The sequence below is a fragment of the Oenanthe melanoleuca genome, chromosome 3 (genome assembly GCF_029582105.1).
Source record: "Oenanthe melanoleuca isolate GR-GAL-2019-014 chromosome 3, OMel1.0, whole genome shotgun sequence".
NCBI lineage: Eukaryota > Metazoa > Chordata > Aves > Passeriformes > Muscicapidae > Oenanthe > Oenanthe melanoleuca.
The window spans coordinates 41,200,941-41,268,170 of NC_079336.1; the positions used below are offsets into that span (position 1 = coordinate 41,200,941).

The window sequence follows — 67,230 nt, forward strand, 5'->3', positions numbered from 1 at the left end:
AGGGTGCTCTTGCACACAACAAATTTCACAGTCAATCAGAGCTCATCTGTGCTCATGCCATGAAGAAACACTTGTGCTGGCTGAGTGCACTCTAGAAGCAGTTCAGGGACAGGCTTGGTCACTATGCAGCCTCCCAGCTTCACCTTCCCTGACCCTGACAAGGTAACTGCAGCAGAGAAAAGGTACCAATCCAGCTCTCTTTGCTGCTTCTGATTTTAAGGCAACATTCAGAAAGCAATTAGTTTCCTGAGAGGTTTGTGATGAGTGGAGATACAATTTAAAAGCAGGCTCCGTCCATTAAGATAGTCAATGTAGAAAGAAGCTGGTATGAGCTGAATGCAATGAAAGCAACTTGTGGACAGCCTGTAATTAGCTCCAACTGTCTGATTTAAATGAATGTCACAGAAAAATTCTATAGCAATAACCCATGGATAGATACCACCTGAGTGTTCATGTGCCATTTAGGATACAAACTAAAATGTTTGTATCTAAGTAAAATGAACAAAAAATATTGTTTGTTCTGCAAAGAAAAATCACAGTTCCCAGCCCACTAAAACAAAACACAAAACCAAATCCGATTCATTTTGTTACAGATTTTCTATCACAGGTAATTTTAGGGGTTTTTATTTGGCTCTTGTTTTTTCACCTGCAAAATTTCAGACCCCCTTTTCCAGGGAAGGGCAGCAGAGGGAGCAAACATCTGCTGCAGTGTTAAGAATCCCAGTTTCTCCAGGAATCACACATTAAAAGTGTATTTTCTTGGCCTTTTACTTGTCCCACTCTCTTCAAACAGTACTACATCTCATAGTACTAGGTTTAAGCAATTAAAGGATGTCCAAGACACACCAGGAGAGGAGTCTTCTTTCCCCCAAAGCAAACCTACAACTTTTTAATAAACTCTACTTGTGTTTTCTTTTTCTATATAATTACTATGATTTTCCCTTTGACATTTAAGTAAGGATTTGTATTTAAACTTCCACATTCTGTAGGATGCTTCACAACATAATTCACATAAAAAACCATTTTCTATTCAATACACTCTAAATCAAAGAAGCAGTAATCTGTTAGGCACTTATATATATTAGGCACTCGAAATATAATTTATGCCAGTACAAGTCTTTCTTTTCCTTGTGGCTAAGTGTATAGTTTAGTGGTGAGTACATAAAAGCTACAGATGAACATAATGAAGTTTCCTTTGATAACTGTCTCTACTGCCAGATGTGTTCAAAGAAGGAAATAAGGAAGGCAGCAGGAAGGACACAGGGAGTCAAATAATCCCCACAATGCTTGTATGAACCTCATTTCTCTATGGGATTTCCAGAAAAGCAATTCCAATTTTGCATCCTCACCACAAGCACCTTTGTAATCTGGACAAAACTGTGTCACTCCTCCATATTTTTACAGGGATGAAACACCAGCTGGAACACAACCTGCCTTAATTTTCAGAAGAACAAGCCCCTGTGGAGGTGTAAGGTGCAGGGAGCATGCAGACTCCTAGCCCTGGACTCAAGACCCCTTACCTCTCCTCAGCTGGCAGGTGACACCCCCATGCACCACTACAGCAGCTTAAGCACATCCCAGAAATGCATTTCAGTGGATTTTCCCAACCACAGAGAACAATCTCACTCAACTCCAAGAAAGCAGAGATTGTCTCTTACACACCTGTATGCTGGTTTTATCCTGCTGACTCTCACTTCTCTTTTCTCACACCCAGCCAAATGAACCAGCTGTCTCCACCTGGGTTTCCCTGCTGCCACTGCTCCTAGCAAAACCCCAATGCTGAGATAGAAGCCTGTTTCCCCAGTCCTCAGAGCTCAGTCCTGACTGTGTTTTGGCACAGCCCAGGGTGTGCTCCAGAAAAGGGAAGTGGTGGAGGTGTGATGGGAACATGTCCACAAAGCAGGAATGCTGTGATCTTAACTTTTACTTATATTTTAAAAGGTGCCTCTGAAGTCCTGCCTCTGAGCCAGGTTCTGTCTTTCTCCCCTGAAAGTGACTGCATGCCTCATGCTCCACACTCATCCCAAAGCCCTTAGAGGTCAGGACAAGTCCAGTTTAGCCAGGAGCAGGTGTGTTCCCTGCCCTAAGACTAAAGCCAGCAACCCAGCCAAAGAACAGTGTCACTGCCAGCTTTCCTGAGCACACCTGCACAAAGAAGTAGCCTGAGGAACCAGGTTGTGGACCTGACTGGAAGATGAAATGTGCAGCCTTTTGAGAAAGATTCCTTCTTCTTTTGTCTCTTCATAGACCCATGGCAGCTTTTGAAAAAATAAACAAAAGGGAAATGGAGAGAAAAACACAGATGGCTGTTTGCTTTTCTAAGTAAGTTGTAATCCTCATAAAGTGTCTCTGAAAGCCTAACAAAGTACTTGCAGACATGAATGATGAAACCATGGAAATTTTTGACCACAAAAAGTTTTTATAGAAAAATCTTTTCATAAAGATTTGGAGAGAAGCCCAAGTATACCGAAAGATAAAAAAAATTTACAAAGTAAAACTCCAGGAGGTGGTGTGATCAGGGAAATTATTTGGAAAAAAAAAAAAAAACTGCAGGAGAACAGGCATTTAAAAGCTTAGAAGATTCATATTTCCTCACAGTGTTTTGGCAGACAATGTCTATACTATTATTAAATTCCTTACTTTTCTGGAACAGGATGGAGCACTGAGTGACAGCGAACACAGGAGTGTTGATGGAATAGCATACAAGTGGATACATGTCAAGAGGCACTGCCTTTGATCTGTTCTTTGCTATGAAGGATGACAGGGAGTTGTTATCCCAAAAGCACTTTGCACAGGAAATCAGGATGTGGCTGTAACAGATATTAATCCCCCAGGAGAAAGCTAAGGAGTAATTCAAGCACAGTAAATTGCAGTGACTGTACAGTATTCAGCTGCAGTAGGTGTAATACTGGAGGTTATAGTAATACTTGCACTCACCCCTCTGCAAAGTCCTGATATCTACTTTACCTCTGACTTACGGGTCTTAAAGAGTTCTCTAGGAAAAAAAGCTCTCAAGGCTTCTAGAAGTATTTAGCAAACAAACAGGCATGGCATGGCAGCACTGAAACTTAGATTTGTAACTTATTTTATCTGCATTAAATATTAAGTAAATATTCTTCTTAATTAAAATCCAGCTAATATTTAAGCTCACTGAAAATGCTTTGTTCTACCTGCAATCATAATAACTTTATTAACTGAAAACTGAAATTTTGTTCTGTTAAATAGCCCAAAAAGAGCCCATCAACTTTTGCAGTGTTGTTGAGCCACTCCATATTGTTCTCCTTACTAAAAAAACAGTGCAGAGACCATATTGCAATCAATACCAAATGATCCTGCAACTTTTGCTTTGTATTGCATCTCTGCACCCTCTAATGACTTTCATATTATCATCAGCATGCTCTCAGGAAGTTTACATGTCAGGGCTAATTAACTAGGATGGTTTGTCTTCCCTTATTAATCCCCTAAGTACTGAAAACCCATTCCCCTTTGAGCAGGAGCAGCTGTGACCAACACGGCACCAGCGATGCAGAGCCAGCATTTTACTGAGAAGCACTTGCTACAACATTTCTGAGAGAATAATTAAAGTAACTGTTGTTGTAATTCCAGTAATAAGGTTAAAATGTGCCTTTACAATTTGACTTCCCAAAACACCATCCAAACAATCTGTGAATAGCCTGTCATGCACAATGTTGCTTTAAAAATTGCTGCCTTCCATGTGTAAAGCTACTTTCCAAGTCTGTACTTTTGCTATAGGCTCTACCTAGATGCCAAAAATTTACTGAAGAACCAAGCCCTTGCCTTTTAATTGTATTAGTATTGCTATTTTATTTTAACTAAATCACTTCTTTTGTTAGATCTTTGTTTTGCTTACTACTGCATATATCAAGTTAAGTAGCATATTTTACATAAGGAAATTATAATTCTGTTGTCCTCATTTCTTGAAGGGAAATAGTATAAGAAAAAAAGAAGACATTTAGAATTTGCATATCAGTTCAAATTTTTTGAATTTAAATACATTGGGCTTGTTTCTAAAATGACTGTTTCAAAACAAGGGTTATCTTAAGTACATTCATATTATTGAAAGAGTTTTGGTTGTTGAATTCATCTTTTCTGCACTTGCTATTTACTGAAACATCTATCATGGACTAGAAACAGAGAGCTGTTTTTCAGCCTCTAAAAACATCATTTGGATCATGGCTACCCTGTTTCTCTATATTAAATGAGGTCTAGAGGTTCACCAGCTCTGCCACTACCCACCTGGCTTCCCGAGTGCTGGGCTACAGATGATTTTCAGAATCTCTAAATGCTCAAATTAATTTTTTCCAGCCATGGCCAGTTACTCCAAAGCAGATCTACCTCCTGGGGTCGGAGCACACAGGCTCCTGTGCATGAGAGTTACAGCTCAGTCAGCTCCAGGGCCAGTCCATTCCACAAAATTTTGGACAAATGGTGCTTTGCTATGAGAATGGGGCAGAGCCTTAAGTGTAACTCTAAGACAATCCCTGATAGAGCTAACTGATATCTTTTAGTTCAGTCTCCCTGACACACGTGGTACTCAAGATGCATTTTTACATATACAAAGTCATTTAAATCATAGAATTCTCAAAAAAAAAAAAAAAAAAAAAAGGTGAAGTACCTTTCATTTTTTCCCCACAGGCATTCTGGTTAGTAAAAACAACTATTTGCTATAGTTCACACCTGCTACTTAGTTACAGTTATGACCAACAGAACATGCTGTTCTGATTTTAAAATATGTGTTTTATATTTGATTTACTAATTGAAATTAGTATTACCTTGAAGTGAGTGAACCACGTGTTTACAGCACATCTACTACCCCTGTAATACAAGCCCTCCTATAAATCTGAATGATTACATGATGCTTTTCCTCACCTTCTGCAACAGCAATGAAAAGGGTACCTCATTCAATATGGAAAATCAGTTTACTGTCTGTTTTAACTTCTGTTTCCTATTATATTTAGCTAAAACACTGTTTGTTCCATGATTTTCAGGAGTTGTCAAAGCTAAGTAGTACAGCTACCATCTACATGTCTCCACGTATCACAGGCAGGATTGCTACAAGTTCTTCTTATAAAAGCTTCCCAATGTCTCCCTTTATGAGACTGGGCATTACTAAACTTGCAGCTACCCAGTTATTGGGTTTGAACAGCATTTCCTACATCAAGTGTCAGTTGTGTGTCTCTCTGGGGGAAGGTTAACTCAGAACAGCTCAGTCAGTCCATGGCTAAGGCCCAGTATATGAATGAAGCTCAGTACAACACAGTTGCCTAAAGAAGAAAAAATTAAGATTGAAAAGGTAGCATTAAATCTTTGGCCAAGAAAAATTAAACCAGAAGCCATTACTACAATTGTGGAGTCAAGCAGTGAGACTGGGAAACACTAAAGGCAAATACCTTAAAAAAAAAAAAAAAAAAAAATTGAGGAAAAACACTGTGTGCCTTTTTTCACAAGAGACCATCACAACAATGATGGTTGGTAAGAACAATGTGGCTTTGGAAACAGAGTTTCAAAATCTCCCACTGAAAACACTAAGATACAGACTTCAAAGGAACATAGGTAAATGAAATTTTTATTTTAGGGGATATTCTTCACCAAGTGAACCTAGAAATTTCTAGTCAGGAACACAAATCTAAATTTATAATGGCAAAAGGAAAAGTAGAAATAAAACAACCAAAAAGAAGCAACAAAAAACCCACACAAGTTATTATTTATTTAATTTTATTTAGAAGTAAAATAAAACATGACATGTCCATCCAGAAGCCACTGGTATATGCTGCAGTAAATTCAAACATGGAGAGGTGGGCTTAGCTTTCAGATTCCTCATAAATTCAACTCCTGCCTTTTGCAGTGGAGCTTTGTGCAAGCTCTGACACACCTGAGGACACAGCAGTTTAAGGCAGCCGCTGGAGCTCAAGCTTATCAGCAGAGGGTGCTTCAAAGACATCATCTTCAACACTTTCTTCTATTGGCTTCATCTTTGCTGAAGTTCTCAGGTAAGGAGATGTCCGGCCTGGGCCTGATACAAAGAAATCACCAGTTAATTTAACAATTAACAACCTACCTGCTACATAGACTTATTGGTGGACACAATCTGATGATCCTGCCCTTGTTGCTCCATGAGAGGATTTCTAAGTGAAGGTTTCTTTGTAATCTGGCCACAGGCACCAGGAAATTCTAACATGGAACAGCCACATGCTATGAAGCAGCAATGCCTGCTGCTAACCACAGACCCAGCATTCTCCCCAAGCTCTCTGACTGCACGAGGTGCCCACTGCCTGTTCCTCACCATTACACTCACCCACTGACTCATCTCCATTCAATTACAGCAACATGAGTGGCTGCCCCAAGTACAGAAGGTGTGTACACCTGCACACTTGCCTGGCTGTGGGGAAGGTGCAAAGAAAAGTGCACTGGGCAAACTTTGGATGGGCACATCAAAGCCACAACTGCCTTTATAGCATAAAGTAACAGAATGTGCTGAGTTGAAAGGGATTAATCAGGATGGAGCCCAGCTCCTGGCCCTGCACAGGACACCAAGAGCCACACCATGTGCCTGAGAGTACTGTCCAGACACAGCACTTGAACTCTGCCAAGCTTGGTGCTGTGACCCCTTCCCTGGGGAGCCTTATCCTTCCTAATGTCTGACCTAAACCTCCTCTGACACATCTTTGTAAGTTTTACATAGCATGATAATGCAAAACTTCTACAAGATTTATACCTCCATAAACAACCACAGAGAAAACAAGATTTACATAACTTTTGACTGACAGTGATTTTACTGCAACAAACCTTTTAGAAAGACAGCAACCTGTCTGCCAGAGCAGAGCTCACACCACAGCTATCACTGTCAAGACACTAAATGGAGTTTCTGTGCAAGTTACTACTGCAAACAACCTCTATTACAGTTAAATTTTCAGTATGAGGGTCAAACCTGAAGAGTTCTATTTTACACTGCTCATTCTGAAATCGAATCTACACATGGACATGTATTTCTCTTGCACCTTCTCTAAAGTCAGACCACCACAACAGTATGAGGTTCTAAACAGCTAGTATATGATGACTATAAAGATTATGGAAATCCCATTTGAGAAGAAAACAGCAGGAGATAACAGAATGTTTGCATACAAGCTAAAAATTCAAATATTCTTGAAAAAAAAACACTGATAACCATAACACATTCCTATTTTTAAAAAAGTTTATCAGATATACTGATAAGTGCAAAGGGTTGTGTTAAGGAAGCCCACTTATGAGGAAAGACTCGTTTGCATTGTATGTGTTACACACAGACAATAACATACAGTCACAGGCAAGTTACAATACTACTGCATTTTTAAGTCACATTCTCAAAGACTGTGTTTAGAATTGGCTTTTCAGAACTTTTTATGTTAAAAATGTATTAGTATTTTCTTTTGAGATTCAAAAATTACTTAAACTGCCATAACACAGGGTTACTCAAACATCTTTACATACCGTTAATTGATAATTGTTAAACATTTCTTCCCACTCAGATGTGTTTTATGGCCTAAGCAAAGTTTAACTAGATCAATTAATTGGCTAATGTGCTAATGTGCCCCACCCAAAGTCTGTGGATGCATTTGGATATAAAATTGGCTTTTTTGGGAGACACCCTAAAGTAAAAGGGTGCCTGAAAATGCTGAGTTACAGTTCCAGTTTTTTGTAGATCTTTGTTTTAGTGTAGTTTGCTGTCATTTTTAAACAGTTTTCTTCTGTTTTAAACCACTTAATTCTCTCCAGAAAACAGAATTACGCAGCTGTAAGTTTGCACAACAGGATCCAATATAGGGTCTAATTTGCCCAGCCTGCTTGTTTCAAAGACGTGCTCTAAATACAGATTTTGTCTACTGATGCCATTACCCAGGGATGGACAGATGTTCAAGTGACTGAGTCACACCTTTCTTTCACTGCATTTTGTTGCCCTTTCTTGAGGGCCTAAATCAAAATACATATTAAAATACCTGTGAAATCCAATCCTGCTTTTAACCACAAGTGGGGAGCATATAATTTGATTATACCACTAAAAGCTTTACCAAACCAAAACCTTTTTGCATTCTTGCTCAGCTTAGAAGTTAAGAAATACAGATGCATAGACCAGCAAATCTGAGATGTCTAAAATAATTACCACAGAAAAAGAGACTGTGTCTCTAATAAATATGTGAACGGCTGTCAAGCAGTAGAATTACAGAACTAAAACTAATATAAAAATATTATTTAATGGACTGAAATTCAAGTGAAAACAGGCTTGTGATCAGGTTGAACTATTTTTTGCTTAACTCAAATTTTGGATAAAGCTATACCTCTATTTCACTTACTAATGAATTACATATAGATGGACCATGGATGTCAAACACAAGTGTCACATGATAAACAAACCCCCCTTCAATACCTTTCTGAGGATGCCTGCTGAGTTAATGTGATGTTATCAACAGAAAACATCATGCTGCAAACGACTCACTCCGTAAGCATTATAGAACTCTTGTTGGTTATTTCCTTAATATAAAAGCAAACAGTTAGTTTGGTTTCTTAATTAATTAAATCAAAAACATTCTTTTGTTAGTAATTGTAATTTGGGACCTACTAATAAGTAATCTTAATCCTTTTATTACTAAACACTTTGAAAGAAGATTAATATTAATTTCTTGAGAAAATCAGTCAAAGTTTATCCCTTATAGCACTGATAAAAGGATAATTTTTTTTAGATGAGATTGTACAAAAATACAAATGCTCATTTTTTCAAGAATATGGAAATTAGGAGAAGAAAACCTATTTGCATTACAGTAGTCAAAAATTATCTTTGTAGTGGAAGGCTTTTGTCCACACAACAACCTAGCAAAGACAAAACAATATTAGTGTAGAATTCCTGTACAGGTAAGTTCTTTTCATTCATTTTTTATTCTAATCAAAAAACAAAAAAAGTTTGTCATTTCCATATGTTTCTCACAAAATCTTTTGAGGATTTTGGATTGTGTTTGTTTGTTCTAAATAAACAAATGTGTGCTTGTAGAAGGAGGATCCAGGGAAAACCACTGGAACTGTAAGCCTCAGCATGTGCATTACACCAAATCTTAAAAAAACAGACTCAAAAATACCCTAAAGGTTGCACTGAGAGCACCCAGCAGAAGATTTTTGAAAACACAGCAGTGGCAACTTAAATGGCAGATTTTTTTGTTTTTCAGTTTTCCCTGTGATCTGAAAAAAAGTGTATACATGGCCACAATCCACAATGAACACAAATCTTTAAGCAGAGCTCACCTTGGCAGTAGCCCCATCATTGGCAATGAGAGTACCCAGGAATAACTAACAAGCTCTCTTGGCAAAAACAAAGATGGAAGCATTACAGTTCAAGGAGATGAACAAACCTTTTACAGAAGTCAGAAATTTCACAATCCAAATACAAAGAAAAAATAAATAACAATACCTCCTGAGGTGTGTGTTGTAATGATGTAGGGGCAATCCCTCTCCCTCCCCAAAAGTAAGGGCAAGTATTGGACTTGGGAGGCTGCTGGGCTGAAGAATTTCAGAACATAAAAGACACATAAACCCCTCTCTCTTGGGGAAAGCACACCCTATATACCAAAAAAAAGGTACACAAACCAAGGAAAAGTACAACAGAGAAAAGTGTATTTACCAAGTATGTGCTAAGCACAAATGCATCTTGGGGATTTACATAATTACAGCTGAACTTGTCATGCATTTCAATTACTTTCTCCCAAAGCTGAAATACTGGTGTAAGAGTTCTGCTGTTAAGCCTGATAGAGACATTTTAATTCTAACTAATCACACAAACACACTGTGTTTTACAATTTCTTTCCAAGAGTACAAATTCACCCCAAGGAGTGGCTTCAATTTCATGGAAGTTTGCTGTGCGTGGAACAGATGAAAAGCACTTGTGGGTTTCAAGGTAAAGACCAGAGGACAAACCAACACAGGAGAATTGGTGGCAGGAATCTGCTACAGGCTGCTGCCTGATGAAGAAGATCAAAGAAGGAAGCCTTCTTTCAACAACTGGATCACAGGCCTTGGTGCTCGTGGGCAGTTTTAACCACCCCAGTCTCTGGTGGGAAGGCAACAGGGCTGGGTGCAGGCAGTCCAGGAGATTTCTGGAATGCAGCAGACAATTTCTTCGGTGAGTCAGCTAGGGAAGGCACTCTGCTGGACCTGTCACTGGTGGACAAGGAAGAACTCATCAGGGAGCTGAAGGCTGCTGGTAATCTTGGCTGCAGTGCCCAGGGATGGTGGAGTTTAAAATACTGAGTGGTGTGCAAGACAAAAAGTAGAGTTATAACCTTACAGGACAGGGGACTTGGCTTATTCATGGGACATGTCCTGCATATGGACCTAAGGACAAATGGTTGATCTTCCAGGACACCTTCCTCAAAACACAAGGACAGTCCATTCCAGTGCATGAAAAGCTGAGCAAATGTGGTAGCACGCTGGCAGAGATGAACAGGAAAGTTCTGGCAGATCTCAAGCAGACACACACAAAGTGGGAATGAGCTCCTTGGAGGAAATGCAGAATCATGGCCCAAGCATGCAGTGATGAAATGAGGGAAGCCAAACCTCAGCTAGACCTGGATCTAGTGAAGGGCAACAGTAAAGGCATCTACAAATAAATCAGCAACAAAAGAAAGACCAGAGTAACTGTGAGGCCAGAGCTCAGTGATGCACAAGACACAGGAACATGAAAAAATCTGAGGTATTGAGGCTTGCTAGGGTTCTGCATCCAGTGGTAGAGACAGAGAGTGATGCTTGACTGAAGGAAACCTGGACTGAGTCAGGAACAACCTAAGTCAACAGGGTAAACACAAAATTGTGGAACCACATGGGCTGCATCCAAGGGTGCCAAGCACTGGCTGATACATTTGCAAGGCCCCCTCTATCATCTTGGAAAGGTGATTGCAGTCAGAGGAGACAAATGAAAATGCCAACATCACAGCTGTTTAAATGAAGGGGAAGACAGAGCACCCAGGGAGCTACTGGCCCAGCAGTCTAAATTCATTTCCCAGGAAGATTATGGAGCTTGTTTCCTGGAAGCCACATCCAAGCACACAAGGGATGGGAAGGTGACTGGGAAAGCCATCACAGATGCTGATTGCATCTGACCATGGAGTACCTGCCACCTTTGGTGGTGAGATGACGGGATCTCTGTATGAATGGAGTACAGTGGATGTTGTTTACATGGAAGGTAGCACAGCCCTCCACAGTCTGCCACTGAGTCCTTCCAGACAAATGAGTGAGAAGCAGGCTGGATAGATGGACTACAGCTTCAGTGGAAAATTTGCTTTACTGCCAAGTTCACAGGGTGGTGAACAGCAGTACAAAATCCAGCTGTCAGGTAGTTAGTTACCAGCAGTGTTCTCAAGGGCCAGTACCAAAGCCTATAATATTCAAGATATGAATGACCTGGTTGATGGGATGGAATGCACTCCTGCCAAGTTCCCAGACAAGAGCCAGGTAGTGAGGGAAACTGCTGCCAGGGCAAAGGATAGGGCATTGGAAAAAGAGAGAAGAGATGACAAAAACTACAAGTTCATGAAAGGCAAATCCCTGAGCCTGGGACATGACACACCTAGACAGCAATACAGCCTAGGCCCCAGCTGGTTGAAAAGCAGCTTTGCAGAAACAAACCTGGGCATCCTGGTGGACACAAAACAGAACATGAATCAGCAGAGTGCCCCTGCAGTGAAGTGTGCCAAACATTGGGCCACATTAGCAGCATATGTTGAGCCATATAAGCAAGAGCATAGCCAGCAGGTCAATGAAAGAGATCTATCCCCTCTATCTGGCAATTGTGAGACAGGATCTGGAGTGCTGCACCCAGTTTTGTGCCTCCCTGTACAAGAAAGACGTGGGCACACTGGAGTGAGAGCAGTGGAGCACAGCCCAGATGGCCAGAGGCTGGAGCAGGGATGGAGAGGCTGCAGGAGCTGGGTGTGCTCAGCCTCAGGAACAGCTCCCAGGGGATCTGACTCCTGTCTTTGGCTACCTAATGGAAGGCAAATTAGCAGAGAGAGTCAAGACTCTTCTCAGGGGCATGCACTAAAGAAAGAAGGACAACAAGCTTGAGTTGCAATCAGGGAAATTTTTTCACTGTGAGGATGGTAGGTCCCTGGAGCAGGTTGCCCAGGGAGGTTGGAAAATCTTCCAGCTTGGAAATATTCAGAGCTTGACTGAACATGGCCCTGCTCCAGCTGACCTTGCCTTGCACATGAGGCTGGACCTGATAATGTCCAGAGGTCTCTTGCTTCCTCAGAGGTACTGTCATTCTGAATGTCCTTACAGGGAACAGAGGAGAAAAAGAAACAATACTGGAATTTCATCAAACTATATCCCAGGTGTCATCCTTGATGTTCTAGCAGGGTGAAGCACTAGCAGGGCTTTTGCTTCCATCTATCTGGGCATGCAGACTACATCAGTGTTAATGAGTAAAACCAGATAGACCCTCCAAGTCTGAAGGTCTTACTGGATAAGGACTGTGAGGAACACAATGGAAAAGAGATAATTAAACAGAAAGATGCAAATATTAGAAAACATTTCCTCTTCTTGACAGAGACTTTAACCATAACAAATAACTGTCAGTGGCTTTTTCCTCATATATTTGAATTCTAATCACTAAAAAATAATATCTCCAAAATCAAAATAAATAATCCTATATGATCCTTCTAAATGCTGTTAAACTAACAACTTATACCAAATGCAAAAATTGACCACCCACTGGGGCTTTTTTATTCAAACACTGCTTTCAGAATTCAGGTGTTGACATTTAGATTCAGATGAACTAAAAACAAATGACAGCAAAAGCCTAGAAAGAATGATTTAGAATGTTCTCATAAAGGAATAAATTTAAAAAATAGAAGTAAAAAGGTCAGACATGGTTTCTTCTCTCACTTCCTCTGTTCTCTACTACTCCTGTCACACAAAGCACAGCAGAGGAGAGCCTGACAGGATACTTGGAGATCTTCCAGGTGACATCAAAATATAGGTTGCATACCACATTCCCCCAGACCCTGCCAATACAAACTATCTCAGGAGGAAAAATAGAGCACCAAGTTGCTGAGGGAAAATGTTTTGTTTGAGTTTTTAATTTCTACAAGCACCAGTGACAGGCCAAAGGACATACTACTGTGACCTGCACTGTACCTTCAGTTTTGCCCCATTGCCATAAACATTCCATACTATGTCTAAATATAAATATTATGCCAAAGATCTTTACTACACCTCTTGGGTTTTTTTCCCAGCATGTACATGAGGTATCTTCATTTAGGACACAAAGCCTCATGCATCTAATGACTGCCCTATAGTTAGGTCCCTTCATTTACAGCAGCACCCAAAGAGCTGCAGCCTGCTCCCACAGAGGACAACAGGAGTTCTGCCATGGTCTCCAATGGTCAGCCTGAGCCTTGCTCAAGGGTGGCACAAACTATGCTGAGCACTCACGAAGGGAGGAGGCAGAGGAAGTGCCACGAAGGAACATCTGCAAGCCGTCCTCGCTGTCGCTGGTGCTGGCCATGCTGTTCCTCATCTGCATCACCGAGAGCTGAGAGCAGAGGCTGGGCTGCCGATCCACCTTCTTCGAAGCCTGGAAAGAAAATAAAGCGCTGCTTTAAAAAAAGGTATCAGGCAAATTAAAATAAAAATGGAAAATTGCTTCTTCCCTTGCAATAGATACTCCAGTCTCAGCCATGATTATACAAGAAAATTGCTATAGGAGAAGATTCTATGCAGTGTAAATAAATTTAAATGACAATAGAAAATGCCAGTAATATACTGGAATTGGAACACTGACAATTATGAAACTGCACATTAATTATTCAATTTCAAATTGCTTTTGTACTGAAATTTTCATTTATTTTCTTACAGAAAGCTTGGGGTTTATTATCTGGTAATTCATTATTTAAATATGATGCTCTGCAATTAAATGTAGTCTTTATGATGAGGCTGTTCCTCCTTGCTAAACAAAACAGCATGCTATATATAGAGCCAATTTATCCCTTAACAGAAACATGTTCATTTTCCTGGCTTTTCATTTCATCATGTTAGAAAAGTGGTGAATGTCACTCCTTCCCAGCAGATGACCATTTGGCTCTTCATTCTACTGCAGACTAAATGCATCAAGTGAACATTATCCTCTCCCTATCAAATGGTCTGAGGAGCTCCCATTTTGCTTTGAGTAGCCTTCCTGAGAAGCCTTTATACTAGAGCACTTATATGAAGCCATACATTGTACCTTGTTAGGTATTACTGCAAGTCAGAATGCTATTTTAGGTATATGTGAAAGGCAGCAATCAATGACAAGACTATAATGGATAACTCCATTTCACTGAATTTTAAAAGTCAGGAACTAGTGTCCTGTTTCATGCAGAAAGTTTCCCAACACTAGTGAAAGTCTCCTTAGGTAGGAAAAAATCACAAGTTTTATTACAAAATAAACTATTCTGTTTCCCAACAAAAAAATTATTTGATAGTTTTACCTTCTTACTACCATCTTGAATATTAATAATCAATACTCAATTTATTTCCATAGTCCCCTACATACAGAAGTCAGCCACAACATTTTCTGATGAGATTGACACCAACTAAAAGACATCAAAGACACCCATCATATTTATATTTGAAAGTGAATCTTGTGAGAGGTGATATGTTCAGAGAGTGCTGGCAATGGCAAAATCAAGAATTTATTTGATAGTTCTCATACCAAGTTAGGTAGGAAGAGCTCATGAAACAGGATTTTTATTTTAGGAAGAATAAAAAGATACTACAAATTCCCCAAATGCTCACTCAATGTTTACAACATACATTTTCAAGACTTACTATAATAAACCAGCTACAATAATCTTTAATTTATGTGACTATTGCAACTAAAAACAAAGACTCAGTACAAACTGAAGTTACAGTGTGAAGATGTTAAGTCAAAGGAGGGGCAAAATCTGTGAAATTATGATAAGGAATAAGTAAGGAGACAAAATGAAACTAAACCAAGATAGTTCATGTATCTATGAGTACACCCAGACCACTTACCAGAACACCTGAAAACCACTCCCTCTACAGGCAAAGAATGAGTTATATTCAGACTACATAGTGTTTTATATGTAATTATATTTATTTATGTTTTATATGTATTTAATCATTCCTTCCACTAACTGCATCATATCAACATAATGTTTGGGTTTGTTTTTGGGGAGGGGGGGTTGGTTCATTTTTAACCCTCAAAGACACTTTGAAATTATTCTTACATAATTGTTTGGCCTCAGCAAGAGATCTATTTTAAGAAAAAACTCTGAAGCTTCTTTTTACAAAGGCATTTATTAGTGAGAAGCATCTTTTTAGCTACTGGCCATCATGTCTTATAGTTAGCTAGAAATATTTCCACAAGTTGATCAGTCCTGAAACTCAGTTACTCCTCTCTCTTGTACATTACTGTGCTAACTTTAACAAATACTGCTTCTGACAGAAATGTTGCACTGACTCACACCTTGGCACTAAAAGGCCACGAGTGTGCATTCAGCAGCTGATGGCAGCAGGTTAAAATAAGTTACATTACAAGCATTTAAAATTGAAGCAAAAACACATTTGTGTGTGGGAGGGAAATTCCCAAAAAAAATTTAGAGCTGCTTACCTTGTCATTTAAGGTTGGGTCATTCAATGAATAAAGTTTATTTGTAATATCTTTGCCAATAAGGTACTTAAAGATCTCATACAGAAATGGCTCAGACTCCAGGAAGTAAGTCAGCCGTTCCCTGGACCAGCACAGGAACTTGCAGTTATCATCTGCAATAATAGTGACCTGAAAAAAAAAAACAGAATTAGCACATTTAGAAATGTTTTAAGGTGAGCACACTTACACATGCTTTAAAAGTAGTGACAGCATTTTATTTTTGAGTCCAGTTAAAATAGCTCTTAAAGCTGTAAAGCTTTTTGGTATCCCTTTGTTATGAATGTGATAGTTACAAATGTAAAAATTCTCAGCTATTTAATATCATTATATTTTTAACTGATATGTGTAGTCAGTTTGTTTTACAGAAAACCTGGGAGACTCTAACAGGGGAAAAATCTCTCATGAGTTCCCAAACCATAAAAGCATTTATGTAAGAGGAAATTTATATATTGTCAGTCCTATAGTGATGACAAGCACTTGCAGTAGGCTATATGTAGCTTGGTCTTATTTTACATCACTGTCACCAAACAGGAACAACAGGTATCACTCAAAGAGATTTTGGTGATTTAAAAAAAGATATTTCCATCTTCCTCTCATAACTGCCAGCCCTGCTGATCCCCCAAGTACAGTCTTGCAGCAGCTGAGCCAAGGCTCTGTTTGCTCAGTTATTGATGATCCAGCTATGGGTAGTTACAGGGGAGCTTGCCCCCTCTCAGGGGAGGATGGACCTGCCAGGTTCATCCCTCTGTGCCAGCAGAGGGCAATGCCACACCAAAACCCACACTGGTCATACCCAGGGCCAGGTTCTGCAAGGGGGAGGCAGGCACCTACAAATAAATCAAAATCAGGCGCTCTCTGCTTTTACAAGATAACATGACATCCTGAAAAAAAACCCAAAACTCAAAGTCCTAGAAACAACGGAGAACTGTCACGTATCCATGGATTTTTAACTCCACAGGCTGCAAAGCAAGCCCACAGGCTGAGGAAGAGTTTGCCAGCACTGCCAGCAGATGGGGTCCTCAGGACTGAATCCGTGCGCTCCGGAATCCGCCAGGCTGCACCGAGCAGAGCCCACCAACACAGGATGCACACTGCTCCAGATCACTGTGACTTCCACAGCAGCCAGCAGCTGAGGCACGGCCCTTCTCCTACCCAGTGGCTTCCATGAGAAAGGGGCTGTGCCAAGAGGGCAGCCAGGCTGTGAAGGGAGTGCATCTGGAGAAGTCTCTTCTTCCCTTGGCACTATGCCCGATGTTTGACTGGAACATATGACATCAATCCCTGATTTTAGAGTCTGCACCACTCTGCCTCCCTCCCCTTCTGCCAGGGTGTCAGGGTGGATGTACTAGTCAGTCACAGCCCAGTCATCATTACACATACCTAGCTAAAGAACATCAAGTAAGAGACAGCAAAATAGCCATTTCTGGGGAAAAAAAACACCCTTCTCTAAAAGTATTCCACCTCCAAACTATAATATATTTAATATACCAGCATAATTACACCACCAGAGAAATATACCCTTATTGTTCCCCATATGAATACTTTCATTCAAAATACTGAGACAATTTTCAGCTTATGTTGCTTTAACAAATTGCAAACAGGAGTATTAATACATATTTATAAATAACAATTTCAAATTACTAGTGCCTAAACTTCTAGACTTTCATTATTACAGTAATTCTTTTTCCTTTTTCTTTTTATGAATTAGTGATGAGACCTGGTCATATCATCTTTTTCCATCAAAATTGCCTCTTAAATTATTTGCCCTGAACAATCTCTTAACAAAAAATAAACTTGGAAACAGTAAAAGAGAACAGAAAGCAAAAGCCAGACTGCTCAGTATACACCATTATCATACTGTTTTTGCAGATTTAAAAGTTATTCTTGGTATGCTCCATTTTCAAACACCTAAACTAGAAAGACAGCAAAATTATGCAAGTCAAACAGCTCACTGTTGATCAAATTTATATTCTATTTTTAATGGTCTCACCAGCTCATATCCAGTGACATTTAAAACAAAGTGTACCTGGAATTTCTCACCCCGGTTCATCTGTGTTGATCGAAATTCAGGGGAATCTATAAAGGCACAGGGGTAAATATTATGCAGAAAATGCCCTCGATAAGACACCTTCATTCTGGAAATAAAAATGTATGAAACAACATTTTAAAATCATGGAGCTGATTAATTTAATCAAAAATTGAGTAGGATTACTGACAACGGTAAAGCAGTAGGTAACAGGAATAAATATGTTTATCTTCTGGAATATCACTCCCAGAGCTACCCTGTTTTCTGCCTAAGTGATTCCAAGCAGAACAGGCTGCCAGACAAACAGAGAATTGACAAACATGGCATGTATCCACAAAACACTGTTATTCAATATGAGAAAGGTCGTTTTACACAGCCAGATCAGATTCAGGCTTCCCTTAGATAAGTAGCTTTGTGATAATGAATAAGAAAACCACTGAAGCCTGACATCACTATTGCTGTCAACAGAAACTTTATTAAAACATTGGCCAGAATTTAGTATGAGTTTCAATATTACAGCTTGGCCATGGGGATATATTTTATGCTTTCTCACCTGGATTCTGTCTGCCTCTGGGCAGTGCACCTGCCTCCTCTACTTGCCTGTACAAGTGCAATGAAGCAATTCCAAAGGCCTGTTATTTTAAATCCTAGTGGAGAAATACTTCTTCCCTCATGCAACATATTTTTTAACCTTAAAACCTGAACATGGACTGAGGAAACAACTAGGATATCAAACAAATCTCTTGCTTATTTTTAAGCAAGATTTTACTGCCTTTGGTATTACACAAATATAATTCCCACTAAAATGCATGCAGCTGCACACAGAAGTGGATACACAATATGGTCCCAATAAGAGACATCACTATCACCTGAAAATGGTGTCACAAAATAGTCTATAAGTAAAGACTATTTGACTATAGACTGTAACATACTACAGATACTTGCAACCTCAATAATTTTCTAAGTTATTCAACCATGACAAAAAGCATACTGTCCCCAAGCTTTTATAGAACCTACTTCCCCTTCAGCAGGATGCTTAGCCTATCATCAACTGATGTTTTATCTTCTGCTGCATAGGCTTGACCTGTCTTCAAAGTCTGAATGTTGCAGAATTGTCCAGTTAGTCTTTGGAAGAGCTCTGGAGGCACATGGAGAGGTTCAAACATTCTCTTGTAGAGGCTGCTGAGCTCCTTCTCTATCTTGATCTAGATTGGAAAATCAAGAGACATCAATAAACAGAGATGCATTGGTTAAAAATGGGCAAGACTGCACACATGCTTTGGCTTGAGGGACACCTTTGGCTTCACTGTGCTGAAGCAAGGAAAGAAGTGGTAAATGTGTGATTTCTATCCACAAGTACTACCTATGGCAGGGTGACCAAAACCTTATCTAAAATTAGTCAGGAAGGCACACTGGTGCTTTAGAATGCTGTTCCATCATAGTGGCACTTTAAATCACACTCAAGGAGCCTCCTGAGATGTCTGTTGATGCAATAGTGAATGGGACTTGGGCAAGGATTATAGAGAGAAAAAAAATGAGGTTGTCTTTCACACTGCATGCACACATCACTGTGGCTGGCTATCTCTCAGGGTCTCCTGGGAGCCCCTCTCATCCCTGAGCTTCTTGGCTTACTTGCAGTAAAAAAGCAAGTCCTGAAAAACAAACCAATTATATTGAAACCACATGTGATGAGGGAGGAAAAAAAACCAAAAACGTTGCCAGCTGAACATCCCACATCTAAGAGCCCACCCAAACTCAGGCAGCAGCAATGAGGGAAAGGATGTTGGCTGAAATCCTAAGCCTGGAAGTCTTCCCTGAATGAAGGGAGCAGGGGATGAGACAATATTACAGCCTTCCTGAAAGCAGAGGCAGCCTGAATAAAGCCTGCACATTTGCCATGAGGAAGACAAATTAGAATAATAAGCATCAGTTAATGAAAAAGAAAACTACATAGAACAGAGAATAAGGAAAAACAACCAATAAAGAATAGCAGAAAAGAAGAGAAACAGGCAAGTTTCTGACTCATGTTTGACTCTTCCTCCAGGACCTGCAGGTCCTTTCCTACAAAGCTGCTCTCCAGCTTGTCAGCCAGTGGCATGTGCAGATGGATGGGGTTATTCCTCCCCTAGTGCAGTACTCCACGCTTCGTTGAACTCCTTGAGGTTCCTGCTGGTCCATTTCTCCAGCCTGCTGAGGCCTCTCCAGATGGTTTCCCAACCTTCTGGACTATCAGCCACTCCTCAGAGCTTTGTGCCACCAGGGTTCACGTCTGCCCCACCACCCAGATAACAAATGAAGATGTCAAACAGCACTGGGACTAGCACTGGCCCCCAGGTTACACACCACACATTAGTGTGTGTGCAGTACACGGCTCCAACTGGACTTCCAACCTCTGCCCTGCCATTCAGCCAGATTCCAATCCATCCCACTGTGTGAGGATCCAGGCCACACTTAACAGATTCTCTATCAGGATTGTATACAATACAGTCTTGAAAACACTGAAAAGCACTGGAATTAAGGTTGAGGATATTCTCAGCTATCTGGCCAGCCATTTCATTGTGGAAGGTTATCATAGAATGGCTTGGGTTGGAGGGATGTTAAAGATCACCCAGCTCCATGCCCTCTGCCATGGGCAGGGACATCTTCCACAAGACCAGGTAGCATCAGAGCTTCAACCTGAGCTTGAACATTTCTAGGGTTTGTGCATGTACAGCTTCTCTGTCCAACCTGTTCCAGTGCCTCAGCCCCCTCACAGTAAAGAATTTCTTCCTAATATTTGGTTTGAAACTCTTGATTTGAAACCATTCCCCCTTATCCTGTCACTACATGCCCTTCTAAAATGTCCCTCTTCATCCTTCTTGCAGTTTCCCTTCCAGTACTGGAAGGCCACCCCAAAACCTTCTCTTTTCCAGGCTGAACAATCCCAATTCTCCCAGCCTTTCCTCCTACAGCACCTCTTCTGTCTCTGCACTCAGAACCCCAGAGCACTCCAGGTGGGATCTCAACAGAGCAGTCACCTCCCTCTCCCTGCTGGCCATGCTGCTTTTGATGCAGCTCAGGATACAATTGGATTTCTGTGGCTGTGAGTGCACATTGCCAAGTCCAGCCTCTCATCCACACCCAAGTCCTTCTCTGTAAGGCTTCTGTCTTTGTCCATCCCTCAGCCTGTGCTGGTATTGCGGGTTGCCCCAACCCAGGTTCAGCACCTTGCACCTGGTCATGTTGCATTTCCATTGGCCCACTTCTCAAGCTTGTCCAAGTCCCTCTGGATAGTATTCCATTCTCCAGCTGTGTCAAACAACTCAGCTTGGTGCCATCTGTAAACTCATTGAGAGTGCACTCGATCCCTTTGGCTATGTCATTAATGAAGGCAGTAAATAGCACTGGTCACAACACAGACCCAAAAGGGACATCACTTGTCACTGATGTCCATCAGGACTCTGAACCTTTGACCCTCTGGAGCTGACCACTCAATCAGTTTCTTATCCATCTATTACCAGGCTGGTTAAGCATGTTCCCCTTGGTAAATCCTTGCTGACCACTCCTGATTACCTTCTTGGGCATAGAAATATTTTCCAGGGTTATCTATTCCTACTTTTCAGAGATCAGGTGAGGCTGACCAGGCTGCAGCTGCCTGGGTTCTCCTTCTTACCCTTTTTGAGGAAAGGAGTGGCATCTGCTTCCTCTGTTCCTCACTCACTTCTCTCAGTCACACCATTATTCCATGAGTATCAGAAATGGTCTTGCAGTGACATCAACTCTTGTGACAGTGTGACATCAGGGCTCCGGACTTACTATGTCCAGTGCATCACCTGACCTAAAGTTACACTGGTTTCACACTGAATCAATTACTAGTTAAATATTCCACAAGCTACTACACTCATAAGAAATCCAGGTTTTGAATTTCCTGTATATTCCTTATGCCACAATCTTTAATCCCTCAGAGGACATCTACACAGACAAAACAAACAAGCAAGAGAAATTGTATTATGCTAAGGATTGTCCTGAGTTGTTTGATTTCAAAATGTGTTTCATATACCCACCAAGCTAGATGACTGTTTCTTTCCTGCTCTCCAGGAAATCATTAATTTTAACAGCTGTACCAATTTAATTTGCACCTCTTCCTATACATGACTGCTGCAACTTAATGAAATATGTTTTCATCTGAAAAAGAAATTTACATAGCTCTCAAGACTCCTGAACCCAAAACCAGGCACACAGACATGAGGGCAAGTTTTGGCTCTGGAGTGCTAATCCAATCCCTTAACTGGCACATGGCTCATGTTTCATGATCTTCCTCTAGTGTGTAACACTTTGGGGGGAAAGCAGGTGCAGCCACTTTCTCAAAGAGCGATCGGATTGCAGGCTGTAGCTGTGCTCTAGAAGGGCTCACGACCACTCCCCCTTCCCAAGCACAGCTGACTGCTCCTCCAGTCATGCCTGTGGGTCATATTCCAAACAAGCCATATGGGTAGGTGTAATGTTTTGTTCAGCAGGGGTTGAAATATTCTGGGATGCTGCCAGAACTTGGAGTCAGACTGATTAGACTCTGATTCCGCTCTGACTAAAAAAGCCAAATTTGTGAAGCTCCAAGGAATCAAAACCACTGAAATAATCTGGTCAGAAAAGAAACTCACTGTGATTTTGCATGCTCCATTTAATAAAATAAATATTTAACAACTGAAAATATAAATTATTCATTTTGTAATATGACTAAGTTGTAATTATTCTTCCATTCATTTCTTTCCTTGGAAAGATCATTTGTGAGAATTATCAAAACTGATCGAGATGGGCAATACAGTAGCTGCAGAGAGAAAATCTCATTCAAAAATTAGCTCCCAAGAGTTTTAATTTTTATTTTCTTCCTACTCTTTGTCCTCCTGTAGGAAAAACACTTAAAACAGCCTTGGGGTTCATGATAAACACATTAGACAGCTATAAAGACCTGCATGACTATCAGGCACCACTTGAAGTATGCTTGTTGATCATAGTTTGTAACAAAGATTCATATGTTTTAAAATAATTTCTGAAAATATTATGTATTAAAGCAATTAAAATAACATGATATTATACGTAATGTTCATAAAAACTGTAATTTCTCAATGGAAAGAAGATTACTGAAATTGAGCCTTAATAAGCAAAGAAACAGCACTACCTGGCTATTCTATCAGATCTAATTTTTGCCTAAGCTTTTAAGTTGCTCAGGTCACATAGTAGAGTTGATAGCAATCTTTGGGTGAATCTGTGTTCCATATTGGAACACTGCTGTAGGTAGAGCCTCTTCCTTTTTTAACACATGTACTCAATTTATCAGCTTGTTGTAGACAGATGCAATTTAGCGTTTAGCCTCCTTTTACATGCTGTGGTTGGCTGCCAGAGTGTGAGCAGTGCAGATCTTACAGGAGTGCCAAGCACCTCACTTCTGCTCTGGTTACACTGACAGTGGGCAAGGGCCACAGAAAGAGAAAGCAAAGTTACAGGCAGGTGCTCCAGGTCTCCCTCTCTTAGAAGCAATTTTTTACCAGCTTTGGTGACTGAATATATCAGTTGAGTTCCGTGTTCTTACACAATTCCTTCTTTTTGTATCCACCCACAGAGTACTTCAATCACTTCTACCACTTAACCTAACTCCTACAAATAATACTGCTAACAAATTTACTAGAGGATTTAGTGAAAATAGCTGCCTCTTCAACAGGATGAAATCTATACCATAATGCACAAAGCACCCCAATCTATGCCAACATTTAGTAGACAACTGTAATCACAAAATAATGTAATTCTTTCTTCAATCAGTATTGATTTACACATTGCAGGATGATTTTTTGTTTTTGGTTTTTTTACTCAAGCTCAAACCAGCACATCATCCTCCCAGGATGCTTTTTCACTCACCAATAACCTTTTATTTAGAGTTTTGAAAAGGGTTGGATGGGTGCAAACTCAAGGACCATTACCTATGTTTAAGCATGCCACAATTCACTTTTAAAATACAGCTAAGTTTAAAGGCTTGGTGTCTCAGGGAAATGAGTTTCTATCAGCTGAGCACTCCTGCCTTTTGCCATGATTTCCAACTTTGGCCATTCCTGTCCCATCTGACAGAAGTCTCAAGACTTAATAAAAAGGCTTAATTGGTGGGGGAGGTTGAAGAGAAGCAGAACATGCCAATTTGGTTGAGGCAGAAGACTGCAAATGAGTTAATCCCATATTAGAAACCAGAGTCCCTGTATGGGATATTTAACTGTGGACACCTACAGAGTAGGTAGAGTCTGGCCTCTCTGGCTCTCCATTATCACAGCTACTATTCTGTGTGTGTGCTGGACAGCACACACATGGCTACCTAGCAGAAATACAATGCAGTTTCACCATGTCCTGCATCTCAGTGGTGACACAAATGGATTTAATAGGCTGAAAAAATAGCAGTACTAACTAAAGAGGAAGTTACCCTTTAAGCAGTAAACTCCTCAAGAGTAGACTCTTCAAGAGCAATTTGAACTACAAATATTTACTACACATCTACAAATGTGTAGTGACAGATCAGTCTAGTTAGTTTTAAGCTGCTTTCTAGGCAAGACAGAAGTCAAGCTTTATGCTCCCTTGCCAGCTCATGTCTTAGCTGCTTTCTTGCACTGTGCTGAATTGGCAAAGAGCTTATTTCCAGTTAGGGCTTGTGTTCTCTTTTTTTCTTGGGTACAAATTGTTGCACACTTCCAAAGTGTGTCCAGAGTGTGATTTTGGGCCAAACACAAAAATATTCTGCTGAAAATGTGTACTAATCCATTGGTTTGCCCAGCAAACATGGGCAAAACTTCCTTTTTTTTGCTTCTTACTAGACTGCTTGTGAAACTTAGCTGTAATACATACCGGTCTTCTTTTATACACTAGGTATATGAAATGCAAAAGGTTGACAACCAAAAACACAGAATTCCAGATCATTATGTCCAAGGCACAACGATAGAGTGTAGCCCAAATGATGAATAATGCACATCCTGTAAAAATTAAAAAAAAAAAAAAAAAAAAAAAAAAGGAGGAAGTTAAATTTCACCAAATAATACACATTCCTAGAAAACCACCAAGAATACATCCACTGTGTATAATTACCCTGAATAGCAATATATTCTACCAACTTTGATACAGTTAAGCTCTCTGGATGAAAGCATGCAACAACAGCTAATCACTGCAATGCTACAAACAGGAACTGAGGGCAGGCTGACAGACTGCAGCCCTATTACATGGGACTTCAATGCTGAAATGACAGCAATTCAGATCAGGATGGGACAAGCAGAAAGGTGAAGTCCATGATGATTTGTTACTGAAATGAAGTAGAAAAGACATAGGGGAAAATTACACAGCTCACAAAAATTTGTGTCACATTAATTGGGAAAAAAAGGCCTTGAAGTGAACATTCACATCTAATTAGCAAGAAAGAGTTGTATAAAAACTTCCTAAAATCATATGCAGATATTTTTGAAAATTAAAAGAAACAATTATTGTGGATATGACAAGGTCACATCAGGAGCCTGAATTCTCCTGTGTCAAATCAAAGACAAAATTTCCAAATGCTTACTCTTTTTTTAGTTGCCTTACTTTGAATAATGACAATTTCTTTAACAGATAAGGCATTGTGTATGATTAGGGATTCCATTTTCAGCCTACAAAGACAGTATTTATCAAATGATGGATTATGTATTAGTGAGCCTCTTTCACAGATAGCTGTGAGCCTATAATCCAAAAGAGATGGCTGGAGAGGTCACAGGTGTATTTTCCCTTAAGTTTCCTGCAAAGACAAAAAGGAGACAGTGCTAAATGAGTGTTCTTACCCCTTTTACACCTGAAGATGACATTGACTTAATGAGCTTGGTACTATCTAGTCTGTCTGGGCTGTTAACTGATGAGGCAGCACTTACATATGGATTAGAAAAATCAAAATATAGTGACTCTTGAGCTGCTTATTAGTTAGACTGCAAGGCACAGGAGAATACAATGTCTGGATGTATTGAAGAGCAGCACAGAGGTGGGGCAGGGTCAAAGCAAAGGGAACAGGTCCCTAAGAACCAGCTCTCATTGCTCGTTCTGCCCACTGAGTAAATCAGCTTCCTGCTGCCACCTCAGCTTGAAAAACTCTGATTGCCTATCTGCTCAAAATAATACAAGACCTCAAGATCAAAATGGCAGGCTCAGCAAGTGCAGAGCTCCTTTTGCTTCTAAAGCCAAGATAAAAGGTCTTGCAATGCTCAGACCCTTGGTCACCAGTGCAGTTTGTTTTAATACCCTATAGTAACTATAAAATAGAAAAATGCAAGAGCATTGTAAATTCAAACAGTTCTATCATAAAATTGACCCACACTATAATGCCAATAAGAACTCACTCAAAAATACTTCAACATGCTCTTGTTGGATTGGATTTATCCTTCTTACACTGCAATGAGTCACTATTCCTTCTTTGATCACAAGGATCTTGTCCCACACAAGGTACAGAGGCTTTGAAATAGCTGTGGGACTGATATGTTATAAATCAAACCATATTTGCTCAGTCTCAAGCATGCCAAATTTAGGTTTTCCTCTCAAGTCAGACTCTGGTGTCACAAGATTCCTACAGTGGCAGAAGAAACATGACTGATATCAGAACACATAATACACTCACCATGAAAAGGCTGAATCTCTAAATCAGTAACTAAAATCATGCTGGTGACCCACAAGTGCCACATGTTTGAACCCACACTGAAAGAACACATGGGCTCACAGCAAACTTCAAGGAAAACCTCACCAACCTCAGACACACTAAGCCAGTGCATCTGCCAATACACAGCCCCAGTACTTGAAATCTAAAATAAAGGTCTTAATGACCAGACATAACTGATTTGAAATAAGTGGATTTTAAACATCCAGTTACATCTGACATTAATGATGTCCACTTGTTTTCAAGCTGACATCTTCATAGGTTTGAAATTGCAAATTACAGTTCTAGGAAGTTTTAAGAGACAAGGGCTATTTAATCTTTCTAGTACATCAAGGTCAAAACAGATCCTGTATTAGGTCAAAATCACCTTCATCAGAGCAGAATGGCCATTAATAGAGGCAGTAATTTCACCATGAGCCACAGGGGCCAGCTCCATAATGGTCAAACCCAGCCAGTTCTGGCACATTTCTGTCTCCAGAATAATTCTCCTACCTATGGTGAGCAGGCCTCGCAGAAGAATCATATGGAGATTCAAAGTAGTTGGAATAACCAGCCCAGCTGCAAAGCAAATGTTTGCTACGTGGAAAACAAGATGATGAATCTCTTTCCAGTTTTCACATGCAGTCTCATTGAGAGGATCAAGGGTGGAATTTTTTAAGTCTGGAACAAAACCCAGTGGAGTAACAGTGAGTGGGCTCATTGCTGTAGCATTCATCTTGGAGACTCCTGCAAGGAGAGGGGAAAAAAATTCACTATGCATTAAACTGAAACACAGTAGACATGCACATGGATTTTCAGGCAGTTTTCTCTCTTCAAGATATATTTTCCATTATCATTCATGAAAAAAAAAAATTAAAAGGGTAAACTAGGTTTATAGTTCAATAGTGCTTTGCTATCTCTTTCACCTAAATCACAGCTACCAAAATAGGCTGCTAAGTCTGCTGCCAGTCTTCTAGGGAAATCACTTTATCTACACAGTTTGAACAAGCTTGCAAGACCCTTGTCTGTGTGTGGAACTACTGGAGAAAATGAGACAGTTAAAGACTATTTCTAATCTAAACATAAATAGGATGTTTTTATTGTTGTAATAATAAATATAACACATATAGCTTTTGCCTTAATTAAATGGAAAAAAATATCAGTGGGCAAATCCCAATACAAAACAAAAAATGCTGTTTAAAACAAACTACAGGGAAAAACTGGAAGAATTCAAGACACTATATTTAGAATATTAAAAGCTGGTCTCTCTGGGTAACTACAGCCTCTACAGAAGGTCTTCTCAACCCAGAGCAGGTCTCAGCTGAAGGAGCACAACTGCTCCTGGACAAGTCTGCTGTCAAACACAAGAGAACCCTGCTTCCAGCAAGGCAGGTATGGTCTCTCCCTGCCACAGCAGCAGAAATTATATGGAGGTGGGCTTGAGTCTCCTTAATGAACTATATGTACCTCATCACTGAGCAAACAAGCTCCATAACATACAGTGCAGTGGGATTTGCACTCAATTAAATTCTGTAGAGACAGTGCATGTCCCTGATGTGTGTCATCACTAAATGCCATGTAATTCAGCTGCTCAGCAGACAATGTTGGGTCACAGTTAATACACTCTATTTCCTGCAGACTTGAATATGCTCTGAAGCATCTCTGTTAATTGAGAGTGTTTCTTGGCCTGTGAAATAAATTTGAGCTCCTTCATCCCTTCCTTTCGTTATTCCCTCACGATCAACCTGTGTACAGGGCATAAGCAAGCTGGACAGTTTTTTCAAAATTAATCAGTGTTTTAGACCCTTCTGAAAGCAGTGGGAAGAAATAAATCCTCAACCCTCTCTTAGGGTTCACCTCCTATGCCCAGAGCCTATCACAGCTAAGGTAAGCTATGGAATGTGCAGGCATTCTGCAGGATCAAACACTAGTACAGATGTAGTATTTCTATATCTGGATTGAAATTATTTTCAAGGAAAAAAGTCTAATCCTAATCATCTAATCTAATCCAAATTACATAATTCACTTATTTCTTAATATATCACTTTCCTCTTTTCATTCTTAGATTACTCACAAATATTATTTAAAATGTGGGGGTTTGTCAAACTCTACACTTAACTGTTAGCAAACATCAGGCCTATCCAAACAGACTCGTACTTTCTTTCAGCTCTTTCAGAAGAGATCATCAAGAGAGTCATTAGAGCACTTTCACTGTCCTGACAAAGCCACTCACACAGTGAGCCAAAGCCTGAGCCCGTGGAGGCTGCAGGACTGGCATTTTAACACACTCATAAACAGGAGGGAATTGCTAACTGGATAACTATGTCTGTGCTCATCTTACACACAGCTCATCCGCTGCTCCTGTGTTTCCAAACAATATAAACTCCTTACACTGGAACAGTGGGATCTCTAGATCTTTAAAAAAAACAAGCAGCTGAGTTTCTACCTATATTCAGCCTTTCACTGCCCAGTCACATGCCAGTAGAGGCACTTAGAATGCCAACAGAACAAGTAAAGACAGCCAACCTCACACACAGATACACAACCAGCCATAAATCCTTCAATTCAACAGCAAAAGAGGCTGCAAGAAGTAATTTCAGCTGCATCTGATCACAGATCAAAGCAGCCTTCCAGACGCTTGATATTTTTTATTAGCAAAATTTTGTACTGCTCCACTGTGGGAATAGAGGCTACCTTACCTTTTCAGCTCAGCCCTAAAGCATCATACACTAGAAGACTGGAAACCCAATGAACCAAATTAAATACACAGCACCTGACAATCTTATTCTGCTCACAGCCCAGCCAAAACACTGCTCCCCTTGCTCTGCACAGACACTGATGAAACAAATCACCAGCCATAAACGGAAATAATGGGAAGGAATTTCTCCAAGTGTTGATCAAGCAGTTGTCAGAAGATGTTCAACACTTTTGAAGGTCAGGCTTACCTACTAGATTGCCTAAATTAGAACCCAGGAACTTAAATCTGCCCACCACCAGCTTTATAAGCTTTGTCTTTACATGAATATATTTCAACTTCACTTACTACTCACAAACAATAATCACATCTCTCCTAACATACTGGAAACAGTGAAAACTAGAACTTCTCCATCATGTTGGTATTTAAAAGCTGACAGAAATAGATTGGTGCTATCTGCAAAATGACACAAGGACAGACTCAGACATGGGCTCTGAATTTCAACTAAGGAGACTGCTTTGAGGAACAGGAGAAAAAGCAGACAGGCAGAGGTACAAGCTGTAACCTAAAGTGTTTGTTTACAGGTAATACCAGAAAGACAAATATCCAAAATGGCAAAAAGCAACATCATTGTAATTTTCAGGTCAATTCTTTAGTCCTAGCATCTACTGTTGCCAAATAATACTGAAAAATGAGGGAAAAGCCTGCAGTTCCACAAAAGAGCAAGCAATTATAATTTTATACCTGCTGTGACCTCAGAAAGCCAAAAATTAATTTCGAAAGTACAGATTTAGGCCTTTAAAACTTGAATTATGTCTACTAAGGATTACTATATCACAAGACTATATAGTCATATGCTTAAGTCTTGAATGCAAAGACCTGTATTAGTATCAGGAGTTAAAAAAACAACTAATGCAGTCAAACAATTTTAGAAAGTTGGGGTAAAATAGCATCCACTGAAATGAAAACTTTATGGGGCATAAGACAAAGCAATAAAAGAGCATTTTTAAATATTCATTATATATCCACCATATGGATTTAGATTTACCAAACCAAGAACTTGAAAATTCAGATGATTGCGAACTCAAGCCAATTTGTTGTTCAAAGAGGAGGGGAAAAAAGAAGATATATATATATATATATATATATATGAAAAATAAAAACTCACTGACTCTTTATTATTGAGCCAAAAAGAAACTAGTGTAGTCAAAAGAAGAAAGACTATTAAATTTTTTTTTGTGCCTGAACTTAATAGAAAGTTAAGGTAATACATGGTGGTCTTAGGTCAGAAAATACAAATTCTCAGAATATAAACAAGGCGAACTTTCTCTAGGATTTTGCTGTACTTAACAACAGCTTGATACAAGAGACCAAACTTCTGAAAGGCATTCCCAAAAGATTTAGTCCACAAATATTCAGACACCAAGATGACTTTGAAGTAAGTGTGAATTTTATGGATACCTGAACAACACTCACAGAAGACAGACACAGCAGAAAATCGTAAAGCATTTGGTTCTGCTATGAGAAGCAGTCAGCCAAGCTGATTTGGGACAGTGCCGAGTGTCCCAGTTGTGTAATTACCCACTTTATTGAGATTATTCACATCCCACGGCTTGACTGGTCAACATTATTCAAGAGATCTTCTCAAATCTTTACTTGAGTGTATTTCTATAACTTAACAGTCAGTGCAATAAAAATAAAAAATGAATAATTTAATTCTACCTGCAGAACTTTAAACTACTTTTCTACGGTCTTACAGAAACTGCATAGAGATTTTAGGCAACAAGTCTTTTGTGAGCTGAAGACAAACTACTAGACGTAGTATGGCTGAGTTAATTACAGTTTAAGGTACAAATTTCCTCTTTTACAATGCAGTAGGAGCAATAGGAAAGCGGTTTAAGAAAATAAGTATTTCAGTATGATCCATGCAGCAAGTCTCATTCAATTAAATGCGACAGTAACTACAGAAATTTGTTACTCTCCTTAGTCGCTTCAGTCAAGGGAAAGTTTAACAACAGGTTCATTCTCCATAGCCAACACAGTACCCACTCGGTGAGAAAAGCTCCCAGGCAGCCCCAGCGCAGGACCGGACCCGGGTGCGCGCCCGGGGCTCGCTCAGCGCTGCTCGCAGCACTCGGGGATGCGCCGAGCGCCCGCGCCCGGGTCATCGGAGCCCGCAACGGAGCCAAACCCGCCTTCGCACAAAATCAGCCAGAACATAATCGTTAAACACTGGAAGGAACAGAGCAGCTATCACCTTTCCCCCAAAAGGGCCACTCCGAAAGCCGCAACCCGTCTCTCCTCCCCGCGGGCAGGGCACAGCGACCGAAGGGAGCGGGAGAACGGGACGGGACCGCGCGTTGCCCCCGCTGGCCCGGCAGCTCCACGGCGGAGCCCGGCGCCCTCCGCCCCTGCCGCCGCCGGTACCGCGGGGCTGCGGGACCCGGCGGGGGGGGGGGGGGACACCCGGGGACCCGGCGGCGGGGGGGGACACGGGGACCCGGCGGCGGACGCTCCCGCCGCTCCCCCACCCGCGGTGCCGCGGGACGAGCGCTCCTCACCTGCCCCGCGCCCGCCGAAAAGTTTCCCGGCAGGACGGCCAAGGCCCGGGACTGCCGCTCTCCGGCGCTGGCGGTCCCGCGGCGGGCACGGAGCCGCGGCCGTGACTAAAATAGGCAGAGGAGCGGCGGGAGCTGCGGGCGGCGCCAGCGGGGCCGGCACCGAGCGGCCGCAGCGCGCAGGCGCCTCCGCCGGCACCGGGCCCGAGGGGCGGGAGCCGAGCCCCGCTCCGCATCGCCCCGAGCCCCGCTCCGATCGCCCCGAGCCCCGCTCCGCATCTCCCCGCGCCCCGCTCCGCATCGCCCCGCTCCGCATCGCCCCGAGCCCCGCTCCGCATCGCCCCGAGCCCCGCTCCGCATCGCCCCGCTCCGCATCGCCCCGAGCCCCGCTCCGCATCTCCCCGAGCCCCGCTCCGCATCTCCCCGCGCCCCGCTCCGCATCTCCCCGAGCCCCGCTCCGCATCGCCCCGAGCCCCGCTCCGCATCTCCCCGAGCCCCGCTCCGCATCGCCCCGAGCCCCGCTCCGCATCGCCCCGAGCCCCGCTCCGCATCTCCCCGCGCCCCGCTCCGCATCGCCCCGAGCCCCTCCGAGCATCCGAGCTCGGGGCCGCCCCGCAGCGCTCAGCCGAGGCGCCCGAAACACGCGGGGACAGCCCCCGCGCAGAGGCGCAGCCAGAGCCCCGAGCCTGCCCAGCTGCTGGGGGGTTAAAATTAGAGGAGCCGAATTCTCCCCTAAACCTGCGGCCAGCAGTACTGCCCCTACATGGTGTGCCTCGACAGCCTCTGTAAAACTGCTCCTCTCAACTCGGCACCTGCTGTGGTTGCTTGGTCACAGGCGTGGTGTTTTAAGAGATGTCACCAAGTTTGCTCGTGTGGCAGCTCCACAGCTCCCAGGAACGGGGCGCTTCCAAAGCGGGACGCTCCTGTCCCCGCATCGGCACCAGCAGTCCCACAGGACAGGTAAAGCAGTCGCCGAGCTCGCCTCCATCCCCAGGAGGCAGACGAGTAGCGTTCAGTGATGAAAGACATTCCCGCCCATCTCAAAACCTGACTGTCAGTGATAAATGAGGACTGCCAAGGCAGAAAAACCTTTCAATACATTCTGATGAGCTAGCTGCAAAGTGAGGTTTTCAGCAGCAGAGAGCATATGGTCAGAATTACTCTTAAATATTTTTTGTAAGAATACAGAATCCAAACTTGGTTTTGAAGCAATAGTTTATACATGTGCACATCAGCATCTGTCTGAGGAGGCTCTGCCTTTGTCACAGTTATTCCTGGTTTTGCACCTTGGACAAGAGATCTGGATCACTTCAGGAACGTGTGCCATGTGAACAGGGGTTTTATGAATCCTGCCCCCTCGTATAAATCCTGATTTTCAAAAATATATTATGAAATCATTATGAAGGATTTGATTTGGCACAATGTTTCTTCCAACTGGACAGACATTTTTATGGATGTACCATCTCTTTCCCGAGATATGCAGAGTAAGTGAGCTGGAAAAAGGCTAGGAAGGAGTCAGGATAGCATGGCTGCAGGACTGGTCATGAGTGATGGCATCTAGCATGTGTTGGAGATTGATAATATTCAGCTCCGCTTGCTGGAGCAAAGCCAAAAGCTTCCAAAAGCTGCACAAAGCAACCCGTCAGAGAGTTCCTATCCCAATCCAAACTGACGTGCAAGCATTTTCTAGCATGTTACTGAACGTTGTGCTTTGGAGAAGCACAGTTTGTTCTACTGGTTATGTCTTCTATAAAGTCTTTGTACTCTCTCATTACCCTGTAGGTCTTTAATTTTGGGGGAAACCTTGGTGGTAAACAGTGTGTGCTTAGCCCAATGCAAAAAAAAATATTGTTTGTTAGGAAAACTTGGCAACAAACTAAAAATATTTACAGCCATGTGAGAGTGTAGGGCTTTGTCCTGATTGCAGCTCGTCTCTTGGGATCTTCATATTTCAGGATATTCATGATTAAATGCCATTTCCCATCTGCAGCAAGACTACAAGGAGGTGGTGGTATCTACCAGTACAGCTGTCAGCAGGAAGAGGGAAACGAGACAGGATCTGAGAGATGTCCCTATATCCTGTCTCTCCAGGAAAACCATAAGCAGGTGGAGCACATAAACATGGCTCTGATGGACTCTAGTCTTGTGCTGTGAGGTGCACCTGTGCATAGAAGAAAAATTTTCTCTAATAGAATCACTGGCATTAATTTTATATAATTTTATAAAACATATAATTTTTTATAATTATATAATTTATTATAAATTTTATATGATCCATTCTGTTTTAGCCTTTAGTTTTACAGATAATACTAGATAACATTACCTGTACTTATACAGATAACAAACGTTCTCTAAGTTAAAAGTACTAAGTAGAATTTATTCCCTCAAAATAAGGTCTCATGCACTGTAGGAAAATGGGCTGGTTTAATTAAGTTAACGTCCTACTGTTAAATCACTATAAAGACTGCTTTAACCCATCTTTGTCAACAAGCTGCCGGTTCTTTGAAGTCTGCTAATATAAATTAAGGCAGGAAATAAAAACTTTGCATTTCCACAGAATGAGGAATTGGCTTTGGACAGACAGATCAATTTTTGGAGATTTGTGTTGAATTGATGCATTTCATTAGCAGAGACAGGCCTAATGCTGCTACAGCTGTTCATTGATGCAGGCTTCTTCTCTTTCTTATGCTATTAGATTCTTGATAGCTTAAGTCCTTTCTCCAATTATATAGTTATTTTTCACAGTAATAGTCCACAGTAGAAAACATCACATGGATGTTGCAAATTGCTCAGCCTTGTTCCTTATCTCCAGCAACCAGCTTTGTGATCCTCAACAGTGTTCCTTAACCTCTTGGTGCCTGCCTGTTCTTCTGGATTCCAGGGAAAATATCATCCTGCTGATAACACAGGAAGGTGTTGGACCTCAGAAGAGGACAGGCAGGAGTTCAGAGGCACAGATGAGAGCTGACCCTCCCTCTTCTGTTTCTCAGTTTAGCCCAGCCAGGCACTGGAAAACTTCATTAAGCAGATGAGGAAGAAACTTTTGATGACACTGCGAGCACTCTGCTCTTCCAAATGAGAGCCCAATGTCATAGCCTTTTTTAGGCAAAGTTTTCACTAAAGAGAACAAATGCTTTGTATTCAGGATCCCAGATGTGCCAGGCTCACAGGGCTATTTTCAGACAATGGCAAGATCTATGAAATGTTTCCATTTATAGTTTCAGGAAGCGTACTCAGCATCTACTCTAAACTAATCTTTTAAATTCCCTCCATAGGCTCTGTAAGTGGGCTCCTTTAGAAAGTAATTCATCCTGTGTGTATTTGACAACTGTCTGGAGTGGGATGAAATGTACTAGCAAATCCCATTCCACTGGCTGAAATTCTGTGCCATATAACTGAAAAATCACACCCATTTTCCACAGAAAATTTATTTATGTGGGTTTTGCCTGAAAGCATCCTCAAGAATTATGCTTTTTTGGAAGGAAGTTTGTATGGAAGAGATTGTGAATGACATCCTCTCAGTTCTTTAGTATTCTGGAAGTTTATTTAACAGGAGTTGTGAATTCCAGTGCATGGTTACCTTAGGCCCTCTGACAGACACTTTCTGATGTATAGTCAGGCAAATCTCAGAATGCAAGACCTGTAAGAAGGGTGTCTCCTGTTAATGCAAGGAGGGCTATCTTTTTGTTTGAATCCAAGATATAAAATGCCACATCCCAGGGCTTCCAGGTGTCTGGCTAATAGTATAGCAACAGATTGTTGCCAGCTTAGAGCCAGGAGCCAACTTTTTTCTAAAATAATCAAAGTATTCAAAGTTTAACAGATGGTTGCCATAGATGTTTATCAAAAGGGTACATGATTCTGAGGTATAAGAACAGAGTAAAATTGTTTGCCATTAAAGTTATCTAAACTGTATGCAGTAAACAATTTATTCAATCACACTGAACAATTATCCCTGCTCCCAAATTATGCATGAGCAGTTCCCTGCTGACACTTTATTTTGTATGTTCATTATTTGAAATTGCTCAGTGAACAATTTCTATGAACTGCTTGCAAGTGATTTTTCTGGGACTTGATAGAAGGGCCTGCTGTGCTTGCTCTAGCTCTACCTAAATCACATGATCCCCCCCAAAAACAGGAGAGCAGATATAAAACGGGTTGGATTTCCTAAAGCAGAGCCACAGCAGGCTTGTCACTGCCCTGCCAGGGCAGCTCACTAACAGCATTGGGGAATAGTGGGAACCTGTCCCAGGGGGTTTGCTTCTTTCTGCAAGCAGAGGAATACCAGATATGGAATCTGACTGGATTGCCTGCCTGGAACTCACAGAGTTATCGACCATGGCTCTCTGTTAGCGTGAGGCAGCTCTTACTGCACACAAAATTGGAAGACAAGTAATAGAGCCATGCTTTTGCATTGCATCTGCCCCCTCCCTGGGTGACAGCCCATTTTTAGGGGTCCCCACTGCAGCAGATTTGGCAGCACTGGGTGAACCAGCTGTGATTTTTCTGTTCCATTTTTGGACAACCTCCACGCACAAATAAAGTTCAAAATGATCATGGAGAGATGTCTGTGCTAATCCTGAAGTAAATGCATTTCAGCTGCAGCTCTCAACATGCAGAGATCCCCACGAATTTGTGTGAGTCTGTGTGACTGTATAGACCAAAAGAATTGCAGATACTGTCAGAGTACAAATGTATGCATGCTTTTGGGTGTTGGTGACTGTGACAAGTAATGTTTCACTGCAGTATTAATCCCTTTTTAGCTGTGCATGTTAATATCTATTGTGGCTATTTTTGAGAAGCAAAGGCTAGGACTGAACCTTCAGGATGTTGCATATTTGCATCATTATCAACCACTTTCTAGGAACTGTAAAAGTTATTGATAAGGATTTAGAATTTTATGTAAAGATATTAAAATGAACTAAAGAATAAGTGTTAAATATCTCCAGACAGAACTGAAAAAAAAAAAAAAAATCAAAAACCTGACTTAAAAACTTGAGGAACAAGGACAAAAAAGAAGTAGAGGGGGGCTGAACATGAGTCTAAGGAATTTTTTTGACAAATGACAGAGAAAGAATACATGATTTGATAGTGAAAATACTACACAGTGAGGAGAAAGAAAAGGTAAATAGATTAGCTCAGAAGAACTTTGAAATGGAGAGAGTTTTTAAAAATGTAATAAACTGTGCATACTGTAAAGGACTGTCAAAATGTGTGCTGAGTTAGAGCATGCCACAACTGCTCCTTGCTACCCTGATCTTTAAGAGTAAAGGCAAACATAGACTTTAAAAAATCTTTTCATTTCAATGAATAAATAAGACCAGTCTTCTGAATTATGTTTATTGTACTTTTTCGTTCTGTAAAGAAAAAAAGCAACTAACAAACCCCTATTATATAGGGTTAAAAGCAGACTCCAATAAACATACATATATATGTGATTATTGCTTTTGCATGTATCTGAAGTACACAGATCACTGCAAAAAGCACTTTCAGAACTAAAATGGCAACCAATATAGTTAACAAAAAGATACTAGTAGTTTGTAAAATCAAAACCAATGGAAAAATGTTTTATGTATCAGTATTTCTGGTATTTTTTTTTCTACTAATACTTACTGATTAATTCTTTAAATAACGAACATATTTTCTGTAAGAACACTGTATTTTTGAAAAGCTGTAACCAAACAATAAAATGGAGACCCAGTGATAAATAGAGCAGAGTGCTGGATATCAGACTGTTTTTAAAAAGCACTTCATTCCCCTCACTAGTGACACCTGCTTGAAAAGTATCATTTGAGAGGACTCAACTTTTCTGTAAATGAAAAGAGGACAGCTTTGCTTCATATTCAAAGTAAGTATTCAAGACATTTTATCTCTTAGCAAAATAGAATAGCTGCTACAGCTGGATTCCATAAATCTTTAAAGATTTTAATGTGAGGGAGTTAGATGAACAAAGCACAGCAAGGAATTCCAGCACACCAGCTGTTTTATAGGAACTGCTGATACCCATCCTTGGGTATCCTGGCAGATGTGAACTGCTTGCCTCACTTTTGTTATGGATTGAGTTGTTTTTCATTTACCCAGTGTAAGAGAACACATATGGGAAGATACAGGGTCATACCTTTTAAACTCCTCCCAAATCTTACCTCCAGTATCTCACCCTTGTACCCAAGTCCTGCAGTTGGGCACGGGAAGCCCAAGCCCAGCATCAGGTATCTAGATTGTCCTGCACTCTTCCTAAAATCCATGGAAATATCACAGAGATATGTGTGCTTCATCCCCACTGAGCCCAGACTCCTGCAGGCTGCTTGGGGTCACCCCACAGAATCCCTGCCAGGGACAGGAACCTGCTCACCTCCTTTCACACATCTCAGATGCTTTGATGCTTGCATGTGATGTGCAGTTCCTATAGAAGGGGATGGTGCTGCCCACTTCTATACAATTACATGGTTAGAGCATTTCATTAATTGATTAATCAATCAAATTCAATTTTATTTAATTTTGATTTTTTAACTAATTTAATTAATTCAATGGGATTTTTGCCACAGTCTCTTTCTTGGCCTAATATCCCTTTTACTGCCAGATTATTACTATATCCCCCAGATTTAGACACGTTTCACTACTGGATACAATGAAAGGATGGGATTCACTGCTGAAACAATTAGTTATCATCATTATTTTATTGCATTTGTTTATTTATATATTATTTATTATATAAATTTATTTATTATTTATTTATATTTATATATTTATTTGATCTTTTAGTTCTTTGTCGTCTATCTTTTATCACCATTTATCTTCAAAACCCCACTCAGGTAATCAAATAGTCCTGTCTCTACAATACACCACTGATCCCTCAAATTAGGACCTGCAGTGAATCTATAACAGAAGAATAACTGCTATAAAATCCTTGCTCTCACAAAGTTTTGGGAAAATCTCATTTTTTAAATATTCTTTTTTTTTTTTTTCCACTCCAGGGCAAGGTTTAACAATATTGGTAGCATTGCTTGCCATGGTATGGGACACGACCCCAAATCCAGAGCTTGTGCTGCCTTTCTCCTACACACTCCTGCTGATGAGGCTCCACCTACATGGTTTGATTCATCTGCATGAGGTGGCTTGATTTACATGTCAAGTTCAATACATTCTTTTGATTCCCACAGAAGCAGAATTACAAAAAGTAGAAAATGAAGGGATAAAAACCTACAAGAAAGGAAAGTTAATCTGAATTAGACAAACAGAAAGGGTGTTTTTCCTTAGGAACCCTGAGCTTATTATATTTTAATGCATATTAATGTAAATAGGCATTTTCAAGAGGGATTAACAAATCAATTTAATATGGTATTTATTTTGCTTTATAGTATAAAAAATCTTTTATGAAGTAACAGCTAGGGAGGAAAAATATGCATTCAATTATTACAGGAATAAAAAGAAAAATATTAATCTGGTCATGTCTGAATTCAACAAATGGATATTATTTTTTCCTTTCCTATTTAAATAGTTTTCTTCTATATAAAGAGCTGCAGATTTGTTTCACTTTTAACACATGGTTTGCAATATCTGTTCATATGAGCAACTCAATATTTTGTTTTAATTTTTCATATACATTGAGACCAAATATATCTTATATTTATTATTCACGACAAGAAAAATCTGCAGAGCACTTTTTTCCTGAAAATGTAGCATCAACATATTATTTAATTACTACAAGCATATGTCCTTTTTGTGGTATGGCAAATCTGTGCAATATCATCCTAGCATGTAATCAGCTTCCCCAGTTTAATACTAGGAGAGATCACATCTCTATATGTATAATTTACTTTGTTGCAAGGAAAATAGTTCCTGAAAACATAGATCCTGGATGGCTCTCCTCAACCACAAAGCCCAGCCTCTGTTTTCACAGGCAATTGAAAAAAATAAGCTTTTTAAGTGCTTAAAATTTGCCTTGCATAGTGTATTAGCTACAACAGTATACTGGGATGCATCTTCTCTGGTTATTCCATAGTTTCTGTAGTTTTGAGTGGAGCTGCATGATTACTTACACTATTATTAGTTAAAAAACACTGCATAATGAAAAAATTGCAAGGTCAGTCCCATGCTCCCAAGTAGGCAAGACTTGCTTTGAAGCTCTAACTACATATTGCTGCACCCAACAAATTAATTTGCCAAAAGTTCAATTTCAAATAAACCTCTCTTGGATAAAATTTCTATGAAATTTAGCTCTCTCTTCCTCTACCTCCTCCTCCTCCTCTGTCTTGAGCTGTCATAGGCCATACAGTTTCTTACCTTATGTAGGAAATTTGAACCCTTCTGCAGGCTGTAAGGATAATTCCAACATGATGTCCATATAACTATAGAAACTTAGGAAAATCAGCTGATGAATGACCACATCATCATGTGCACAGATTCTGCCACTATCACCTGTAGTGGCACATAAATGTAGACATGACTCCACAGAAGGTTATGGAGCTGGTAAAAATGTAAAATGTGAGTAAAGGGGAATCACTGCAGGATCAAGAAAAGGATAGCATCAAGTATCCATTTGTTTAAATCAATTATGAAGGAATCTGATCACCTCACTAACAGTTATTTCTGAGTAGTAACACAGGCATAAATTGGATGGTACTCAAGTCAGAACTTCATCTAGCTCCAAATGTTTATTAACCTATAAATAATCATGGGCTCATAGGATGGTCTGGGTTGGAAGGGACCTTTAAAAGCCATCTAGCCCAGCCCCCCTCAATAAGTGGGGATCTCCTCAAATAGATCAAGTTGCCCAGAGCTCCATCCAATTTGAATGTTCCCAAGGACCAGGCATCCACCATCTCTCTGGACAGCCTGTTTCAGTGCTTGCTTCAGCATTCTCATACTAATAAAATTCTTCCTTATATCTAAATATACCCTTGAATTTAAAGCCATTATCCCTTCTCCTACCACAAGAAGCCCTGCTATAAAAAGTCTGTCTTCATCTTTCTTGCAGGCCCTTTTAAGAAGGGAAAGGCTGCAATATAATGTCACCAGGAGCCTTCTGTTCACCAGGCTGAGCAACCCCAACTCTCTGTTGACTGGGTATTTATGATCTCACAAACTTGTCTAATTTCACTGACATGATTCTGAGTATGTCTTCATCTGGGCAGATTATACAACCCTATCAAAGCACTGGTTTGAGTTGCATAGCAGAGTGTATTTCAGAGTGTATTTTAGAAGTTCTGCCCAGATTAAAATAAAAACAGAGGTGGAGAGAACTTCGGTCTTGCTTCCAGCCCTTTTATGTGTACTCATATTATTGTAGATATTTCCAGCTGAATTTTACAGCTGAAATATTCTGCTAGTCACGTCTCAAACAGATGCTGGAAAACTAGAAACAATTTTTAAAAAATGACTCAAAGCCCAGAAAGCACAGTAGCAACACCTAAACAAGATTAGCTAAGAGTATGTTCAGATATTGGCTCAGACATGTCTTGGTAGAGATTTCTGACAGTAACCAATTCCAGCAGAGAAAAACATCTCAGAGGATTGTGTTTGGAAAGTGTGTGACAGAAACCAAATACAACAGTCACAAAAAAAAAGAAAAAAAATATCAAAGTATGTCATGAAGCACCCATCATTCCCCAATATCTAAGTGGTATGCTATAGCTTAAATGGAATATATAAGCTTGATATAGAAGTTGGGTGAGTAAGATTCCTTGGTCTTATTTTAAGGTGAAGATGATGCAGCTAATTAACTTTAGTAGGGGCAGAATTTAGTAAAGACAAGTTTTCTTGAATAAATAGGCCGAACCCAAATATTCAAGAAAACCAGGGAGAACATTAATAAATTATTTATATTACACCTACGCCTAGAATAAGATCTCTTTTATGTATTTAAAATATTTTATGTGTTTAAAATATACATCTGGTACACAGATGTACATCCTTACTACAAGCTGCCAGCCTCTGTAACTTTGTGCCTTAGTTATCATCTGAACAGGTCTTTAAAAGCCATCAGTGAACTGTTTGCATTTTTTTCCAATTCTCTTTTGGCCAAGACAAAGTAGCTCTGTGACTCAGGGACTTCATGCACTAAGCAGTACATACAGAACACATTGCCTGGAAGGGTTATGAGAATGATTTGGGGATTATCCCATTGCACGCTGGGGTAATTTATGTTTGGCTGGTTTTCCTCTCTGAGGAACCAACATAAAGCTAAAAGCAAAACTTTTACAATATTATCTGCTCTACACTAAATGTCCTTCAAACAGGCAGTGTTTCACATCACCCCTAATTGCATTTTTATACATACTGCATGATTATCCTTCAAGTGTAAGATTGTATCATCATTTCAACTCCTCCAGAAACAAGTCACAACATCTAAACTTATATGTATACCCACAGAGCGAGAAGCACACAAGGGTCATCCTACCCAACTAGCCAGCAACTTTAAAATATTAAAAATATTATCTACTTCCAGTCATATCAAGCAGCAATCCATTCTCATAAAATAGTAATGCTTCTTACTTTTTGATTACTGGCAGGCACCAGGCAGAGCAGCAGGAAGGTGAGTTAGCACAGACATTCAGACACTTCTCTTCAAAGGCACAGTGACCCCAAGGGTCGAAACCAACTCCCTCCTACTGAAGTACAATCTGAGGCTCCCTTATGTCATTAAAACACCACAGACCCAGGGAGAGAATATCTTTGAAATCAAGAATTTCATAGGCACAGAAAAGTGACTCTGGAAGCTAAACAAGAACGTGCCAGTTAAAAATTGTATTTATTGCTGCAGCTGTTTTAGTCTCTTCCTGACAAACACAGCTAAAAAGAATATCATACAACAAACTCCAATGGTTTGGCAGTAGATTGACTGGTATCATTTATTGTACATGTCACACAGGGCGCTGGCACTGCAGAAGCCCAGGTCCTATAGCAACACATTCTATCAGAAATGCCATACAATCATTTCCCTAAGATGTATTTGCAGCAGTTACAGCTCTTTTATTTTTCTAATGCCAGCAATGACACTTGTGCTTGTTTTCACTCAATACCTCTTAAGGACAGACAGAGAGAAACCAATTACTCATGGGACTGAATTTGTTGTTTTGTTTGGGTTTTTAACAATCTTGCTGTGCATTTCAAAATCTTTAATTTCTTCAAGAAACAAACCCAATGCGATTGTTCCTTAGCCTTTTCTCTGCAACATTATTCATGTAAATTGAGAGAATGTTCACAAGGCATAAAAAAGAACATTATAAGCAAGTTGCTATATTTTGAAGACAACTTACTTGTTTTCATTGACTATACTGACCATACTTCATTGTGGCAAAAATGTTTGGGGAAAATGTAGTTACAAATACCATGGGCTTGCTTTAAAATAAAAACAGCAACAAAACAACAAAATAACACACCACCCAGAGGCCATCACAATAAGACCTCAGACTTATGATTTGTTCTCCTCCAAAACGAAAGAGATGGAGATCAACAGGAGTGAAAGTAAACATACTGAAACACACCGAACATATGTTTACTGAAAGAAAACATATTGCACGGACAGTGAAAATGCAGAAGCCAACCTGCTGGCTCGAGATAGAGACCTCAACCTACTCCAGCCGACACAAACGGCGCTTGTCTGTCAGATTTGGCTTCGTCTGGTCGCGTCCCCATCCCCCGGAGGGAGGAAGGCGCGGCCGGCCGGGCGGGGGCTGCGGGCGGGGCGCGGCCGGGGCGAGCCGCGCTGCAGCCGGGGCGGGGGCGGGCAGGGCAGCGCCGGGCTCTCGGGCAGCGCCCCGTGGTACAGGTTGGGCAGGCGGATGTCGTACCTGAAGCCCTGCCCCACCTGCACCCTGTCGTTCAGCGCGTACAGTTTCTCGGCGATGTCGCTCCCGATCAGGATGGAGAACAGGCGGGAGATGAAGCGGTGCTTAGCGAACAGCAGGTACAGCTTCTTCCTCCTCCAGGCCACGTAGCGGCAATCTGTCTCTGCTGTGAGTGTGACCTGGGGGAGACAGGATCGAACAGCCAGGGGACGAGGTGCTGCTGCTGCCCTCGCTCAGAAGGCACCCCTCTCCCAGCCTACTGCAATTAGAGCCTTTCAACCGAGCCAGAGGGCTCTGGGGGGTTACTGCGGGCAAAAGGCAGTGAGAAAGGTGACTGGATACGGACTAAGCCATCGCATCTAGTCAGCCTCAATGACACCGTGCCCGTGCCCATATGGCACGCCTGGTTCAGTGCCACATGGATGCCCTGCTTCAGCCCTGCGCTCCCTGCTCCGCTCCGGCAGCCCCAGCTGAAAAGGCAGGTCTAAAGAAAGCTCCCAACAAATGCCATTCGTCCTCGTGACAGCAGACATCAGCTCCAGCACAGCCAGCAGCCAGTGTCAGCCAGGTGACAGCAGGGATCCCGGAGCCAGGCAGCCCAGCTGACCCGTGTCCCATGCTGTGACCTGTGCCAGGCTGTGTCACGGGCACGTCCTCCCTGGCTCACCGCCCGCTGGGAAACCTCCTCAGCACCAGCTCCTTCCCAGCCCCAGGAAACCTGGCTTCCCAGGCTGAATACCCACGCAGCCAAAGCATGCAAACAGCCTGCCTCCCAGACTAGCTTCGAGAAAAGCCCTCTTTGTTGTAACAGGACACAAACAGCAAAACCAGCCCAATGGATAAAGAGGACTTAAACTACTGGGATGCATAGTATCCCAAACTAAACCCTGAATAAATTAATTTCCAAATCAAACAGTACTTGAACAGTTTCCTGTAGCACTAAAAAAAAAAAAATTAAAAAAGCACAACCCCTTAACTTTTACCTGGAAAATTCCCTCTTCTGTGGGCCTCAGTGAATCCCATTCAGGAGAGTCCAGAAATTGAAGAGGAAAAATATAATGCAGAAATTCCCCATCAACTGTCACTCTGATCCTACCAAAACAAGAGGTGTTAATTTGTTAGCACTACCTGTACACCAGCAATGCCTACTACAAGAATGTGCTATTTCTACTATCTGAGGAATTTGAATATAGCTTTAAAAGCATGAAAAAGCAATCAATGGCCAGCATTATCCTAATTAAATTTTGAACCCAACTTGCTCAGTCCAGTTGAGAGAGAATACTAGACAATCATGCAGCTGAAAGGGAAATCTTCCCAGGCCTTATTCAAAAGACATTATTCTCTCTGTGGTAGGTCTGTGCAGTGATGCACAAGCTTTGCTATTAAAAGGCCATCATGCACTGGAGAGGTGAAAGGCCAATGCCCAAAATAGCATTGACCTGCTTCCCTTGAAAACCATCAGATTTACTTCTGGTTTTGGCGAGTACACATTTTAGAGAGAACAAAGTGGCAAAAACTGGGAGTGGGAAGCAGGAGTGCCCCACAGCATGTGGTAGGTAGCCCTCTCTCCATGTTTAACAGGAATTATGTGGCCACAAGATTATGTCTGGAGCCAGAAGAACAGCCTGGAGGTATGGGATCTCTGTGTGAATGCTGTGGCCTTCTGAAGATGCCAAAGAAAATTTCCTTTCCTTGCCACTTTTAAAATAACAAATTTAAAAAGCAAAATGTAAATTTTAATTTTTAAAATAAAAAAATAAAAATGTATTAATTTTTTAAATTAATTTTAAATTTATTTTTAAATAACAAATCAATTTGAAAGCACACAAACAGCCCTGTACCACTTGGTGAAGGGCAGCAGGGACTCTGGGTGATCACTGACTGGCTTAGCATGTAGAAGGATGGATACCCTTCCTTTGGTAAGACCAAAAGCAACTTCCATGAGTACTTCCTAGGGAGCTCCCAAGAATGCTCTGAACCAGGGTGTCACTAAGGAAAACTGCCCACAATCCATATTGTTCATTGCAAGTAGCCCTAAATCAGCTGAGTGTTGAGCTGCCTACAGGCTCCATCCATCCATGCAGCAGGCTTCAAACAGCACCCTCCAAGTGTCCCATCAAGGGCAGTCCGTGTCCATCACCCCTGGGTGTCACTGGTGGTCTGGGACTGCACCCTCCTTTGCATACAGTACAAAAACTAGTGCTTCCCTGCAGGAAAGCATCAGCAAAGCTGCCAGAAGGCTCTCCTGGAAGCAGGGAGTACAAGCAGGTGGATTTACTGCCCCAGGGTCTAACACAGGGCCACAGCATACAGTAACTGCAGACCCAGTTCTGCAAGTCTTGACAAGGCTCAGCCATGTCCTCTTGTAGTGAAAGGGTGCTTTTAAGTCTTTTTCTCTTCCTTACCAATACCTTTCTCCCACCCCCTTAAAAGCAACCAAATACAATCTGTATCAAAGTCAAGATCTCTATTAAACAGAGTTTATCTCAGTATATTTGGTTTTGTAACTAACTTTTTGTCCCGTTTCAGATGATACTAGTACAGAAAAACAGGACAGATGCTGTGCTCATCAGCTAGGCAAGCCATAACCTGAACACTGAAAATCCACATTTATTCCCTTTGTCTGTCTAACCTGTTAAATCCTATGATACAGTAGTCTGGAAAAGAATGACTTCCAATTCTTTTCTTTATGCTATTACAGATTCTCTGCTTGGTGTTTCTATGCTAGCACCATTCTAGACAAGTATATTTAACATATTAATATTTATATTACTTGCATTAATTTGTAATCTATTGTACTGGAAAATAAGCAAACAATACAAAAATCAGGCTTTTTCTTCTTTTCATTTTCAATAAGGAGAAGAAAATACAGATATTTGCAGAAAACCTGAACAAAGCAATACAAACCTGCCTGACACAAGCAGGGACAGTTTGTCAATAGGCGTTTTGCCCTGCATGGCATAGCAATGTTCCTTCTCCAGGGTAATCACTTCTGCATCACAGCACAAGACAATCTTCCTGTACACAGTCAAGGAAATTCCCAGAGGCTGGAAGAGAGCACTGTAGAGTTCCTGGAATTCTCTGTCAAAGGCAACACTCCGGACTTGGTAGGTAACATAAACGAACTGGACGAAGCATATAGCGAACAGCACAAAATTCCAGGAGAAAATGTCAGCAGCACACACATCCAGCCAAGCCCAAACAGAAGAGCAGAGAAAGCCCAGTCCAAGCAAGCTGAAGACGTAGAGGAGCCCAAAGAATCCACTTCCACCCATGAAGCCCACAACAAAGAAAATACTGGCTAGGTGGTAGATAGATCCCTCTGCCTCTTTCTTCCAGGTGGTACACGTAGGATGTGCATATATCAGACTTTCCCAAAAACTTGCATTTTCTCCCATGGCTGGAATAATTTTTTGATTCAGCTGAATCTTGAAATTTTTTGTTTATGAGATGCAGCTAGTTTTGGTTTTCCTTTGGTTTTCCATTATTGCAAACTCTGCTGAATGATCACATAACACCAGGGTCTCTTGGTAGTGAAGTTGCACTTAGGATTTCCAGCAAATAAGCAGCTAACATTCTCAGTGCTGCTCCTCATCAGTTCATCCATTGTTTTGACTTTGGTCATGTCATCTGTAACTTCATCTGATCTAGACAAGTGAAGAAAAGATGAATTACTTATAACATTATTTTCATCAATACATTTTATCAAAGTTTTATTGCCTAAAACCACAGACTGCATTACGATCCAATTGCCCTTGCAGCTCTGTGATTCCAGGATCAAACTTTAATGTTCATCCAGCTGAAGATCATGTTTTCTGTATCTGTGGTCCCTGTAGCAACCACTGAACTGCCACTGAATCCATGTAGAGCTGGGTGCTGCACTCACAATGTCCTGTGACAAGCCTTTCTACAGCCTCACTGCTGAGGAGGCAGTTGGCTTTGTTGGTCCAGACCCTGCTCCCTGGGAGCCTTTTTAAATGTCCTACCCAGCTCTTTAACAAGATGAGACAGTGAACTCTTCTTCCTTGTTCACCTCCTCCATATTTCTGGATTTTAGTCAAAGCATTCTCATTAATGGGTTCAGCAAAGCTGCTCTCTGTTCCTGGAGACAAACTCCATCCCCAAACACCACAACAAGGGAAACCCAAGTGTCACAAGGGATGGTCTTTTCTACTCCAAGGATAACAGACAAAACCCCCCCTGTCATATATAAGGAAGACTACAAAGCTTAAATGCATCTTGACAAAGATTACGTTATTAGAACATGAAGTAAGTAGTCCTGCAAAATATGACTAAAGGGACATTTACTAAGCAATTTTATAACATTCAAAGTTCTACATCATAGAGTTTCATGCCATGGAGCACATAATTTTATTGTACATCACTCTAAAATGTGAAACATGCTATTCATTTTCATATGGTGATGTATTCCGAGGAGTTTTTAAAGGAAAACACAGAATCAAGAAGCATGAAAGAAACTCCAAAATAAATCTAAAAACAAGAAAACAAAACCAGCTTTCCATATCTGTCTTTTAAAATAAAAATAAATACTTCAATGTGAGATTATACATGGTAGAAATTGCAAAGCCAGAATATATTAGTAGTGTAATCAGAATTGAAACCTTCCAAAGTCTTACTGGCTTGTTTTTTTCCTGGTAAAACAGCAAGGAAGCTAAGAACTATCTTGTTATCAAAATTATCAGATTCTCTAGAATATCAAAGTAGTTTGGTTTTATTTCCCCTCACAAGAGCCACAGAAGTCAATACTTTAAAAGCACTGCTGTTGCAGTGAAGCATCCAACATCATTCATCAGGGCTTTCAGTGGTGCTTCTTTTACAGTGACAGGTCTAAGAAATTAATAAAGAAAATCTGTATCATATTTCTTTGCCACCACAGCATTACTTCTTTAAAGTTTATTCAAACCTCAACATTAATTCTATGATTGAATAAGACCGGTGCTAAATAAAGACATAAAATCCCAAACAACTGAGCAGCAGAGCTCAGAATAAGGAGGAGACTCTCCCTCTCTGGGAGTGGTGGTAGTAAAGTCATTGGCCCATAAAAATACCACAGCTAAGGAGCACAGAATCTCTCCAAATTACAATGCTCAACATCCTCCTGCAGTGTAACAACCAGCATTACAAAATAAGGGAGTTTACAACCATAAACCTTTCAGTTTGTTTCTTTATCCAAATACTGTCCTCTGGTACAGGATTCCCCTCAGATGCAGGATTTATCCCTTGGAGACTGGGAGATGGAAACTGCATCAGCTGTAAAGTTATCTAGGTATGGTAAGATCATGAGGAATTTTAGGTGGTACTTCTGTGATCAAGGGGTTTACGATTTTTGAATCTAAAGGAAATGAAACTGGAACATGCAGTTGCCAGACCTTGTGTTCTGAATCCAGTCAGTATTTCCATTACACAGTCAGAAATCAGTGGCAGAAGCTTTTTGTTAGACTGATTGTTTGTTTAAAACAGAATCACTGATAACAGTGTTTTTGGATTATTATTAATACTTCTACTCTACAGCCAACATTTTGCTCCAAGCAGCTTTACTGAAGACCCTGATTTTTAAGTGAAAATAATAAAAATCAGTGTTTTGAAGGGAACCATGACTGGGGAGATACACTGGAAACTGCATGCCACAAACAAAACCACAGTGGATCAGTAATTTAGATTACCAACATCTTATCCTCATATGAGGTCACACATTGCAGTAATTTGACATGACATAATTTCACAGAATGTATGTACAATTTTTAATTTACTTGTTGCATTCTCAGTCTGCCAACACTACAGCTATGGTGTTTCTGTAAAACATCTATTCATGACAAGATGGGCCAAAATTATTTGGAAAGAACAGCACACCACTAGGAAACGGATACAGGGTCACCATATGCAAAAACAAAGTCCTGAGAAAACTGTTCTGAATTTGTGATTGTTTGTTCTCAGAATGGGACCTGTCTTCCAAAACCACTGTGTGGAAAACTCCCACTTATTCCATTAGTTCTACACAATGAACTTTTACTGTGCTGCAGCATCTCCCAGACTGGAGAGGGCCTCTCTCCTTCCAGGCAAGAGGAAGGGCAAAGGAGGGAGGCCAGTGCTAGCCCAGAGCACAGAATTACCAACACAACACTCTCCTGAGCTACACAAGGTGTGCAGGCAAAACTAAATCCTCTGGAAATACTGACAAAACCTACTCCTAAATGGGACTGGTTTATCAGGGTTATGGTGAAGAGCAGGCACATTTGTTGCCAGCAAACTGCAGGCAGAAAGGGAGGATGCAGCTCTTCTCAAATAAAAAAAATTATATGAGTCTAAGTATAGTAAAATTTCCAGTTTTGAAAGGTATTTAGTGCTAGAAAAGGCCTTTGACAGTTTTCTTTATAGTTCCTACAAGTCCAAAATTTAAACTCTCTAGGTCTTTGGAACAGTCATTCTAATTAGGCCATTCATCTACTGCAAGCAAGGTAGGGGGGGGTGAGAAAAAAATCCCCCAAACAAAAAAAACCAAACAGCTGTGATACCAACAGAGTCATCCTCCACAGCAGCACAACATTACCATTTGTAAGCACCTGGAGGGGACACCATCCTGTCACTGAGGTGCTTTGGCATTCTGCTCTGGCTGATGTCCTGCTCCATCACCCTGGCTGTGGTGAAGTTATTGCCACAAGTTCATCTGATGGTGGTGATCCAGCCAGCAGGAAACTGTATTTAAAACACGTGTCTTGGCTGACAAAGCTGAGGAACTGTGTTTTCCCAAGCAAACACTGAGTACTTTCTACTCCATCCCCTGCCTATGGAGCAGGAGCACCATGCACAGCACACTCCCTGCCACGGGGCTGCTGTAATCAGAATGACACACATTGGTATCTGCAGGCTGCCAAATCCAGGGCTTCACAAAAGATGAATCCTCCCAGCTTGGGAAGATGTGCCCTGCCAACACAGGCTGAATTACTGATGTGCTGCAGAGTGCCTTGCCCTACCACACATCCCACCTTCTCCAGCAGGAGCCAACAAAGTGATGCAAAAAATCAGCCCAGGCTAGAGATGTGAGCAATATATGGTGGCATGGACTTCTTTAAAATGAAAAGCAGTGCTGAGAGGACTAAGTTGTCATCAGAAAGTGTTAAAATCAGTTTGCTGGAGTTTCAAAGTAGAAAATAGAGTATTTCACTTATATGCTACCAAATAAACACCTGCTGGCAACTTAAAATTTCATATAAACAGTGCACTAAACCAGTCAAAACAGAAAGAATTTGCATTGCACAAATGCACATTACAACTTTCCCCCTCCTCAAATGGGTGTTTCCCCCACCTTGAAGTGTTCACACAAAGAATTGCCTATTATGTACATTTTTAATTTGCTCAGTAACCATATACCATACATTTTTGTCATTGATGATTCAAATTCAACTCTGAGAAGCTCTGAGTGTTAGTTACTGTGTCTGGATCACAATGATTCCTGCAAAAAAAGAAACCCTAAAAGCCCTGAGGCCACCAGCAGTTCTCTCTTTGGTCTTTTTTAATTAAGTCAAAAGTGAAGCTATTCAGAATTTGAATAGTCCATTCTTTAGTTGCCTTATCCCAAGTACTCTGAAAGAAAGCCCTCAGCACTTTCACACTGTACATGCTGACAGGCTACAGAGCTGTACGTGCTAATCTTGTAACCAGCCTGGGTGAATTGTTTGCTGCAGGTTTGGAAGCAAAAGGAAGGGTTTTCCTTTATAGCATATACACTTCTTTGCACAAGTTGAGATCATGATGGACTTAGCACAGTGTGTATGTTTGTACATGAGCTAGGAGTGACAGGCTGGCTCAACATTCCAGCAGCTCCACCAGGGCAAGGCAGTTCCTCCAGCCAGGGGATCCTCCTGGCCTGGACACCCCCCACTTCCAGAGGGATGAGCTCCAAGCACCTTCCTAGGTTCACAAATTACATATGGTCTAGCAATCATTTAAATTATAAAAAGAATCTGCTCCTTAATTTCATCAAGTAGTTTCACATGCAATGTAGAGGCACATGTTGAGATACCCCTTCCTTCCACTGCCCTGCATCCCTGGAATCCCCTCTGTGGCCCCCACTGACACTTATCTCTCCCACTCCCTGTTTATGTTGCATACCTTCCCCAAGCTACTTTCCTTCTGCAGGGGGGCTGGATACCCACAGGGACCAAGAGAACCAAACTCCTAATTGCAAAGCAGTGTCTAACTCAGGCACACAGGAGCTCTGCACCTACAGAGAGCCATGGCTACGTGCCTCCAGGCAAGTATGGGCAGGTAAACCAGCTGTTTTCAGGGATAAACTCTCCCTGGACCCACTTCAGGCTGGGAACATGCATGCAGCAATAAGGACAGTAACTAACAACACGAGCTGCATTGCCTAAAACTTCCAGAGACTATACCCTAGAGAAAGATGTAATTACACTACTGGAAAACACAAGGTCTCCCCAACAAAACACAGCCTGCAGGAAGGTGGGAGGAAGATGAGGAAGAAAAGGACTGACTACCCAATCTAAAGGACAATGGTATCAAGATAATCAGTCACTATGAAACTAGATATATTCAGATTTCAAAGACACACAAGCATACAGAGCAAAAGTAATTAATTAGTAGAATGGCTTTAGAGATTTCCTTTGCTAGGAATTAAAGAAGTTAAGATGCTGTCTGGTCCCTAAAACAAATCTGGGTATACTATTATTCAAAAAATTATTTACTGCAATTCTATTTTTTATGCTACAGGAAATCACATTAGATGATCACAATGTCTCCCGGACTTATTGTCTTAAGTTACTTGATATAAAAACATTGTGTATACTTAGAAAGTTTTGGAGTTGGTCTTCCCAGAGAAATCCAGAAGCCTACCCCAGATACCAACTAAGAGCTACTTTAGACAACAGGAAGCAAGGAAGACAGGTATATCTCCAAAATTATTCCTCCTGTAGACATTATAGATGAAATCTTCATCTGTGTGGAGCCAGCATCCCTTCCTGTGAGTAGTTCTCAAAGAAAGGGATGTGTTCAAAGAAAGGGATGTGAATGCTTTACCATGGAGCCTGTCTGCAACCTGGGCAACCAAGCCTCAGGATGCCACTCCCTGGGCGAGCATCCTCACGGCAGAATGAAGAGGGATTGCAGTGCAGTTCTGTGTCCCTTCTGCACAACATCACAGCTGCAACAAGAAGGGCAGCAAGTGACCCACCCACAGGAGTCAAAATGAGTCACTGGGAGCACACTCATGGGAGAAGATGGATTAGGCATACCGTGTCCCATTCATGTCTCATCACTGCCTCACCCCTGGATCAGTGCTCTGACAGAGGCTGTCACACGGAAGGTGAAGTGTCTCAGGAAAAGCAGTCAGACCACACTCTTCCCAGTCCTTCTAGTACCTGCCTGGCTGCAATTCCCAAATGGGACCCACCACACCGAGATCATCCAGACAGCAATCCTTCTGGGAACACTTAGAGCTGCAAACAGGCAGCTGGGGCGTGTCCAGCCACCAGTGGGGCTTCACTGCCTTCAGGGCAGCTCTGAGACACGACCACCAGCCAAGCAGGACTTTCCTGCCCTGCTCTGGTCCGGCCGAATTTAGGCTACCGTGATTAAGTTTGTTTAACCAAGCAGCCCCTTCGGCCAGCTGCTGCCCAAGCCTGGAGACACCCCAATGTTTCATGGGACTTTCCACTTATTGAGCTTCTCTGGGTGCAGCTGGGAAAGCCTGATTTTGCCTACAATTTGCTTAAATTCCTACTGATCTTTTTAGGAAGAAGAAAAAGTAACGTCACAATAGTACAGAAGGAACAGTTTGAGGCTCATTAAGAACACTGTATTCAGTGAAGCTGGTATTTATTATTTAGTCTTTAATTATTTAAAGACTAGCTAATTATACACAACTTCCACTACTTCAACAATTCCTCGTTTATCACTGTAAAATACACAATGCAACTCTCTGTGGTTGCAAAGCCAATGTTGAAGATGCTGTCTATTTTATCATCTAGACAGTGTCTGAAATATATATATATTAAAAAAACCCCATATTTCTTTCAATTTGAATCAGAATTAATGAGCTATAAGTAGATGTGCTATTCCCACCAAATTAAGAAGTATAATCCTCTCTCTCATTTTTTTAAGTTCTTTTGCTCCTAGAAATATGAATATGTAATGGCAGTCAGACTTTTTTTTTTTAAGATAGCTAGCACTTGGATAGATTTGACCAAGGGTCTTGAAAATTGAATAGCATTACCAAAAAACAATTCTGAGTCTGTGTTATTGTGTTTAGGAATAAAACTTGAAAGGAAGTACAAGTTCAAGTTTCTCTCCAGTTCAACTTTTAAATTAATAGTGGAGAAAGCAGCCACAAGGCACATTTCACAAGTGCTTTAAGAGTGGGTCAGTGAACTACAGCTGAACTCTGCAGAATTCCACTTAAATTAGTTTGTATGGTGCAGTAGTGCCTTTCAATGGGAATGTATTCCCATGAAACCAACCACCTGACGTGAACTTTGTTTCCCAAAAAAGAGGCTTGGTTCACACACCACACCTGCACGTACAACTGGCTTACAGAGATGTGCCATGAGCCGTGAGTCCAAACACATAAACACAGGCTGCCTATCATCATCTGGAGACACTGACCAGAGCTCCTCTTTGCAAAGTAGGGCAACGCACTAAAATGACAAAATAAAATCTCTGAAGAACTCACACACTTAATAGAAATATCAAATGTAGCTTCAGTTAACAACACTTTTATTAAATCCATAATAAACTGTCTGTTCTCAACTTTTGTCATAAAAGCTTTAAGACATCTGTGAAAGCAAAGTTGGTGTCAGGAACCACAAACGACCACAGTTACCTTTTTCTTCTGTTTCACTAAAGGACTTGCAGTGTACTTACTGTTTTGCAGACATGGCATTTCTTTAAAACTTGACAATTTAAGCTACTTTAATATCTAGCACCACATGTAACTTTGTGGAAGCCTGAACAGGACCAGTTCTGCAGAAGTGGAAACCATCTCTTGTTTTGCTGTGGTCAGTGAAGACATCTTAACTTGTATGTATACAATCATATTCCCACTGAACAACAAAATTAGCAAGAAGCCCTAGTTCTGGAACCTAGGTTTTATCGATGGCATCTCTGTAACACTATCAGTGTGTATACTCCGTGTTTCAATATTATAAGAGATCTGCTACATAAATTGATTGACAGTCTAAAGGCACATAAAGACTTATGGAACACATGAAGAAAATGCAATAAAATATTAGAATTTGGAAGAATGTGTTTGGCAAAAGAAAATTGCAGTTTGGGGAAGAAAAGTGCTTTGTGTTGCTCGTTCTATCTTTGAAAAGGAGCAACTGCAAATGCAATTTCAAGGTTCATCTGCTCTTACCATGAGCTGATGGAGAGGGAGAAGAATCAAATGCTGCCAGCTACGAGGAAGAAATCCCCGGATCCCGAGGTGATTTTGTGACAGCAGAGATACTCCCCGAGCCAGCTCTTCTGTCAGTGAGCGGCAGCACCCGGGCAGAACCAGAAACCCCGCTGTCCGAAGGGACAGACCCTAGCCCGAGACACACAACCAAGGCTCCCACTTCAGCAGAGCCCGGGCAAGGAGAAGCCGGGCAGCGCGTCGGGCTCCTCTCTAGAGGGGACACGGCAGCTCTCCAACTTCCAACGGGCTGACTCGGGAGCTCCGGTTACCCCTGCCAGGCACGCACGGAGGGAGGGCTTCCCTCCCGGGACAGCGACCCCTCGTAACCCGCGCTCAGGACGGCGCCGAGCCTCGGGGCGGGCAGCGCTCCCCTGCCCGGGCGGGTGTCCCGGAGCGCGGGGAGCCGCAGGTTCCGCTCCCGGAGCGCGGGGTGCCGCAGGCTCTGCTCTCCCCGGCCCGGGCGGGTGTCCCGGAGCGCGGGGTGCCGCAGGCTCCGCTCGCCCCGGCCCGGGCGGGTGTCCCGGAGCGCGGGGAGCCGCAGGCTCCGCTCTCCCCGGCCCGGGCGGGTGTCCCGGAGCGCGGGGTGCCGCAGGCTCCGCTCTCCCCGGCCCGGGCGGAGCGGGCGGCGCTCGGAGCGCTGCCGGGCTGGACAGCGCCGGCGGGGGGCGGGCGGAGGCAGCGCCCGGGCTTCTGCCCGCCCCGGCTCGGTTCGGCTCGGCCCCCGCCCTGCCCGCGCCCCTTACCTGCCCCGCGCCCCGGGAAAGTTTCCCGGCCGCCCGGACGGGACGGGCTGGGGCTGCCGCTCTCCGGCGCTGGCGGTCCCGCGGCGGGCACGGAGCCGCGGCCGTGACTAAAATAGGCAGAGGAGCGGCGGGAGCTGCGGGCGGCGCCAGCGGGGCCGGCACCGAGCGGCCGCAGCGCGCAGGCGCCTCCGCCGGCACCGGGCCGGGAGCGGGGCAGCGGCGGGAGAGATCCGGGAGAGATCCGGGAGAGATCCGGGAGAGATCCGGGAGAGCCCCGGGAGAGCCCCGGGAGAGCCCCGGGAGCTGCCGCCCGCCCCGCTGAGCCCCTCCCGCGGCTGGACGGGCACGCAAAACCTGCCGCTCCCGGCACGGCTGTGCGGGGTTAGACTGGCTGCAGCTGCTGCTTTGGGATAAATGGAATTGCAGTTATCGTCTCTTTCACCTACTCACCCCAGCGAGGTGTTTCTTCAGAAGGGGGATGCGCGCCTTCATCACAGGGCTGGCGCGCCATTGGTGCGGTTTTCCGTCGGTTCTTCGGGAGGGAGCGAACGCCTCCCTGGAGCGCAGAGTGCGTGAGCCTTGCCGTGTGCTAGCTGCGCACTTGCTCTGGACACCGCTTTGTGTCTCGGGGAGAGAGAGTTTAATGACGGGGGAGGGGGAGGCAGATTTACAAGTTGTTAAGATAGGAAAACCACAGCCTGTGCAACTCCTGTTACTACAGAAGCAGTTTGTCAGTAACTGCAGCAAAACCACGAACGTGTGCTGAGCAGTAAGAGCGGAGCGTTGTGCCGATGGACAGCCCTGAGTTCCCACGGCAGGCTGGCGCCAGGGCAGGGCACTGACCGCACCTTCTCCAGAAAGTAAAGGACAGAGCAACCTGTCCTGCTCTAAGTAAAGGGATCAACACTTCTGAGAACTTGCTTTCCCGAGGGGATTATTTATTTTCAAAGATTTTTTTTAAGCCTCACCTTTGCCAGAGAAGAAGATGCATACATTTTTGGAGTAATTGATTCTCTTAAAACTTGAGAAAGCAACGAGGCAGAGCACTTTAAGCTACCCTGAGTTACATATATTCAAATTTTCATTATCTGATTGCAGTACTTATTTTTTGAGGGAAAAGAGTATCTATATCTATATCTATATCTATATCTATATCTATATCTATATCTATATCTATATCTATATCTATATCTATATCTATATCTATATCTATATCTATATCTATATATATCTATTATATCTATTTTTTATATATCTATTAGAGTATGCATTAAAGTTCCTGTAGTTAATGAAACAAGAGGTTTGCAGTGCAGCTCCAATATTTTACCTTTCAGGCATACTTTTCACAACTAGTTTATGCTGTTTCACAACTAGTTTAATTTTAGAAGTATAAGTTGAGAGACTTCTATACTGGCAAAACTGAGGCAGTACTGATTCATTGCTTTTTCCCATTTAGTTCTTTATACTTGGGTGGAGTTGAAAGCACATATTCAGATTTCTACACAGTTGCTTTAGGCATAAATTTTCCCATTATATTTGGAATATAATTCACTGGAATGATAACAAAGGGATGATGAAATACGTAATAAAAGAAGAATCTGAAAATGTTTTATTTGATCTCTGTATCTACTGAGATTACATTACTCCAATAAACCACTGTAAGACCAGTTAAAATATGTTCCCTGTAATCACCATAAAAGAAGCAAGAAAATACTGATGGCATATCTGTAAGATACTTTTTGAGTTGTATTTAGCTGCCAGCAATGGCCATCATAATCCTCCAGAGGTATATGGATCACCAAGAAACAAGAACCACTATCATATTCTTGATTTTAAATCAATCTCCATGTCAATATTATCTAGTGCTCTAAAACTGAGACTACAAATGACCTTCTCAATTTAACCTTGGAAATCAAACCTGGATGAGAGACCCAAAGGAGGCAATAATAAGATGGCAAAGCTGCCATGTGTTACAAAGAGAGTAGCTCTGCCCAGTGTGCTTTGAACCAACCACTTGAGTCATCAGACTACCCTGATGTTTTTTAAACTGCTGGTTGTATTTGTATAAAAGGTCTGTTTCTAAAAGGTCAGACAATCTAGTAAATGTAAAGCCAATTTATAACCAATATTATTCTTTGCAGAAGTATAGCAAGATATAAAGGTAGACTTACAAAGGAGCCTGTGTAAGACTCAGAAATCCAATATGGGACTGAAGAAGCTGTAGGAGACTTTGTGGCCCTGGATGAAGAGAGAGGCTCAGCTGTGGCAAGTGCTCTGCACAGAGAGTGGGAAGGCAGCTGGCCAAGGGGCCTCAAGGGCCAGCTGGGAACCAGAGCAGAAAGGCAAGATGAGTTCCATCTGGGCTGGATGAACACTTGAACAGACGTCTTTGGGCCAGTCCCACAGCTTAGCCATGAAACTGGGCATCGGGAGCTTCTGACTGTTTGTAAACACCTCCCTCTTCTCACACCTGCTATTGCGTTTTTGGACCTTAGACACACCTATATCTGGACATGATTCACCCTATGAGAAGCCTGGCAGCTCTATAAAACATGCAGAAACCTTGCTGTTGGCTTCTCCAGGTGTCTCTTGTAGTGCTGCTGAGGCCAAGGCAGGATTACCCAAGCAGGCATCCAAAAGTGTCCCCTTAGAGCTGGAACCAGACCTTCCCTTGGGCATGCTGGCAACTTCCCCCAGAGAGGGGAGAAAGAAAGTTCAGTCTATGATTTCACTGTCTGGAAAACAGGCCCATCTATTTCCTCAGCAAGTGCTTAAGGAGGGACTGACTTACAGCATCAGGTGGCTGCCTTCTGCATTATCTCTGAAGTAAAGTAATGGTGTTCCCTACATCATGCTGTCCTCTAAGAGGAGAAGTTATCAATAACTGTTTAATGGGAAGATTTTTTTCTATTTTCTTAGACTTTTAAAATGTTTAATGCAGCTCTACTGCATTTTTCTTTTCCTGCATTGTCCTTGGTCAATAAAAATAAGTTATGAAGCATGGGGACATGGTAGCAGGTGGCATGATGAATTACCTCTTTAAGAAGCGATGTTCTTTTCCACTATGGATGTAATGTTCTTCCCAGGTAGTCATAACAGGGCTCTTCTGTAGGAGCTCTTAGTCATTTTGGAAAGAGAATTAAACTCTCTGTGTACTTTGAAAAGGTTTTAGCAGACTTATGTATAGTTGAGGTCTAATGAAACTCCTCCTTTTATTTCTGAGTAATAAAGTAAATAGAATCAGGTTTGCATTTTTATAGTGAACTAGTTTTTGTTGCTAACACTTACAAGCAAGATATCATCAAGTTGTGTCATAACACTATGTAGTACTGTAATTTGTATCATATCCAGCCTGCAGAACTGAGAAAATTCAAACTGAAAACCTTTTTAAAAATGTCATTCAACTAACAGCATTCCCTGCCAGGTAAAGACAAAAAAGTTTTAATTTATAAATGTATGCTTTAAATTTAGGGAAAAGGCTTTTTTTTCTTCTTTTTTTAGACAGCAGTAAAATAAAATGCTAAATAGTTCATTTAAGTTTTTATCTTTCCACATGAAAAGGCTCTCAGATAATGGACTTGGACTTGAATGTCTCTGTACCCTCAGCTGGAGTTAAGGTGGAGAGCCTTAGCTGCTTCTTCACCCAGTTTTCCATAAGGAAGGGTGTGGGAGACATAGCTCGCTGTCCAAGTGGCCTCGTGCCTTGAAGCAGCCTGACCACAGAGATTTCTCCTTCTGGAAACTGGCTTTTCCCATCCTGGGCTCATTTCAGACACCACAAGCTGTAAGAGGTGAAAGAAGTGCTGTAACAAAAAGACACAAATTGCAGTCAGTGGCTGCTCTTGGAGGAGATGTTCACATTCAATTAATGAGTGCTTTTCTGGGTTTAGGTTTGTAAAGGGCCCTCTCTGATTTCTGTGTGTGGCCAGTCACTCTGCTCAGGGCACCTCCCATAGCCCTTGCTAGGCTGGACCACAGCAGAACCAGGGTCAGGCTCAGAGCCTGCTTCTCTCACCCTCAGAAACTAGAGCCCTGCAAAAATTTCATCTGCTGGCAAACACAGGAACAAGAGAAGGCTCTAAGAATTCCAGAGGACAAAAAGAAAGGTGCAAAAATTAAGGATGTGTTGAAAGCCTGGTGTTCAGAGCACTCAGTGTGGGAAGGACCTGCATTTTTTCAAGATTGTTTCCACTTTGCAGCTAATATAGTTTAATGCCAAGTTAGAGAATCAAATCTGGAAGCTAGCAATAAAGCTGGACTGTGTGCCAAAGCCAGTGCCGCATGGCATTGCTGCCTCATTCAGACACACCCCACAGACCCTGAGTATGTCCAGGGCAGGGTTAGGGCCTTCAGAAGCTGGCAAATAGAGCACAGCAAGTGCTTGTATGGTGGAAAAGGGATTTAGATTTGAGTTGTTCTAGACCTCCAGCTGCTTGGATGGGTGCTGTAACCATGGGTCTGTTGGGGATGTGGCTGAATCATCTGTGAGATGAGCTGCTTCACTGGGCTGATGTTTGTTGGCACCGCTGCAGAGCTGTGGCTTAGTTCATCCCCCGAGTAAGGTGTCTGCTCAGAAGTGAGAATGCAAAGTTAAAAATACACAGTGTAAACCTAAAGGCTGTTCAAAGCATTATGTAACTGTGGAAGATCTCAACTGTGAAAGTGAAAAAGTTATATTATAGTCAAGCAAATAAAGCAGGTACTTTCCATCACAAATGTTTAAACACTTCAGGAGCGGAGATTATTTCTATTAGCAATATCTGATACTCCCTCTTGCTGAAGTTCTGAGCTGTCATCAGCCTCCTACTAGATGTTACTGGAAAAAGGAAGGAAACCTTTAATTCCCAGCCTAAGCTTGCCTGTCAAGTATTTCAGTAGTTACATAAAGTTTTCAATGGTTGTTAGATCTACACCTTTTATTTTTAACTCTACACTCTCACTGCTCATTTTGCTTTTTCACCTTCTTCTGGCTCACCCTTTATCTGTTCCCAGAAGCCTACTGCCTCAGTCCTTACCAGTCAAGCTACTCTTACAAGCACTGTCATTAACAATAGATAAAGATCTTTTAAATAAATTATTATCTTTATTTTGAAAGATCCAGATGGCCAGATGTGCTAATGCAAGAGATCTGTTTGCCTGGGGGAGCCTGTGTTCTTCTTAAAACCAAGTGTGGACTAGCTTAGAGTTGCACCAATTGAAGAAGTTGTCACATATACAATGTCATTTACCACTTGGTTCATCCATTGTAGCACTGTGTTACGAGGGTGCATCTACAGAAATGTGTTAGATTAATTGCAGGTGGAAAGTCTGGGTAACATCAGTCACTGAGCCCTAGCAGCACACTGAACCAAGCTGAGCCCTAGTGGGCAGGCTTGTCATGAATGCTTATGAAGTTTAAGAAATGCCACCCAAATATTTATCAAAAAGCCTCCTCTTCAAACCAAACTTTTCATCTTGAAGTATTCAAAGAGAGAAAAATCATGTGGCATACCAAGTTCCATGTAGGTACAGAAGAGTGAACATGGCACGAGGAGAATTCTGCCTGTATCTGGACCCATTGAAGTGGAGCTGGAATATGGAAAAATCATTGCAAATATCTGTTCTTGCATGTGTTTGCATTAGTTTAGATTTACCTGCCAAGTAATTACCTATCAGTAAAACTGATATGAGGGGATGAATTCCACCACATTCCATACTTCTGATCTGAACGGCTGAACTCAATAATCTTAAAGGTCTTTTCCAGCCTAAGTATTCCAATGGTTCTGAGTCATGATCATCAATACAAAGAGGATTCCAAGCCTGTAAACAGGTTCCCCATATGATTAACTCTCTCCATCATGATCACTGTCCTTACTTTCTGCTTCAAACACAAAGCTTTGCAGAGATCCACAGATAGCAAGGATGCAGTTATATTTAATTCAAAGGTACAAAAATAGGAAGTGAGCATTCACTTCATTATGTTTCTAATGAATTATAAAATATATATCATCAAAATAAATATTCTTGAAATTACTTCCTAATGAATCACTTACACAATGTGTCTACTCAGTTGTGTCAATGATTAATTATATTCTTGCTTCCTTCCTGGAATACAAATGCTTTTATTAAAGCAATCCAACGACAGTAAGACAACAGACTCTTTCTTATGGTCATTCATTTGGTTGTGGATTGATAGAGTATTCCTTTCAGTGTCTTTAGAGTGCATCTGAACAGCTGCAAGTGGCTGTGACATAAATGAAAGTTCATGTCACCTTAAGCAGAATGAGATGAAAGACAGCCTATTCATCCAGTTTCAGCTTATCAGTGCACAGTCATTAAATACTAATATTATCTGGAGCACTGTGATAAATACAGAGCGTTCCGTGCCAGCTGCGGGCGTCATCAGATGGGAGCCTTTTTACAACATTCTGATGCACAGAGGTGAATTATTCCAGATTATTAAACATTTCATTAGTTCTCAGCTTCAAGATACAGCTTTAGAAGTGGGCAGTCTCACAGGAAAAATCATTATCATGGAATGCAATACTTACAAATTGGTATTTGTGAAGTTCAGCGACTGCCACTATGAAAGAGCCTCAGAAACCTTTGTGTAGGTGAGTGACATCGTTCTGCAAGGCTGAAAAGCAGTTGCTTATTTGCATAATGGCATTCACATCATTGTTGGAAGATTAGGATTCATTTAATGAAAGTGGTCATGGGCAGAGAAAAATGCTTTTGTACTGAATTTAAATAAGCCACTTCTGAGCTTAGGTATTCCTCTTTGGCTTCCTAGCACAAGTCACATGGAAATCCTTGACTGCCAGCTGTCCTTGGCACTGATGGGCTTCATGTAAGTGAAGATAATTAATAATATTGTTTCTTATGCCCAACTACATAGATGTCAGTAAGCAGGTTACTTTAATTTAGTAAGTCACCATCTGCAATTACATGGAAAGAAAGAAGCACTGAGAATTCATTTAGTACAGTCTGTCTTGCATAATGCCATATGACCAATTTACAATGACAGGAAATGAGGAAGGGTGGTATTAACTAGGAATATACCCCATGTGGCTGTGGGGTGCAATGCTTTTCAAGGTATATGGTTTAGCTAAAATTGGTGAAACTTAAAAGAAAAACCAAAATACGCCTGGGCCAATTTGAAGAATATCCAGGCATAAATAATCCATCTTTTATGTACTCTCTGTATTAAAAACATTTGATACAAGTGAAATTTAATAAAAAAATGTTCAGAGTTACCTTGTACATAGACTGTAGCAAAACAAAATCAGTAACTTACAGAAGAAAGCAAAGGTTTTTAAAATGTGAGTATTTTGTAAATGCTTTGGATTACAAAGAAAGGCAGAGTGCCTGAACCACAGCTGACTGCATTTGATAATGCTCTTTTTCTTCAAAGTGCAACAATTACATGTAGGGAAAATGACATTTAAAAGAAAAAACACAGCAAAGAAGAACACAATTTCCTTCACCTATTAACATTCCTCTTTCTCGGTTCAATCCTGCCTTTGCTTTTGCACATGCATCTCACTGAATTTAGTTAGTAGCCCCCTGGGTGACTCATCTCCAAACCCATAATGGAAAAGCAGACTTTGCTGAGTTCAGGGGAGTTCAGGGGTAGCTCTGGATGAGGAAGGATTTGGGGTAGGTCCTGCTGTTGAAAATCACAGGGGCAGAGCCATGTCCTGCTTGCAGTGACTTTGTCCCTTTCAGCAGTGAGGTCCTGCAGCCTGGCCAGCCCGGACAAGGCAGGCTCCCACCATGGGCTGGCAGGACACTGGTGCCTCCCAGGCCTGTGCAGGCTGGGGAGCAAGCCCTGCAGCATGTGTGGCAGGGAGGGAGGGAAGAAAAAGCCCAGTAAAGGCTCTCTCCTTGCAGTCTGCTGGAGTTATCCTGTCTGTGCCTCGGCACTGTGTGTGGAGCCATGCCAGGGAGGGGAGAGGTGCTGAGTGCAGGGGAGCAGCCATCTCCTCCTGCTGCCACGCCCTGACTTGGTACCATCTCCCCAGTTTGCTTGGGCAGAGAAGCCCTTGCAAGAGCTGTTTCTGGCTTAATCTGTTTTTCCCTGGTACTGCCAGGAAGTGCCTGGCTGCCCGGGCTCATTAGCCTGAAGTAGCATCTGTGACCATCTTCCTGACACATGAATTTGCTTGTGCCTTCTTCGTTCATTCAGGTACAGATGAAAAAAGATACAAGCACTGGGGAGCCAGCCCGTTGTCTGGCTGTCACACTGTGTAGTGTGGCATCAGGACAGCTGCTGTTTCCTCAGAAAAACTCACCCAGGGCTTCTGTGGCACCAGAGAGCATCTGGCTCTGGATCATTGCCACAGATCACTGCCTCCTCCCCACCTCCAGATGCTCTCCCAGACTCTGCCCATATGCAGGACCAGACTGGCCACGGGAAACAGCCAGAGAAGAAGCAATTACTGGGTTAATGATCTCCGTTGTGACTACAGAAGCAGATTTCTGTGCCGTGGAAACCAGCAGGAAGGTACAAGTGCAACAGGATATGAAAATTAGTGAGTGCTGCTAGGTCAATTAGTGAGTACTTCTTTTCCCCTAACAGGAAGGTGCTGCTGGTCTCAATGAGCACCTCTGCTGTCTGTATATTAGCTGTACAAATATATTATGGAGACAGCCCAGTGGGGGGGAAAATGTATACATTAAGGGAGGAGGGAGTTCAAAATATAGGCACTCACAGCAGGCACACATACACAGGCTTAGATAAGAAAATGGATAACAATTGAAATTCAATTTTGGGACTTAATAGTTTATTCTTTCTGGAAAGTGTCATCCACTTCAACATATTCCTTTATCTTGTTCTCCCTTAATAAGGATATTGTCTTTCAATTGAGTTAACTCTCCTTGTTGGTTAATTACTTTAGAAGAGGATCTCAATTACTCTTTTCATGATCTGTTGTCAGACATGTTTTCCTGCACTTATTTATAGCAACTGAGAATTTTTTTTCTTCAGTCTTTCCTGACATTATCTTTACAATTTGCAGTGTATGCTTCAGCTGAACACGTTTGACCAAAAGAGTAACACAGACAGATCTAATTGCAGACATACAGGCTAAAATGCAGCTTCATTGGGATTGCTCTCAAAAAGGAAGCTGTTCAGAAGTATTTATGAAAGTGGCAAATGAATTGTGTTCCTGAAGGCTGGAAATTTGGGAAGGTCATTCTCCTTACTAATGTGGATTGCCAACAGGCTGTGTATCACTGCACACATAAAATTAATAAATGCTACTGCACTGCTTTTGCAGTTATTACATGCATACACAGAAATTTATACCTGTAAGAGTATTTGGGCATGTGTGACGTGCTGAAATACTGTAGTGATTGGCAGCATATGGGAATCAAAGGGGAATAAAGAAAAAACACTGTGCTATTCTTTTTTTTGCCTGCTTCAGAGCTTTACTTTCTGAAGTAAACATGTGTGGACAGATACGTATCAGAGATTTATCCAAGTTAATTTTCAAATCACAGCCCTCTGAGCATGCCAATTTACTGTGCTATGGTATTTCTGTCCAACAGCTGTAAAGCAGATGCACCTGGATTAGAGCAAAGCTAACCCAGAGCTGTCTTGTGCTTGCTTAGTCCTGCAGGCACATAGATGCACTACAAATCATGTCCAGAAGTTTTCAAGAAACAAAAGAAACAAGATGGAACCTAGGGGGTTAATATTTTACTTTGTTTGTTTGTTTGTTTGTTTGTTTGTTTGTTATTTGCACTGGTTACAAAGCATTGCACAGGAAAAGATAAGAAGCACAATTTACTATACTACATTTTACCAAATGGTCTGTGGAGCAAAGCAACAACAAACTGAAAAACCACCTCAAGAGACTGAAATGGCTGCAGAGCTCCATAATATTTCCCAGTGTGCTGATCAGCTCATGTTTATCATTAAACAATACTGTAGCACTAACTGTAATACACTGAATAACACAAGATTCAACTTGAACAGTGTGAGAATCTCATCCTGCTGCAAATTGCTAGGAAGGGAAGAGAAAGAAAGGGAAGAGCAAACTAATGTGAAAAACATGCAAAGCACAAACATTAAGCTGGATTTAGAGAGCTGCAAGTAATTTTATGAGCATTATAAACTGGATATTTTGTCATTTAAATGAAGATTTTTGAGAACTCAGCTAGCTTACATTATAACCCAAGCATCAGCATTAAAACAAAGATCAATAAGCAGTTGAAAACATTTGCAGATAATCTAGTGTCAGTCTTTACCCTCATGTGCAGGCCAAGCAAGCAGTGCTGCAGCCTGGGGATCAGCAGGAAGCAATTCCTCTGTTCAGCTCCACAGCTGCAGCTCCATGCCCAGGAAGCAGCTGATTCTCCTGCTAACACTCCCTGTGAGCTTTGTGCTCCTCTTGGTCAGATGAGGCTCAAAGGAAGAGCATCCAGAAATAATGGCATCACCTACTAGATTAGATTTCATCCTGATCTTTTATACAGAGATACTACATTCATGAGTGTCCATATCCCTTCCTATACTAGTGCAAAACAATTAAAAGAACTCCAGTTGTGGTTGCCAAACCTTCTTTGGAATCTTGCTGACTTCTTGATGTGGGTGATTTCCTCTGGAAATGAGTTCTGGATAATAAGTCATATGGAGAATCATTAGTTTCCTCAGTGATGGATTCCCTGCATTGTCATTTCACCAAGGAAATTTTCTTGGCTCGAATAACAGCACTGCCTTTTGCTAGAGAATAATTGCTATAGCTTTTATAGATGAACATCACCTTCTCAGACCTTCAGTTCTTTGAAAATGTCAGCAACAATTGAATAAGAAAAAGCTGGCTGTGCTGTCTACTGTAATTTCCAAAAGGCTTTCAGCAAGGTCCTTCACCAGAAGCTTTTAAGGAAGCAAAGCAGCTGTGGGGCAAAAGGGAAAGTTCATGTGTGAATAAATCATTTATTAGAAGAAACAAAACAAAGGGTGAGAGAAAATGGTCATTCTTCATTCTCACATTCTTCAAGTGAGATTGTAAGGGGAGTCCTGCAAGAAATTCTTACTGGAACTTGTGCTTTTCAACACTGTCATACAGGACATGGAAGCAGGGTGAGGAGTGAAATTTGCTGAGAATATGAAGTTAATAATTTATTCTGGACAGCAAAAATTATTATGCAGACTTGCAGAAGGAGTCTGTTAGATTGAGTGGGCAGTAAAATGACAGATGAAATTTGATATAGACAATTATGAAGGTGGGGGAAAGCCAATCCTGTTTTCATGTATAAAAAGATGGGTTGACTGCTTCCCTCAGCAGCAAAAAGCTCTGGGCTATGACAGATATTGCCATGAAAACCATTCATGCTTGTTATCAGTATGCAGTCTAAGGAAAAGCAAGTATAAACAACTGCCAGGAAAGAAGGAAAGAGAAAACTGGACATCATCATCATCATGCCACTTCATATGAACATGATTTCTCATTCCTTCTGTTCTGCATTCAGTTCTGGTCTTTCTTCCTCAAAAAGGTGTAGAGACACTGAAAAGGGTGACAAGGAGGATCAAAAGTATGAAACTGCTTCTGTATGAGGAACAACAAGAGGAAGGGAGCAAAACAGAAAAAGAGGCAATGAAATAGCACAGAAGTTAATGAAATCATGAAAAGCATTGAAAGAGAGGATCAACAGAACA

The 67,230-nt window shown here is 41.6% G+C and overlaps 2 protein-coding genes across 5 annotated transcripts; both read right to left on the reverse strand.

Annotated features, from left to right (window-relative positions):
- Window positions 1-5,561: 5,561 nt before the first annotated feature.
- On the reverse strand, window positions 5,562-31,781 carry BVES (blood vessel epicardial substance). Of its 4 annotated transcripts, none has more exons than XM_056488481.1 (8): window positions 31,627-31,781; window positions 26,884-27,117; window positions 24,576-24,700; window positions 18,735-18,922; window positions 17,718-17,826; window positions 15,653-15,820; window positions 13,474-13,615; window positions 5,562-6,034 (listed from the first exon to the last, which is right to left on the reverse strand). In XM_056488481.1, the coding sequence occupies exons 2-8, from the start codon at window positions 27,104-27,106 to the stop codon at window positions 5,910-5,912; spliced, it is 1,080 nt and encodes a 359-aa protein (XP_056344456.1). In that variant the 5' UTR covers window positions 27,107-27,117; window positions 31,627-31,781; the 3' UTR covers window positions 5,562-5,909. The 4 variants fall into 4 exon arrangements, with proteins under 4 accessions (XP_056344456.1, XP_056344458.1, XP_056344460.1 ...); XM_056488483.1 differs by lacking the exon at window positions 5,562-6,034 and adding an exon at window positions 8,428-8,526 and having other exon boundaries at window positions 31,627-31,742; XM_056488485.1 differs by lacking the exon at window positions 5,562-6,034 and adding an exon at window positions 8,534-10,194 and having other exon boundaries at window positions 31,627-31,742.
- A 10,582-nt stretch (window positions 31,782-42,363) lies between these two features.
- On the reverse strand, window positions 42,364-55,671 carry POPDC3 (popeye domain containing 3). The gene is made up of 4 exons (XM_056488486.1): window positions 55,587-55,671; window positions 46,320-47,059; window positions 44,396-44,504; window positions 42,364-43,591 (listed from the first exon to the last, which is right to left on the reverse strand). The coding sequence occupies exons 2-4, from the start codon at window positions 46,808-46,810 to the stop codon at window positions 43,229-43,231; spliced, it is 963 nt and encodes a 320-aa protein (XP_056344461.1). The 5' UTR covers window positions 46,811-47,059; window positions 55,587-55,671; the 3' UTR covers window positions 42,364-43,228.
- Window positions 55,672-67,230: the final 11,559 nt, after the last annotated feature.

What these genes read in the sequence shown, in the direction of transcription:
- POPDC3 (XM_056488486.1), bottom strand. Translation starts at nt 46,810, where the DNA reads ATGGGAGAAAATGCAAGTTTTTGGGAAAGTCTGATATATGCACATCCT. An exon ending in TCCCTGCTTGTGTCAGGCAG is followed by an intron (nt 44,505 to 46,319) that starts GTTTGTATTGCT and finishes TTGTTTTGGTAG; the next exon opens with GATCAGAGTGACAGTTGATG. An exon ending in CAGAAGAGGGAATTTTCCAG is followed by an intron (nt 43,592 to 44,395) that starts GTAAAAGTTAAG and finishes TGTCTCCCCCAG; the next exon opens with GTCACACTCACAGCAGAGAC.
- BVES (XM_056488481.1), bottom strand. Translation starts at nt 27,106, where the DNA reads ATGAATGCTACAGCAATGAGCCCACTCACTGTTACTCCACTGGGTTTT. An exon ending in GCGAGGCCTGCTCACCATAG is followed by an intron (nt 24,701 to 26,883) that starts GTAGGAGAATTA and finishes TAATTTTTACAG; the next exon opens with GATGTGCATTATTCATCATT. An exon ending in TTCCTCTGCCTCCTCCCTTC is followed by an intron (nt 6,035 to 13,473) that starts GTGAGTGCTCAG and finishes TCTTTGTATCAG; the next exon opens with GCCCAGGCCGGACATCTCCT.